Source organism: Vanellus vanellus (assembly GCF_965231255.1).
Source record: "Vanellus vanellus genome assembly, chromosome: 4".
Classification (NCBI taxonomy): Eukaryota; Metazoa; Chordata; class Aves; order Charadriiformes; family Charadriidae; genus Vanellus; species Vanellus vanellus.
In genome coordinates, this window is record NC_138909.1 from 45,307,304 (window position 1) to 45,371,159 (window position 63,856).

Genomic DNA, 63,856 nt, shown 5'->3' on the forward strand with positions numbered 1-63,856 from the left:
ACTCTTAAATTAGGAGATGTTGCATTCAGGCATAGATTTCTATTTTTTTTTCCCAACTCTTTAATGCTAGTTCTAAAATCAAATTTGATTTTGCACTGTATGTTAACTTTTGGCTTTCAAAGTGTCATGGTTTAACCCCAGCCACTTGCTTACTCACCCAGTTTCGGTGGGGGAGGGAATCGGAAGACTAAAAGTGAGAAAAAAAAATTGTGGGTTGAAATAAAGGTGGTTTAATAGATAGAGCAAAAGCCGCATGCTCAAGCAAAGCAAAACAAGAAATTCATTCACTGCTTGCCATCAGCGTGCAGGTGTTCAGCCACCACCAGGAAAGCAGGGCTTTCTGCTTGTCTGAATGTCCCCTCCTTCCTCCTTCTTCCCCCAGCTTTACATACTGAGCCTGACATCATATGGTATGGAATATCCCTTTGGTCAGTTGGGGTCAGCTGTCCCAGCTGTGTCCCCTCCCAGCTTCTTGGGTACCCTCTGCCTTCTTGTTGGCAGGCCAGCATGAGAAGCTGAAAAGTCCTTGACTCCTTAGCAGCAACTAAAATATTAGTGTGTTATCAACACTATCCTCATCTTAATTCCAAAACACAGCACTGAACCAGCTGCTAGTAAGAAAATAAACTCTATCCCAGCCACAATCAGGACACGAAGATAGCTCTGTCTTGATTCCAGTTGAATTATTAATTTTTCCTGTGCAAACCTTTGTATAGGTATACCGTAACTTACTGTTATGTCATTTGTTAACTTCTTACCTCCTGATAACACTTGTTTTTCTTTATTCTCTTGTGACACCCACCTAGATTCCTTTTATGCATATACTTGCATACAGTTCCTTGGAAACGCATAACTTAACAGTGCTGTTACTAAGCCCAAAGTATTTCTTTTTGTATTGATATCCCTTAGAGGATCACTCTGCAAAATCAAGTGCTACCCTGCCCATTAGATTGTTATATTTGTGACTCGCTTTTCCAGGATGTTACTGAAATTGCTGAATAAAGCTGCTTCTAAGGCTGGTTTTACTCCACTATTGGGCTAGGTTTTTTCACAGACAAAATTATTATAGGCAAATAACATGATTGCTTGTGATATTTTAAAATAAACCTGTATTGCTTCCAGTTAACTGCAAGTTCAACTTGCAATTTGCCATTCCTGTACCCACCTGTGTAATCTTACTTGTATGTAGGTTGGTTTTGGGGGTTTTGTTTGTTCTGAAGTTAAACAACTGCTTAAGGGGATGGAATTGAAATTGCCTTAGGAATAGCCCAGTAAACATTCATGGCAACTCCTGGGGGTTTTATGTGTTTGGCTGTTATTACAATGTGCATCTCTTGCTCATTTTCATCAGGTTTTGTGGTTACTTTGATAATGCTTTGACCTACCCTTTGTGAAGGAGCCTGTAAGGGAAGAGAGAACATCTGGCTGGTGGATCTGGACCCAGAGGTTCTGAACCCCTCTGAGGCTTAAGGATCAATGCCTGCCACTGTAGGTCTCGCACTGATGGCTGCAACTATCTCTTGTCTCCTGTTATGTTTTCTTCAAAGATTGAATTTGGTTTTGGTACCTTGGATTATCTGGTTCAAAAAAATGCTGTTTCTCTGCTTGAACCTCCTGTTTTACTTGTTCAGGGATTGTCTTATCTGTGATTCTCTCTTAACTTTATGGTGGTGAATATACATGGATTTCTATGAAGGAAAACAAGACAGAAGATGACTTCTATCTGTAAAGGCAGAATCTGGGACAAAGTTAGCTTTGGTAGAGGTAATACATCTGCTGAAGGAACTTTTAAAATCCTGTGTGTGATACAATACCATTAAAGGACAGACCAGCACTTTTTTTTTGTTTCTTAGAAACTTCAGGTAATTTACTGGAAATCCCAAATATTTGCCAATACAGAATTAGCATGTTGCTCTTAGTTTACACTGAACACTAAGCCCTGCCCCTTGCTGCCCTAAGTGTTTGTTGATTTTTTTGTTTGTTGTTTTCTTTTTTTTTTAAGACAACATGTTAGGAACACAAAGCGAGGTTCTATTCTAGCATAACACAGGCAGACAAGCTTGGTGTTGCTGAATCAGTTGCTGGTTGCTGTGGATTTGGAACTACTACTGAGATGTTTTTTTAAGAGGTTTTCACCTTTATGAAATAAATCACTCTTGGCTATCTCATGTTTGGGCCTACAGACAGCTTTGTAGTTAAAAGCCATGTGTGCATCACAGTGAGTTGCTATCTGGCTGGAGTTGGTTAATATTGAATATTTTGTTTTGCCATGTAAGAAATACAGGTTAAGGGTAGAAATTAAGAAGTGGAAGGACATGGTAGGTTAGGCATGCTTTGTTTTTGCCTACATCTTCTGTATAGGATTGTTGTATTTAGTATATTTTATAGCATTTTGTCCACATTGTGGTTGGCAGAACTGTAATCCATTTGGTCAAGAAAAATTTCCCGATATTTGTCAAGGTTTGTGTTTTAAATGCAATTGGAATTAAAGAGAAAGCATAAGGTTTTTTTAATATGATGCAAAGATGAAAGAATTCTGTACACTGCTGGTATTTTACTTGTTGCTCTCTAGCGAGTGTGCTATTAGCTACAGCCTTTTTGTGTATGCACTTAAATTTCCAGATACGGGAGGAAAAGTGAGAGGGAAAGGAGGAACATAAGCTATAATACTAATCTATTCCTCCTTCTTTTCAAAAAGTTTTTTGAATTTCATTTGGGGAGGGGGGGGGATCACAATGACAGTTGTATTGAAAATGCTCCTGCAACATTGTGGAACAGATTGATAAAGCCAAGAAGGTTTTGTTTTTGTTTTGCCTTCCTTTTTTTGTCTTCCACAAATGGCAATTTGACTCTGGCATTCAGAATTGTCAGCAGGCTGTAAGATAAAGTAGCATGCCCAGCTTTGCTTGTTCAGTGAATTCAACTGTGAGGAAGCTTTTGACCTTCAGAGTGACAGCGGGAAGAATTACTGTTTTGACACAAGATGCTCGAAGAGTGTTGTACTGACGTCACTTGCTGCTTTAAGCATTGAGCACCTGCTTCTCTGCCTGCAAAACCTATGTTATGTCTGAGCGTAATGAGCCCCTAAATCATCGTAAGTGTCCAAAATATGATAGTGATGATCTTTCCGCATCCGGAAGAAAATAAGTTACTGAAAACATTGGAGTTCATGTGCTGCAAGATCAGAAAACATTCAAAAAAAGCCAGATGAGGTGGAACATGTGACATGGCTGGAGTTATGTTTTGTATATATGAAAAAATTAGTTTTGTAGCCTAGTTAAATGTTATCTATTGAACTCTGTAAGAATGCTTTTACAGGTCATCTCTGCAGGCTGCTGCAGGGGGAAAGCTGGAAGAGAGGGTTTCTACCAAGGATGTGTCTGCTGTGAATCTCCACTATTCTCTTTCCTCCCTTTTTTTCTGTTACCTTTTTTCCCTCACTTTTCTTTCCTGGCCGTGTCAGTCATCTGCTGCTTCAAGTCAGTGATCACCACCACGGTTCCTCTGACTGGAAACCTCTGGGGAAGGTAGGGTACTGTCAGCCTAAGGCAGATTTCTGCTGCATGGCAAAACCAGAATGTTCTTTGGAGAAGTCAGGGGAACAAAACTGCCTGAAATGGAGGCTAGTCTGAGGATGTAGTTTTGCAATATATTTAGTCAGCTAAAGACGGCTACTGAAAAGGAAGAATTTGATTTTTACTTGTCCTGCGTCCTTGTTCCTGCTGAATCACTTCTGCTAAGCCCACAATGCGAATTGGTGCAATCGGATCAGCTTGCTGTTCAGACTGAAATGTAATGATAGGGTTGGAAATGGAGATGGTTACATTTCAGTTCTTTTGCTTGTGCAAAAAAAACGAGGGGGAAACGCATCTCTGGGCTGGAGTGGAGAGGTTAGGGCTGTCCCTTCTGCTGAGGTGTAGTCTTACTGCTTCAAGTGGAGACGGAGAACTTGGGGGCTCTTGTTCAGGAGTACGTGTAAGAGGCTGAGGAGGGAGGGAAGAGAGAATTGAAGTAAGACTTATTTGTGCTGTTCAAATAATTGCTTGAACAGTTAATGATCTATCGAAACTGCTTAGCACATTTTGTAGAGAGCCAGCTATGTTGTTGTATTGTGTCCATGCACTCAGAAGTGTCTTATTTGTCACCTAGGTTCGCATAACTTGTGTTTTACATTCTTGTTACATACTACCTGAACTGAAATTCTCTTTATGACTAAATTCCTCTTGCATATGTACGTCCAAATGTGATCAAGTCACCCTTAATCTTCTCTTTGATTATACTAAACAGCTTTAGTTCCAGGAGGCTCTTGTGATGAGGCATGTTTCTTCATCTTTTAGCTGTTTCTCTGATCCTCCTGTGATAGTTATAAATGAGGAGTCATGGTCGTCAGAACCTGCACATTCAATTTCAACAGTAGTTTCAGTACAAGATTAGAAAGAATAGTCCTTGTTACTCCTTATTCACTATTCTTGCTTTTATATATATGAAAAATTTGCTTGTCATTTTGAGTACAGTATTGCACTGGCCTCCTGCCAGTGTTTTGTTCATCTTGACCCCAAGTCCTCGTCCAAGTTGTTGCTTGCTGAGGTAGTCCTTGACTCTGTTAGATTTGCTGGGCTGCTTTGTTCCCACCAACGTATTGCTGGACTTCACTTATACTAAAACTTGTATCCTTTGCCATGCTGTGACGCCAGGTGACCCAGACTGCCCTGTATCAATAGTCTGTGCAGTGAGATATTTATTGCTTGGCAGATATCTGCCAAATATTGTCTGTGTTCCTTCTCTGTAAGAACTTAGAGATTTCTCAAGTTTCAAATAGGGCAGGGACAAGAACGGCTTTTGAAGGGGCTGTCATGGTTTAGGCCAAATCAGCTACCGGGGACCTGGGGGACCCCAGATGGGACCGACAGATGCTGCCCTCTACCTGTCTTCAAAGAGAGAGGCAGAGGAGGAAAAAGACTTATGAGTTTAGAAGGAACTAAACTACTTTAATGAAATATCAATAATAAAATAAAAAGAAATAATGAAATATATATACAAAACCGTATCAAGCTCCTGAGATGACAATCGAGACACCGGCTGGCACTGGGGCAGTCCCAGGCTGGACTCAGTGACGGACGGGAACTGGATTTCGGATCTGCATTCAGGATCAGGATCACAGGCAGACGAACAGAATCCTCCTCAGACATCGGCCATTGAAGGAAGAGTGCTGACCCTTTGATCCCTCAGTTTTTATACTGAGCATGAGGCAGATGGGATGGAATACCTTGTTGGTCAGTTTTGGGTCACCTGTCCTGTCCGCTCCTCCCCGCAGGTGGGACCCCTCTATGCTTTTCCACTTCCGACCGTCCAACGGGGCAAGTAACAAAGTTGGTTGCCCTTGGCTGTTATAGCAGTAAGTATAAGCAAGAGCCTCTCTGCATATCATTCCTGGGCATCAGCTATAAACAATTGGTCTTATCACTCTGAGAGAGTGAACACTGTCTGCACAATGTGCAGTTAATTTCAGTAGTTAGAAGAGGCCTAGCTAAAAAGTGAAGTTACTGAACAAAATTGGTTCTGTTTTACCTCAAACCAGGACAGGGGCTCACTAGACGCAGTGAGGATTTCCTATTTATTATTTGGCTTGGAGAATGCTAAATTGTTTTTCATCTGTTTGTGTGCTGGGTTGACTTTCTTGATACAAATATTGAGTGGTACTTAAATTTTTGTTGATATAATTTATCTTTAAAGCGTTGATTTATCAGCCAAATGTTGTGACTTATGTTGTGTGTGTGTATGTATGTGTATATGCATGTTTATTTTATCAATACATGTGTAGATGCATTAAAAACATGTTTGGCAAGATCTATTTTTGACAGCTTTTTTTCCCAATTATTTTTGGTTCTCTCCCTCAGTCTTTTTTTGTTTCTTCATTTACAAAGACAGTATGCCCAGTCTTTATTGTGCGGAAAAGCTTTTTTGCCCCCTCATTGCTCCTGATTTTCAATTTAGCTTGAAAGTGAGGAAGTTAAGCCAAAAATCAGGAAACCTTATTTTCCTCTTTATTGTATGAATAAAAATGAGATGCCAGTCCTGAAAACATGAAGTGTATCAGGATGTGAGATGACAAGTCTAATTCTATAACTGCAATTACTATTGCTTTTGTTCACTAATATAATTTTAAATGTAAAACAAGATTTGGAAGGAAAAAAAGTACATCTAACACAGCTAAGATGGTTTAGATGTTTCTTGAAAAACATGTTTTTTCATCGTTAATGCAATTCTGTATGCAAGCTAACTATGGTTAACCTACTCAGTATTTTAATTGTTTGAGTAAATGTATACTAAACAGAATAAATGGTTGAGTAAATGCATTGTACATACTGTCTACTCCCAGATAGTGGTTGTGAATGAAGAACCTAATGTGCAAGCTGTATTTGGTTCTAAGTCAGTATCATCCATTGAAAACAAACCTTTGTCTTCTGTAAAGTACATTTTAAATAAATGCTAAGGAGATTACAGTGAATTAGATCAGTCCCCTGTTCTGTGACTTTTTTTTTTTTTTTTTTAATCATGATTCAAAATGTGATTAAAATCACGTAAGTACCAATCACTCTGGTGTATTAGACCACAATCTTGGTTGTGCCCTGTACGGTAACAGAGCCCTGAGGCACTGGTATATTATAAATGAGACATCTCTGCCCCTGTTCTTTATTTTCTTGGCTCCTGCTCCCTCTGTGCTGATGCTGCCAGTCTTCAGTATTCTCCTCTACTTTTTTTTTTACACTTCCGTGTGTGTTATAATTATTTTTTTTTCATCCAGCTTTGCACAGGTACTTACCAGTCTACGTTGGAGCCTCTTTTGTATGTCCTCTTTTGTCAGGTTGCTTAGGAGTAGCTATTCATGCCTATTTTTTTAGGATACGTATCATTTCACTTCCTATACACTTCCAAAAAAGCAGGTGGCTTTTTTAACTTTTCATTCATGTTTGGTATTGGAAATAGTTAAGATGAAAGTGAAATGGAGTGGTGACTACTGCAATGCATTTATGTAATAAAGTAAGGGAGAGAGTTTAGCTTTAAAGAGGTACTGGATGCTAGAAAAACAAAGACTCTCTGCTTAAGTTCCTGTAGCATGTTTGTGCCATCTGTACTACAGATGCTAAAGTATAAATTGGGGTTCCTCTAGGAGACATTAGGCTGGCCATGTGGTGGAGACAGCTGCTGAGATAGAAGGGAATCTTTGAAACTGTATAGCAATCGTTATTTTTCTAGCTGCTGATGAGGTGGGACTAGGGGGCATCCAAATTTTGAACCAGCTTTGCTGCATGATGTAGAAATACTTCTACCCATTTAAGTATCCTCTCACTATGTAGTGTTCCAAAATAATTAAAAAATATATAATTGGAAGCATTAAATTGAAAATGAACCAGAAAGGTCATTTTGTGGTTTGATACCACTCATCGGGTGATGTAATACAGGCTGTAGAAAGCCTCAGGATAAAGCTGACGTAATGTAAACTTTATTCTTTGTATGTACTGGTCCTCTATCTGATGTGATTATGCTTCTGTTGGTGATACAGAGTATAGCTTGTCTGAGATGGTTGAAAACTAATGAACCTAAATTAAATGAATGTGAATTCTGGTTCTGGAAGTCATACTCTTGATGACAAATGGCTTTTTTGCTTTAAAAAAAAAAAAAGCTTTCTTGTCAAAGTATTGGAAGTATTTTTCTTGCATCAAAATGTGTATGTAGTCATTTATTCTTATCAGATACCAGCTTATAGTTGTTTTTATTCTTGTGTTTTATAAAACATTTCTGTTTGTTTTCGTAAGCAGTGAACTGAAAAAAAAAAGTGCCAACTCCCTCAGAGAACAAATAAATAGATGATAAAAACTAAAATCTATTGCTACGGTAGTAGACAGTAGTACTAGTATAATTGTGATGACTAAGTTTTGTTATTACTTGCATCTTGAAACCTTAAAGAAATAAAAACTATGCAGCCTTTGCTATAATCAAAATTTATGGAAAAATGGAGATTACTGGGAAAGATGTCAGTGGGGATTCTTGGTTTTTAAATAAGTAAATGTTGATCTGGATAGAAGCGCTGTGGTCCTTCTTTGATGTGTACAGACTGCATAGAAATCATGAGAGGAGGTGCAGACTAGTGAGTGGGAAAGGACAGTGATGTGCGCAAAAAAGTTTAAGGATAAGAGGGTAAGTTAGAAATGTCAGTGTCATGTAGTGTTTTGAGATTGACAAGAAGAAACCTGAATTTGATACATAAGAAAGTTGAATTTAATACGTGAAGGAACATCCTTCAGCAGAGGATTTAAATGATGGGATTACATCATTTTTACTGCAGTTGGCATGTTTTTGAGTATTGAAGGCTGTATTAGTTGGCAGGGCAGTTTAAAGAGGGATTGCCTGGCAAGCTTTTGTTACTGTGTTATTGTTATTTTTAACAGATACTCAGGACAGTCAATTCTCTCCCTGTATTCCACTGCTGATGTATTCAACACAAAGCCAAAGATTTTCAGATGAGATGCTTCTCCAGCAATCAGAAATGGATTTCATTCCCTTAAGGTAGGATAAAGTTGGTGTTATGACAGAACACAAACTTTTTTTCCTGAGTGGCCATGAATTGTCCTACATTTGGTAACTAAATAGTTACAGTTTTGTGGTCACAGAAGTAAGACAAAGGTGTGGTTTACTCTTTGTTTGTTTTGTGTAGAGAGAAGGCATTGTCAGAGTTCTACTCATCTTTTTATTTTGCCTTCAAAAGAGTTTGAACAAGGGAAAACCAGAGCAAGCCTCTTCTGAACTTGTCATGCTTAATGTACTTGAATAAAAAGGGAAAATGAGGAACTCCATCCTCTCAGACTTCTTTTTAGCTTTCTTAGACTTTGAAATAAACTTCATGAAATTTTGGGGACAAAATTCAGATAAAACTTGTATTTACAGCAGTAAATACATGCATACATATACATGTAATAATATTGTGGTTTGCATATACTGGAGTAATATGTTATGTGTAATTTAAAATACATATTTTTATATGAAGTTTGAATACGTAGAGAAATAACTATTTCAGTAAAAGTCTTTGTCCAAGCCTTCATTTCAAGGTGTGACAACTGATTCCTTTTGTGCAAAGAAGGCAAGAAATCCTCTGCCCTTTGTTAAAAAGAGGAAAAAGAAAAGTGTATGTATAAACACACATATGGTTTCATGTCGTTTAGGCTTCCTTGTGCTTTTTTGGTGTGTGACAGGAGACAGATTTGTTTCCTCCTGTGATACACTGTGACTTTGCTTTGTGGATGAGAACTTAGCTCCACCAGAGCCCGTGATCTGCTTGCATAGAGTAATATTAATTGGTGTTTGAGTATAATTTTCCTATAAAATAATTATTAATTCAAAATCCTCAATAAAAATATTAAGAATTTATAGGAATTTATTGCTTGTGTTCCTCTGAGACCCTGTTTTTTTTACATCCTTTAAAAAAATTATTGATATAACGAAACTGAAATAGGTGATTTATACTTTAAAAAGTATGCAAATTTATATGTGTGTAAGCAGCTCCTGTATTTTGTTTAACTAATAAACATCCTGTTAGTAAAAAATACTTCAGTCCTAAATTTATTGAAAAATATTGACATACTAAGTAGAAAATAATATTATTGTAAAACCTTTATTTTATAGGGCAGTAGGCTTTTTGATATTGTTTAAACTTTCTGTACATTTTGTCACATTTTGGCCTGTTTAGAGGATGTATTTATGTGTATGTTGTTAAATCCCAGTTATTCCTTTGAGTGAAGTTCTACTTTTGCCTCTTGTATTAAAACAGGGACTATGGATGTTGAAATAAAAAATATGATCAGAAATTCACTTACTTTTCTTGCCTCTTGTAGAGGAGTCCCTGATGTTTCTGGTGCGTCTGATGAGCATGCAAAACCTTCGCACATCCGTGAAGCTATGTCACTGACAGATGCAGAATCTCCCTCTGATGAACCCAGTGACTGCTTTACTTTGTCCCAGCATCCTCTTTCCTTCAGACATGTGGAACCTTGTGATACCAGTTGTAGTGGTTGTTTGTCTCGGCAAACCTCTTTTTCTGGACAACTACTTGTGAACAAGGAGGCAAATGAAGACTGTAAGAATGATACTAATGAGAAGGCACTGATTCCCCAAACAAGTGACAATTTAGCAAACTCCACTTCAAAGGTGATGCTAACCAAGGCAAATAGACTGAACCAAATGGAAGCTTCTCTGGCAAAGCAGACCTGTGGTAAGTCTGCAAAAGACGAACGTTTCTCCCACGACAGCAACATACCAGCTACTGTTTTTGAACTTTCAGAGAAAGACAGCGGGTTGCTGAGGAATGATGAGTTCTCATCTTCAGAAAACTCTTCTTGTAAAACAGCACTGACTAAGATTTCAGCAAAAAGGGAAAGAGATATGCAAAAGGAAAAGGTAAAAATGTCCGAGACTGAGTCAGAAGGGTGCATGAGGCAACTGCAGGAGCTGGAAAAAGAAAAGAAGGTTCATGAGCTTGATTTGTCTAATGATTTATCTGATAGTTTGAGGAAAGACAATTGTAAAAATTCAGATGCACAAGTTTTTTCTGCAAAGAATTCTGAAATAACCAAACTGTCAAAGGAACATGGAGTGGATTTAAATGGCTCTAAAAGCTTGAAGCTTGTGGCTGTTACTGAGGAACTCCAGGGAGCTTTCCTAGATCAGCAGAAACAACTGTCTCCTGCAGTGAGATTTGAGAAAGAGGAGTTTGTCCCTACTGTGACAAGCACCAGTGATTGTGCACCTAAACAGCTAGTTGTGACTGATACGGAAGCTCTTCCTTCATGCAGTGAGGATGCCCTAGTGGAAGTAGAACCTGGAGTAAGCAGGAGTGAATTAACTGTTTCGGATTTTTCCATAGAAAGGGGTCATAAAATAACAGGCGTTTCCCCTTCCTTTAATCTCATAGGTGATAGCTCATTCTCTGTACACTTTGCTCATCCAAACTATCAGTCTACTCCAGGGATACTACTAAAGAAAAACATTAAGGCAGAAGAACTTGGTGTCCTTGTGATCAAATCTGATATTCAGGCCTCTCCTTCATGCTTAAATGAAGAAATTTCAGGGAAGTCACCTACCAGTACAACTGCATCTGTTGACAAGCAACATTCACTCCAATATGCTCAGATGGAAAGCAATGAATGTTTTGAATCCTTAAAAATGAAATATCCCCACACTGGAAGAATTCAGTCTCTCCCGTCACTTAATTTCATGGAGAAGGTAGGGGCTTGGAACGTGAGCCAGCCAGAGGAGCTATCTGATGCAATGACTTCATGTGACCCAGGTGGAGTTTCTCCTAGAAGGAAAGCATACAGTGTAATTGTCAGTTCTTCAAACAATATCTTGTCAATACAAAAACGTGGTAGAGACTCCAAAGATTATGTTTCTGCTTCCTCTAGAGAGACAGGTTCCCTGGGAAGTTTAGGTTTTCATAATAAAAACCTACCGCTTATGCACCTTCTTACTAGATCTCAGTCTGACAACGTGGTAAATGTTTTGAGTAGGAACACGTCCTTGGTTGAAGTTATTCCACCAGCAAGCTCAAAAGAGGCAGTGCATCCTCTAGAAGAAAAAAGTAATGTTTTAGGAGTGTCTGAAAAGAGTTTAGGAGGTTCCATGATAGAAAAGTTTACAGCTGAGATGGTTTCTGGATCTAGCGGTGAAGACGCAGGACAAAGTTCAGACGCAGGACAAAGTTCAGATGCAAATGTTTTTATTTCTGGTGAAGGAGTGGCTCAGCTCCTTCGAGAGGACAGAAACTCTCCAACTGATGACCAGAAGAATTGTGATGCTCTTGAAAATCAGTCTCACAACCTAAATATTCCTACTGGCCATTTTAGCATGGGCAATTTTGATGATATTTCCCCAGATAGTTTGAATCTTCCTGTTAGTTCTGGGGAAAGTAGCCAGGGGGATTTGGGCTCTGCCGGGTGCTCTTCAGTGGTTTCCAGGCACTTCTTCACCAGCGCAAAAGATAACTTCATCCCGGTTGGAGCAACTTCTTTGGAAACTCCAGAGAAGGAAGAGCTTAATATTGAAGAAAGGATCCCAGTAAGTTAGTTTCTAACAAAAATTTGTAACTCTTCTTTACCTTTTGATTGTGAAGAGATCAGAGTATGCTCAGCTATCATAGAGTGAGTAGGACAGTAGTGCAGAAGATATCACATGAATGAAACATTGGTGTGCTTATAGTTAGTTTCCAATATCCAGTCATGTTGGGAACCTGTTATGCCATAGTTCATCTTCTAGAAATACTAGCAAATAGTAAGCCTAAAAAAAATATAATCCTAAAGGACCCTTTATAATTGACTCTAATTTAAAGTCTGGTTTCAGATTTATCTTGTTTTTTTTTTTCCCACTGTTCTTCTAGGAGACTCTGATAGGGTCTAAATCACTACAGACTAAATGAAATGGTTTTATGCTGGTCTGTGCTACTGGTGAATTTCATACATGATATTACTTCAGCTTATTTTAAATACAGAGCTGGAAGAAATAACTTTTAGGTAATATTTAACATGGGCAAAGAAAAGGTTGGATATGGGAAAGTTTTTTTGTTTGTTTTTTTGCCAGGCATAGATGATAGTATCACGGTAACAGAATGCAAGAGAAATGTAAAGATTGGTGGCTAATGGTGGTGGAATGTAAAGGACATAAGAACAGGACATAGTGAATGATAAAAAGTGAAATCTGTTTGATAAGAGACTTGTAAATAAATGGATTATAGCTCTTTTAGCAGAGCTTTGATAAGCCATTTCTGATCTTCCAAATTCTTTTGAAAGCTCAGGTTATAATTATCCAAACATGAAGTTGAGACTCAACTGCTGACTAAGGAAATGCTAGGCTGCAGAATAGAGAGATGAACTTCACACACCCACGGATCTGCAATAATAGCAAAACCAACACAGAACTCCTTGGCAAATCAAATTGCTTTTTTTTTTTTTTCTATAAATACTCTTTTTGCTTGTTCATTTTGTTCCAGTAGCTAAGGCATAAATTTTTGATTCTTTGTGTATTGCTCATAAAGGATGTTCGAAGCCTCTGCATACCTTTTCTCCTTTATATCTTATTTGGCTAATGCAGATTTCTTTCCTCCCTTCCCCATTTCAGGATGGTTGGTGAGAATGGAGGGCAAATTGTGGCAGCCATGTTAACTATACTAATAGCTGTTGAGTGTTAGAGAAAATTAAATGCAGATTTATGTTAATGCTAAACATGTAATTATCTTCTGAGTAAGTGGCTGTTCCTCTTACAAGATGACTTCTATAATCATTAGGTCTTTGGAACTGTATTTTAGAAGCACTCTTGTGCTTGTCTCTGCAAATACATGTTGAAACAAATATAAATATTGTAGGGAGGATATTTTAAATTAAATTCATGAGGGGTAAAAGTTGTCGGTTACCTTTTTTTTTTTTTTTTTTTTTTTGTGACTATAGTTAGGTGTGTTCTCCAGCCCTAGTTCTGAGGAATTCTGTTCTCATAAATCATTGACAAAGTAAAGGAGATTAGGCCACATATATAGTTACTAATATGTAGGTTTATAATAAAATCATAGGAAATATAGTTGGCTAAGATCTATAAGGTAATTTATTTCATTTTGTTGGCTACTTTAGGACATAGTATAGATGAGTTGAAATTAACTTGCCTCTATAGGAGATTAAGTCAAGGCAAATTTTGGTTGTTTTTTTTTTTTCTGCATATGTCTGTTTGTAAACTTATATGCTCTGTTAAAGGGGAAGAAATTACTTTCCCAGGAGATCCTAGATGGCCTTTGGTAGGCTCTTTACCTCCATGAGACTCCTCCAGCTTTCAAAATATATTAATACAGGCAATGATTCTTTATGTGTCTGAATTGACAACCTCTTGGATGTTGCACAGAGAGAGTTGGTCTCATCCTCATAACATTTTTCTCTAGTATATTGCAGAGTTTTAGGTTTGAGTATGATTTTTCATTTGGCTTCTCTAAACTAACTGCTTTGTTGAATGTTTATTAAGTTATACTTGTATAGCAATTTATATATATATATATATATGTGGTATGCAAAGAGTGCTTCTGTGTATTTGTTCTGTACTTATGGAAAAGGGAAAAAGGCATGCATTTTATGCTATCTTTACTAAGAAGGGGCTATTGCTTTTTCTGTGCAAGTTAAACTAAGTCTGGGTTGCACATAGAGTTTGTATGGTTTAGTATCCTACATTTTATAGGCTTAAACCAGTGCAGTAGGTTGTATCCAGAGATGGTTTCATGGTCAGGGAGTTTTTGAGGTACTGCTGAAATTTGTTCATTGCATGTAGGCCACTGAGTATATGGGCAATTATATATTAGACTACCTGTATTTCTTCATAAAACTATCAACAGCAGAAAGTGATTCTATCCCTTGGCCAGTGCAAGTTTATTCCCTACAGCAATGGCACTGAAACTGTTTCATGATGTTTTTTAACCAGCTCTGACAAAAGAGTTCCCAACTATTTGCCTTGAAGACTTAGCCTGTAATGAACTTGTCCTTAAGAGTGAGGAACTTTTCCTGCTGCCTAGCTTGAATTTCAGAGTCTGATAATATCTTCTGTGCTGCAATCATCTGGGGAGGACAGAGGTTTTTAAACTAAACCTTTGTGTTCTCCTTCCAGCTGGCAAATGTCGTATTAAGCAGGTGAGGCTGAAGCTTACTAATCTCTGAAATATCAGACTTCTTGCTCATGCAGTGTACAGAGCATGCTTTTGAGTAAAAAGACTATAAGTAGTTGGCTGCCATCATTTCTGGATCCTGTGGAAGGGGCTGGGCACTGGTTTGGTGGTAGCAGGCTACTGCCAGTTGCCATCTTTGGCATGTGATGAAGGAAGGGTCAGGAAAGCACCAGGAAGAAACTGCTGGTGAGTGCAAGCACAAGCTATCACCACCAGAACAGTTCTTGCAACTTATTTCTGAATTGCTGCCAAACATAAATTAATAGATTGCAGGATATGTCAAGTCATTCTGGACTGCATGTGGTTTGTGTGGTGCCCATTATGTAGGCCTGGTCATACTAGCTAGAACAAAGGGTTGTCACTCACGGTCCAAAGAACAGAATAAGCTGGAGATGTTGTCTCATGTCACTGCTTTAGTGTTTTGGGTGAACTGTTAGTGTGATTTGAACATGAATGAGGCTTAAGATGTTTTAAAACAAGTTGTTTGCATTTAAGGTGACATGGAAACCACGTGCAGCTTCAGAATCCATTGACATTCTGTAAGACTGACGTATGTGTTACTTATTTTTAACTTTGCCAGATATATCTTCGCAATCTTGGCATTGATCAGTCACCTGGAACTATACTGACACCGTTTATACCCCGAGGACCGATCAGGGAAGTTGAATTTTCCCCTTCAGAGCTTAGAACGCTGAAGGACTCCACTGACACACTAACAAGGACGGCTCCACAGCCACAAGGTATGGGGAAGGAGGACCTCGTGTTGTGCAAGCCTGAGAGAACACAGAACTTCAGGCTCACCTGTGAGGTTTCTCTTGGCCTGGAATGTCAAGTGTGTTTCTTCTTGTGTAATCTCTGTTTCATTCATATCAGTTGATCTTCTCCCTTCTCAAATGTGAGATATTTGGCATTGGAAAAGTAAGCATTAAAACATTTGAAAACATGGCTTCTCTCTAAGGAGTCATGGCTACGTGGCACCTTCTAGCTAGTGCAGTGGCATTTTATCTTTTTTTCTTTATTTCTCTTTTTACAAGAGTTCTTTAGAAGGAAATATTTTATATCTGAAGATTAAAGAAATATTACCAGACTTTTTCCTTCCTGTGAGAAAAATAAGTCTTGGTTTCTCTTTCTTTCTGAGACTTCTTGGTGTGTTCAGTGTCATAAGCATTTTATGACCAACCAGATCAGTTCATAAATCCATCCATCTCAATATATAAAAAAAAAAAAAAATCGATAAGACCTGAACAAGTTTGAGTCACTTCTATTTGAAGAACAGAGTGTGCTTGATTAGGTTTAAGATGTTTTTCAGTGTCATGCCCATGTAGTATTTCATTAAAATGTGAAAACGTGCATTGCAACTACTTTTCCTTAGCGTATTCTCTTTTGGCATTTGCATCTGTACACAGGGGGGAAGAGCAGATCTGAAGGCTCTGCACAAGTACCCGTCTAACCCTTTGAATATCTGTGACTTCAAGAATCCTGCACTAACCTGTCTTTCTAACCAGAAGTGATTAAATGTATTGCTTCTTATGCCTATTGGGCTTGCTTATTTTCCTTTATTTTTTTTTCTTCCTTAAAGCATTGTGGAAGACTTGGCAACTGAAACAGCTTGGCAATCGGTACAGGGGTAGAGTTCTCTGTAGAGATATTATTCAACTGGGCTTCGCACTACTTAATGTACTTGAAACTATCAGTGGTTGGGCCATGAAACAAAATGGCATTTGAAACAAACAAAATAGCTGTTGGCAGGCATACTTGGGAGCTGGCTCTTCACTGTTGTGTGTACCTGCCAAGATGGATTTAAGAACAGGGTTTGCACTTAAGTTTTTGGCTTTTTTTTTTTTTTTTTTTTTTTTTTTTAAGCAATGAGGTATTATATATCCAAATGCTAAAAGTGCATCTTGTCTGCTTTTGGACCTTTCTAATCAGTAGTGGGAAATAAGCTTATCCATAGTGTCCTTCCTGTTTTTCCAAAAGGATGTTTTGGAAATACTGCCCCACAGCTCTCCTATTTATTGCAGGGATACTTTTATAATCCAAATGTTCATTTGGACATTCAAGCACCACTATGCCATTTATCTAAGAACATTGATTTAAAATCTAGTTTAGGCATTTATTTAAAAGCAAGTTATTTAAGACAAGTTCTGTAGTTTCTTTGATATTTACCCAAAATGGTCCAAGGGATTTCTTTCAGTAGACAATTCTCATGGAAGTCTTTGTTCAAGTTTCATTCTAAAAACAGTTTCCTAAATGTTTTCCAATATTTGAATTCTTCCCTCCCTTTACACGCCCTCTAGTACAAGAAAAAGTAGTTTTTACTGATGCAGCTGTTTTCTGGACCCTCAAACTTAATGGATCTTCTGTTTCTTTGTAGGTGAATTGACATCAGCAGTTGAAATTACGCAAACAAGTTTTAGCTCTGGCACTTCCACTCTCAGTGTGTCTATACCAACGAATTCAGAAGTTGGCTCTGATATTTTGTCACCCCGTGAACTCTCTTCCCCCTTCTTAAGATCTTTTGGAGACAAACCAGTGAGTCAGTGCAGTATGTCATGCCACCAACTGGAAAGAACTGCTCCGCTTTCCACACAATGGGAGGCAGAGTGTTCAGCTGAACCAAACCAGCAGCAGCAGACTGCTTCACCTGACTTCCGTTCTGACAGAGTCAGTCCCGTGCTTGTTGCAAAAAGTGTTCAGGATCTGCTAGCTAAAAATGAGTCAAAAGATGTGAATAGCAGCCTGCAGAGATGGACTGCTGCTTCTTTGGCTGAAGTTAAAAATGAAATGGAAGTTGACAGAGGATCACAAACTTCAAGTGTAGGTAGTATGAGAAATAAAGGTAAAGAAAGTGATTCTTCGATTGGATCTGGTACATTGCAAGAAATACGTAAGCTTTTGGCAGAGGCTTTAGCTGTCAGGTGGCGTGATCCTATCTTTTCCACTGCTTCTTCTAGAGAAACTGGTAAGTCTTCCCCAGTGCTGATGAGAAAGGAGGATGGCCCCGAAGATTGCACGTTAGTGAAAGACAGTGTCCCTCAGTTTCAGAAGATACATTCATGGGATGAGACTATGACCCGAAGAAGTATGCAAGAAGAGGGGTCGGTATTAAAGCCGCTGAATTTTAGCACATACAATTTAAGATGGGAAAATTCTTTTGATGTTAATTTGCGCAATAGTGAAGAGATGATGAAAGAAATGACCAAAGAGTTTAGGACAGGGAAATCTGTAGGAAGGTCTGAGCCAGAAGGCTGTAGTAGTGTAACTACAGACAGAAATCAACCTGGTTTTGTGGCTCTTGCACAAAGCAATGGAAGTAGTGAAGTCAACACTGGAAAAACTTCAGAGTTGGGGAATCCTTCTTCGTCAGAGCATCTAAGCAGCGTCACCAGTGTCCCAGCAGACTTCCAGAGCACGTTGTCCAAAGCTAGTATAGCTGGAAGCAAGGCAGGAGGCATGCAAGAGAGCGATGACGGTAGCAGTGGATATTCACTAGCTGCTCGTGTCAAAAACCTTATAGGGAATCCTTCTTCCTCAGAGCCTCTAGGCAGTGTCCCAGCAGACTTCCAGAGCACATTGTCCAAAACTAGTGTAGCTGGAAGCAAGGCAGGAGGCATGCAAGAGAGCGATGATGGTAGCAGTGGATGTTCACTAGCTGCTCGTGTCAAAAACCTTATAGGGAATCCTTCTTCCTCAGAGCCTCTAGGCAGTGTCACCGATGTCGCAGGAGGCTTCCAGAGCATATTGTCTAAAGCTAGCGCAGCCAGAAGCAAGGCAGGAGGCATGCAAGAGAGAGATGACAGTAGCAGTAGATATTCAGTAGCTGCTCGTGTCAAAAACCTGAGAAATGGATCACCTGTGATACATGGAACACAAATTCTGAAGAGTGCGGATGAAGAGGAGAGGAAAGCACGAGGTAATAAAATGTCTCAGTTGTGTTTTATCAAGTGTTATGTTAGAATGGCAAATATTTATGTTTAAGGGATTGCTTTGAAATTACTTTGAAATGATGAGGTATGGACATAAGAGGACCTGAATCTGTTCCCCTGATTTTCAAGGTGTTTATGTTATATTATTAATGACAAGCTTTAGTGGGACAGGGCTTAAATGGTCAATGTTTTTTAGTCATCTTATGTAGAATGATAGAATGGGGTAGAATGGGACTTTTTCAGTTTGAATACCTTCTTTTGCCTAACATTGACACGAGAAAGTGTTTTGTCCTCATAGCTTTTAGGCACGTGCTAGATTAAGAATTTGAGAAGGTATTGTGTGAAAGAGTGTCGGCTTGAGTCTGAAACTGTAAAGATGACAGAACCAGGCAATGAGTCCTGGATCCATCCAAAATTCCAAAGAAATGTTCAAAAGACCCATTTTAAATTGTATTCCTCGTCAGTCTGTCAGCTCTGGTATTTGATAGTGGTCTTTGTCATGGTAGCTAGGAATGCATAGCAAAGTTTTGATTTTAAGTTATAGAACTGTTGTTATACATGATATGAGAAAATGGAAAGGGAACTGCTTTCTGTTTTATGTTCTTTGTGTAGCATGGGTGAAGCTAAAACTGGCCAGCCAATCCCAGGAATCTTTGTCAGACTGGAATGAAGAGGACCAACAAAGACGAGAGAAAATACAGGCAGAGCTGTTTCTGAGTGCCAAGAAATCTGCACTAGCCAAGGTACAAAACAGACAAACCAGCTGCTCTGGAGAAAATTTTTGAAGTGGGGGGATAAATGCTACTGTCATGCTTGTGATCTTAAAATCTTGAATTATATCCCTTCAATATTTTTGAAGATTGGTGGCTAGACTGGGAGAGGAGGATGCAAACTAATGAGAGCTGTGGAGACGCTTATTTTGGCTTAGGCAGTTCCTGTGTATGTTTTAGGACCTGCCAGGCACGTGCTGTTGTGTTTGGTTTTGGTTTTTTTTTTTTTTTCCCCAGACAGTAGTTAGATATCTTGGGTGGGGGGGGGTGGTTTGGGGTGTAGAGGGGTGGCACACAACTGAAGATAATCTGAAGGAAGGTGTGAAGGACAGAGATGTGGTCAGTGATGATGCAATAGGAGAATTGGTGTTACTGTGGTGAGAAAGTGCACACAGCTCATGATTCTTAATTGGCTTAATGAGTTCTCCTTTTCACAAAATGTTTATGCATGTGCTGATTGTGCCTTGTAAACTCCTTCTGTGGAAAGGGTTTATACTACAATGCAATATTGTCTAGGTGATGGCAGTATTTGTTGTGTTATTTCCCACGTGTTCTGAAATGTTTACAAAGGAGTGTGATACTTATTTTTGAAAGGATGCGTCAGGGAAGAAGGGAGTAAATTGTTCCTTCTTTATTTTGACTGTATCAAAGGTAATGGGCTCAAGTGCGAGGAAGTGTCTTATTAAGAAAAGAAACTCCTTGACGGTAAGGATGATGAGAGGAAGATTATGGAGTGTTAATCATAGTATGTTTTTTAAGAAGAGCTTGGGCATGTATCGGTAAAGAATGATCTAAGTGTAGTTAATGCTGAATTAGGGCAGGGATATAGATTAGATGAGCTTTCAGTCTCTTACAGCTCTATTTTTCTGTGAAAACTTGTCATTGAGTTGTTGTGATGTTTTGTGTATCTCCTTTGGAACATTTCTAGTTCATATATTAACTTATCTGAATTGGAATTTGTCTAAGCAGCAGTATATTACCTTCAGTTTGACTTTAAATATCCATCTTCAGTATTCATCTGATGTCAAGTCTAATTATGTCATGATTTCTAGGGGGGGGTCTGTGTGTCCCAAGATAGGGTGCTATTCATAGAGAGCATTTTGAACAAAAAAAAAACCATATCAACATCTCCACATTTTTCCAGTCTAATATGAGTAGCAGATAGACGATGTATTCATGTGTGCAGGATAGAGAACCCAAAGTTGGTGCGAGAGAGGCTGGATAATTAGGCAGAGCTAAAGGTTGGGACTGTTTCTGAGGAGAATGTAGAAAATTTGCATTTGAAAATACAGTCATAATTTGTCCTAAATTTGGTGTTTCAGATAAATGCCTTTAGGTTTAGTCTTCCTTGCCCCCCCCTCCCTTTTTTTTTTTTCTTTTCTTTTCTCTTTCTAGACTGCCTGCCTCCCAGGAAAAGCAGTAGGGTGTTGGTTGGTTGTTTTAAAAGCCTTGCATCAGCAAGAATGAAGAATAGTGTTTTAAGAGTAGTCTGTGTTTGTGTTTATAGTTTTTTGAGCATGAACAGTGTTGGTAATATAGACAGCAGCTTCCAAAAATCATCAGACTAAGCTTCTTGGCTGTTCATGTATTGATGTAGTCTTTGACTGGGAAGCCTGGAAAAAAACCCAACATGTTAACAACTTTATTTTTAGAAATTCAGACAATTCTTAGAAAAAAAAAAAACCCAAACAAATAATTTTTTGCTTCAATCTACTAATTAAAAAGTAGAGGCCCTGAAGCTATTTTCCCAACTTTTAGATTTTGTTGGATCCCAGCTTTGTCCCTAACATTAACTTGTTACAGACTGGAACCAAGTATTTTACCTTTATGTGATTCAGTGTCAGCTATGAACTGTTTTATCCCAATTTAGAGTAAGAAAACATTAATCAGTGCTGCAACAAGAAATTGCTTTAAGTCAACCACAATGCTTTCTGGTTTGATCTTGAAAATATTTTTGCTCTACAATGGCTTTAACTGGAGATTAAAAATAGTTTTAAATTTGCAGAATGAGGGTGGCTGTTTTTTTTTTTTGTTATACTTAAGATAAATATGTGTTTTCCCTCCAAGAAAAAGAGTATGTCACTGAAAAATACCAATTGTTGAAAATTATTTAACTGAAAAAAATGCAGCCAGTTTTATTGCTGGCAAAAGAATCTACTATAAATACAATAGAAACCATTCTGTAAAATACCCGTTGAATTTATAGAGGAAAGCTGGCAATGCACTGACTCAAAAAGAACAGAGCAAAGATTATGAAAAGATATTTTCCTTTTCCTAAACTTTAAAGACTGAGAAAGACAAACTGTTCCTAACACTCATGCAAACAATTCTTTCGTCAGACCGTCATCTTTATTTTAGTGCTTCTGATGCAGGCTTATGATGAGTGTTCTTTTGAGAAACTTTAGGCTCTGCCTCTTGTTTTTATAGGTGACATCTCAAGAAATATAATGTACCACTGTGATATTTTATTGTTTCCCACAGCAAGCACGTGAACTTTGTCTATAAAAAGAGACAGTGCAACAAAAGATCAGGGCAGCTTGGGAGAGTTTTTCTCAGTTATCTTTTACTTCTAAAGATTGTTCCATCTTTTGAGATAGTCAAGTATCTGTTTGGTAGCTGTTTGTCACTGGTGATGTGTTAACAGACGCTCTAAAAAGGAAGCATCATAATGATTTCTCAAGTTCTAGCTAAGCAGAGCGTTAAAGGAGGTGATTGGGACATATGCGCATAAATGGGCTCCAAACATGTACTCAAGTGCTAAGCTGAATAGTGGCCCAAAAAAGGGAGCATTCAATATGAAAATTTAATTTTGAAGAGCTATCTCTAATAGCAAGCAATGCTCATGAGTGTAGCTCAGAATTTTACTTTCTTTGTTTTATCTTCTGTGAAATTGACAAACCTTGCATAGTGAATCTGTTTTCTGTACCCTCAATTTGTGGAGTCGTCTTGGTGATTTTATAGCTCTTCCATTACACAGGGAGAGAAATACTCTACTCGCACTGCTATTTTTATAATAAACACTAAAACTTGGCAGAAATGCCTATGAATAGATGGCAAATGTGGAACTTCTGATATAGAGGGTTTGTATTCTAAATTTCATACTGACTCTATTTGATACTGACTCTTCCTAAAGGTCTTACTTGGCCATTCATGGGGAGAGAAAGTGCAGTGCATTGGGCTTCTTTAGGAGGAAAAGGAAACATAAGCTGCAGATTTATTAACTGCAAATGTTTTGTGAACGTGTGTAAAAAAAAAAAAAAAACAAAAACAAAAAACAAAAAAAAAAAAAAACAAAAAACAAAAACAAAAAAACCCACAACAACTCATTATAAGCTGATGGCACTCTCTTATAAACCTATTTGTGATGAAGGGAGGCAGAGAGTTGCCAAGATGTTCCTGAAGATGGCTTACTGTTTGAATAATCCTACATCTGTGGCCATACTGGTGTGGCTGTAGAGATCTGTGTTTTGCCTGAGCAAGTAAGTTGGTGTTAGAGTACTTTTTCTTTTGATAGGCTTGAGGAGTTTAACCTTAGGATGGGTGATGCTTCTCAGTTATAGAGTGTTATAGAATGATGTGAAGGTGTTTTTGATTTTTAAGACAAGTGTATGAAAAGTCAATTCTCCAGAAATCAGCCCTGATACTGTTCTTCCACTGAAATCATTAGGGTCTTTCAAGAATAATAGGGCATTCCAAGAATAATGTGGAAAAGCCAAAGACTTGTAGGTGGTCTTCTGTTCTGGGAGCGTTGTCTTTCAAATGTAACCTTCTTGTGCCGTTTGTGCATGTACATTTGTTTTGGTCCCCCAGTTGAGATTGAGGGCTTTTGAGTTGCTGTTAGATAAAAGTTGAATTTCAGCATGTTAAACCTAAGAATTATCCTTCTAAATTGAGGACCTTATTACCCCATCTGTATTTTTGTGGGTGCGAAATAGCTATCACTTGACGTATCTAAGAGTGTTCTGCCTTTGTATACTGTATTCTTCCATTATATGCTGTATTTTTCCACTCCTTGTACTTTCTCAGTTTTTCAGGAAGTTCACCAAGTTGTAGCTATAAATTTGTGCTGCAGTCTCTTGTGGATCATATGCCATACAGATCTTTTTTGGAAGGATGACACATAACAAGCCCAATAAGACATGTGAAAGGCTTGGGAAGATGAGTTTATAGCAACTTCTGTGCTTGCTTTCAGTAGTAGGAGTTGCTATGTATTACTTTGGGTCATTGAACTGGTACATGGTTTAGGGAAGAGATCGTTTTGGGAGCATCCCTACCATGGCACACAACTTTTCTGTGTCTTTGCGTTCTTCTACAGTCCCTTGTTGTCCCTCATGGCTATAGGAAATACAGGAAGCCAAATAAAGTAGTTTACTTACTTAGGATAGATAAGACCACAGGAAAGCAATAATCCAGACCTTGCTGAAATAGTTTCCTGCTAATGATATCTGGGATGCAGAAAGGATGGAAAACCTGTTGTGGAATACTTGTATATACTTTAACTTACACCAAAAATGTTTTTGACTGATTTTTATTTCCAAATTCCAACTAGCTGCTAAGAATCTAATCATCCAGGGACCTTTGTTGCACTTCATTAATGAAATATACTCTGCTGTTCCCACAGTCACTCCAATGAGTAGGAAAAAATAAATATAGCCTAGATTTTTTTTTTTTATTTTTTAAATTAGCTTGTCTGGCCCATCTCCATGACAGTATGTTTATCTCAGATTTGCTGTCTGCACCTAAGTGGAAGTATTGTAATTTTTAATCACACTTAAATGAAGGAAGTGCAGACACTGAGAAATTAATAAAATGATGTCCACAATTAAGAAATTCTTTGTAAAGAAGGCTGGTAGCCTATAGTTTCACATACACTAACGTGAGCTCTAATGGTCTGGATATAAGGTTTGGATGCTGATGAAATTGTCTTTTGTTTTGTCCATTTCCAGTGTTCACTAACCGTGATACTGCCTCTGATGCTAAACTGACCTGTCAAAAAGAATCGGGGTGAAATAATGTAAGAGGGAGATGCTTTCCAGCATGTTGTGTGAAGTGTGGTGTGGTATTTTGTGTCAGGAGTGGGACTAACTGTATGATACCTGTTTCAGTTAGTGCGTATCTAAGTGAGGGGAATCTCAGTGTGTAGATAAATGTTTGTTTCTCTAGAATCAATGCTGCTACTCCCAAAGGTTAGTGTTTCAGGTTTTTTGTTACTGCCCCTCGTTGGAGGTGCAGTGTTAACAGATCAGGTGAGTAGTTGCCTTAATGTGCTTTAGAGCAAAATCTGTTGCATTTTTCTGATCAACGGTGGCAGTAATAAATTACTGTGAGTGGTAACTTAAGGTTTTCCCAGTTGTACTTGCAAGGCTTTCTCTTTGTGCTATAAGAACAACAGGCTTTCTGCATGGATCTGGGAGTGTGATGTTTTATTCACTTGTTTGTAGTGTGATCTTTAAGTCTAGAGGTATTTGCGTATCTCTTCTTCCAAACTACCTTCTCCTTGCAGAAGTCAGGTAAGTTGCACTGGTGAGGCCACAACTGGAATACTGTGTCCAGTTCTGGGCACCCCAGTTCAAGACAGACAGGGAACTGCTGGAGAGAGACCAGCGTAGGGCAACTGAGATGATTGAGGGATTGGAGCATCTCCCTTATGAGGAAAGGCTGAGAGAGCTGGGACTCTTTAGCCTGGAGAAGAGAAGGCTGAGGGGAGACCTTATTATTGCTTACAAGTATCTAAAGGGTGGGTTGAAGGAGGATGGAGCCAGACTCTTTTCAGTGGTTCCCAGTGACAGGCTGAGGGGTAACGGGCGGAAGTTGGAACATAGGAAGTTCCATTCAAATACAAGAAAAAACTTCTTTACGGTGAGGGTGACAGAGCACTGGAACAGTCTGCTCAGGGAGTTTGTGGAGTCCCCTTCTCTGGAGATTTTCAAGACCCGCCTGGATGCAGTCCTGAGTAATGTGCTCTGGGCAATCCTGCTTTAGCAGGGGAGTTGGACTAGATGATCTCTAGAGGTCCCTTCCAACTCTGAAAATTCCGTGAATTTGCTACAAAGATCAACTGTCAGCATTTGGGAGCTTCCCAATGCGAAAAGTCTTGGAAGCAAAGGTCCTATCCATCCCTGCCTCCAGTCCAGCCCAAACCACAACACGCGTGCACGGGGAGTTGCAGAAAGTAGGAAATGAGGGTGGTGAGTCAGTCAGAGAAGATCCCATTTTGTTTGTCTGGCTTGTTGATCTTAGTAAATCTCTGCAGACCATGAACATGCCTTTTTAGTATCTGCTGTTTGTAATGAGTTGAAAGAAGAGTTTGGAATGGCCAGACTTCATCGAGTATTTAGACATACTTATTTCTACTTCGGTTGGAAAGTAACTAGAGCCATTTTCTGAACCCTTCATGCCTTTTATCTCTGTATAGTATATTTAGTACTTTGTCTACAAAAGGTGTGTAGAGAAATCAGGTTACATTTTGAAATGCCAGAAGGTGTAGGTTCCTTAGTGAGTAGGGACTGTAGCCCTGGGAATTTTCCAGTAAACTGCAGTGTCAGTAAACTGCCTTATTTATAGGCAGCTGAAAGGCAACACCATCTGATGAGTATGCTCAGAGAGTAGGGTGTGGATTTTTTTTGTCTGATTCTGCTGATGCACTATAGCATATGTTGCATTAATTTTATTTACCTGATACGATAAATTGGGAGGTTTTCTTGATGGAATGGGGCTTGATGTACAGGAGAAGATGAAGCAATGAGGTCTGGAAAGCATGCTGAAAATGGGAATGGTTAGTAAAATCAGGCGAAGAAATGAGCAGAGAAGTTAGTATTAAAATAAATTATTAGTTTCAGTTTCCTAAATGACTACAGGCAGGTAATTTAAGACACAGCATTTTATACTATTTTGTAAAATACATGCCAGAGATGCCTGAATATGTATAGTCAAATAGCAGAGTCCTAAATATAGTGGCTCTGATACTGGGAGGTGATACAGATGTGGGACAATTTGCATGGTCAGACAAAGGTGTAAATGTAACTTATTTGTAAAACCATTTTATGACCAAAGACAACTGACAGTGAACTTCCTTGGTTTTGGTGGGATTAGTTTCTTACTGTTGCTAGGAATACCTTCCCTTTTTTTTCAGAAGGAATGCCTTCTCTTTTTTGTCACCAAACAAAAAAAGAATAGTATTGGTGGCAAACAAATCCATTTTGACGGGAGAATGAAAATTATCTATGCCTGAGAATTGGAAAGTTTTTACAAGTTATCATTTACCTTAAAGAGCAAATCAAAGCTCTGATTATTTTCAGTCATTTTTTAATTATTGTCAGCAGTGGGTGGTGACCATAAAAATAAAAAGATTTATTACAGCTCTTGTCTGAGAGGGAAATTAGCGTACTTGTTTTAGGGGAAAAGAGAAATATCAATTACAGAAAATTAAAGCTTTTCTAATTAAATATTTTCTCATGCTTTGTAAAAAAACAACTTACTGTTCTTTCCACTTGTTCCCATGTAACTGAGTTCCTTTCATTTTACTTCTGCTTCATAAACGCTAGAGCGAACTCAAGTGCAAGGGAAAACGTTTTACATCAAGTTCTGCTTCATATAGTGATATTTATGGCATAGCAAAATGTCAGATACAGAAGTATCCCTGTAACCCTAAAAACGTCATGTAATGTAGTGCTTTTGTAGCATGGAGTTTGTTTGGACTCTGGTCCAAACCAGAAGAGTTTTAGTGTGTGTCTGCTAACTGATTTCTTGGAGGTCACCAGAACTTAACATTATATAGTTGGTTAAGGTTTGAGTACTTATAACTGAAAGTAAATGTGGGTTTCTGCGTTGTTTTGTTTTTCTGTGGAGCTATGAAGGGATGCCTTTCAGCAGTAATTTACAGATCACAAGAAGTTAAGTTGTATACAAGATCTCCATCCCTGGAGATTTTCGAAACTTGGTGGGACAAGGCCCTGAACATCCTGGTCCAGTGCTGAAGTTAGCCCTACTTTGAGCGAGAGGTCAGATTAGAGACTTCCAGAGGTCTCTTCCAACCTAGTCTTTCTGTGATTTTTGTGTGGCTAATTGGCTATCTTTTTAATTAAAAAAATATTATCACTGAAATCATAAAGCTTTAGCAGGGTATGTTTGTCTCTCCCTAAATCCTTTTGAATTTAGGTAGTGAATAAATATTCAAAAGATAGTCATTATTCCTACTACATTATGAACTGGGTTTATGATAAATGATCAACTGTTTGTGAAGCCAACCGATAAAAAGGAGCAAAGTTTTATTCTTGTTTTCCAGTGAGTGTAGTGATGTTGAAAGGTATTTGCAACTTTATAGTTCATAAAACTAAAGGTTTCTATTATAGATGTCACTGCTGCTGTTTGCTATAGCATCAAACCTACATTAGCTAATTTGCTGGTACTTAAAATATGACAAATTTTTAATTAGTTCCATTAACAGATGAGTTTCAGAGAAAGCGTGTACTTGTTCATGATGATGGACTTGATTATTGACAGCACTAGTGTTTCTTTGAATTCTGCAGTCCAGATTTTGGCAAGGGCAGGAAGTTATCCACAATAATCTATGTGAATTCTTCTGTATTTTTCAGGATTCATGGGGATGCAATTTGGAAGCTGCTTCTCAGTATAGCCATAATCAGGAACAGGACGTAGAGCATTTCAAATCTTCAAGTGATAAAAGATTTCAAACTGGCAGCGACAGACAAACACAAGCAGTCAAGACTAAGGAGCTTTTAGAGTCAAGCTTAAAACAAATCATGCCATTATGTAGAGCTGATTCTTCTGATTGTTGCCTGCTGAAGGATACAGAGTTTAAATCTTTGAGTACCGTTCAAACACCTATCTGCAACGAGCATCAGGCAGTTGCAGCTGGTCATTCTGATGCTGTTCTTGAGCTTCATTCACCGTTGCAGATGGAGAGAGACACATATGCAGTGAGGTCTGCAGCAGAAGTAGTCCGTTTACCAGCTCAGAAGCAGCTGTTTATGGAAGAGTGTTCTGAAGAAATGGCTAAGCAAATTACTTCTATCACCTTTTCATCCCGAAAACGTTTGCAGTCACCATTGACTTCCATGGTACTCAGCAGCAGTCTTATTAGAGATGATCTTGATGGGATAATACCTTTGGAGGTTGACTCTGCTAGCACTGAGGAACACAGCCGTAACAAACAACAGTGGGAAAGATCTAAGACCTGTCCTCCTTCAAGTCCAATGCTTGCTGGCTCAGTGTCTAATGAGATTGCTTTTACTGCTGAGAAAGACAGGTTTCATCATGTCTCTGCTGACAGTAGCAGAGTTGGAGCTTATCAAGAAACAGACTGTTTGTCAGATGAAGGTTCTGTAAGCATCCATGCTGATAATAGACAGACCCTTAGTGCAAAAAATTCTGATGTTCTGCCTCAAGATGTGACTGAATTGGGCAGGCATAGTGCCAGACTCATGGGATTTGACTGCAATGTAAGATTCAGTCCAGAAATGAATAGATTTAATGAACCCTATTCTATAAGCTCTTATCAGCAGGAGAAAAGTAACCCACCTGGCCACATACAATTGTACAAGAGCTTAGAAGGTTCAGATCCAGCCATACAAACTGATTTGCTGAAGGGCCATGTTAAGTTATTTGAAAAAGAGAAGAAAACTCCTTCTGATGAAGTGCCTCTCATTCAGAAAGTGGGTACAGGAGAGCAAATCGGTACATCTCACCATTCATCTGCGGATGAGATTTTATCCACCACGTCTGTATTTCCTTCATCGCCAACTAAGAAAGTACTGTCTTGTGTCCGCATAACTCTTTCTTCAAAGTGTAATAACTCAGACCTGCATGGTGACTTGAATACTGAAAGAGAGATGAGATCATGGGATAAGCCTGAAGTTAATTCTCAACCAATATCTTTAAAAACTCCAGAAACTTTAATAGAATCTGTTTCTAAATTATCAGCTGCTAACCTTATTCCAGAAGATCAAAGACCTTCATCTTTCCCAATACTGGTGTCTTCAGCAGATCCCTGCCTAGTGCTTTCCTCTGTTACAAGCACAGCAGGGCAAGAGCTGCCTCCGCAAAGCAGTGAGAGACCACAAGTCACTGTTCTGGGTTCAGGGAGCTGTAGTGTGAAGAATATCTTCAACTCCGTGGTTCCTGCAAAGACTGAGAAAAGTACTTCTGATGCTACCACTCAGATAACAACAGAAAGTCCTGAAAAAACCACCTTTTCAGCAGAAATTTATGTTAATTCACAAGGCAGTGAAAATGCTGTCCACCAATTGTCTCTCCAGAAAGCACATGAACTTCCCAACAATACAACTTCATCTCTTAACAAGGTTTCCTCTTTCCCAAGGCAGTGTGGTGAGCAAATTAGTATGTTATATATTCAAGTTATTTATAGGTATTGAAAAACAAAAACAAACCCAGGTTTTTTGTGGAAGTAACATTCTTGAGATAATTTTGATATTTGAAGTTGCTCATATGGGGAAGAAAAAACCAACCCTTAAACTTGGTCTCTGTGGTGTTATGGGTAGGGAGTTGTATAAATACAGTTGTAGTTCAGTTCATGTTTATCTGGAACTGAATTTGTTGGGTGCCAGTCTGGTTCAAGAAAATTTTCTGACACTTGTTTCTAGATAATTTGATTTAGTTCGCTGTTTAGAGTTTATGAAGAGATATATCTGGTTACTGATTTACTCCCTAGTCAAGGTAGTACAAAAGCTAAGAGGAGAATATGCAAATAGCTATTTTCTGTAGAATAAAATAGGAAATGTGGAGGGCTTTTAAATCTGTTGACAGAGGAATGTGGATGTTGCACAGTAGTTTCCCATAGTGGTATTTTATACTACTGATATATGTACCCTTATGTAGCTTTCATAATTTTTCCTGGGCTCCAAGCTTTGTATCTCTGTTCTCAAGGTGTTTAAAATAGTGTGAGTTGAGAGAGCAGATTCTTTCATTATATCAAGAGTGCAAAAAATATTTCAGCTATCTGATCACCTTTTCTCTTTGCTGTTAAAAGTCAGCTAATGTTCTGGTCCAAACATTTGCTGGAATTCTGTTATGACAGCACACTGTTTTTATTGACTTGATAGACAGATATCCATGCTCATTTAAAATTATTTCATTAAACATGGATCAACTGGGAGCTATGTGGGTTTGTGAGGAGTTTTTTTTTTTAAGTCAGTGTTTGTCACCCAAGTCACAAATTTAATATTGAATAGGTAAGTAAGCTATTTTTTCTAGCGAAGCGACAGTCAACCTTCTAACCATTGGGTGGGTATTAATTAAATAACTAATAATTGCAATTTATTTTCCTAAAGAATATGCTATTTCTCCAGATTTACCACAGTGAACATCTTCAGCAGTCTCCTTGGGTCCTGATTTGTTGCTTTTATCTTTACTTGCATTAAAGGATTAAACCCTGACTTCTGTTAATTGCTTTGCCTTCCATTGCCACAGATCAGCCCTTATTGCTGCCGTATAAACCTTCTGGAAGTACTGGGATGTATTATGTTCCTTACCAAAAAGCAGGATCCAAAATTTCTCCAGTTGGGTCAGAAACCAGTGTTGAGAGTTCTCACTCAGGTATTCATTTATCTTATTTTATGTAAAATGATGGTTGTAGTTCATGGATCAAAATATATCTATTTCATATGCAGAATTGTCTCAGTTGAGCTCAGAACTCTTCTGTCCTCCCAGTTTAGAAAAAGTGGATTGATTTTAGTAGAGAAATGTCTTTGTTCGTGTGCACGCCACTTCATAACACAAATATATGTGAGTCCTGACTGAAGGCTATGGTTTCAATTTCTTTGATGAAAGGGTTCTTAGTACCCCATTCTGGCAGTTGAAAAGAAACAAGGCTCAATATTTTACAGCTTGGTAATTCTTTACTTTCCTCTGGGAATTACTGTTCAGTTTGGAGTCTTTCATATCTCTGACAGTTTTTCTTCCTTTTAGTTCCCTTATTTATGTATATTCTCCCCCTTTTTTATTAATTTGGTATGTGTGCATTCTGAAATATCTGCATAATACAACACATTTCAGATAATAGCTTTCTCAATACTGACTTTCTTTCCTCCGTGTTAAGGAATTCCAGTGTAGAAAGCCTTTGTATAAACAATGTAATACAACATAATTTGTAACTGTGCTTTAAAATGTATATTCACCTCTTCCCCACATCCTCCCATCTCCCAGTAAAAACCACTTCTCGTTACTGGAGGAAAGGATGCTCCGTGATTCATCAACTTCTTTTGCTTTGCCTGCTTTTATTTTTCAGTTCTCTCCTATACATGAAGAACGCATCACATAAGTATTATAGGTCTTATTTGCAGGTTGTTTTCAGTCAGAGCTTTTTGACATCTGTAGTTATTTGTAGACAAAACTAATATTAGGGAGATGTCCAGTTCTTGACAGATGTGCCCAAGGAAGTAGATTGATACAGTAGTGACAGTAAGTGCACAGGTTAGTTGTTATTGCCACAAATTGTGCTTGTAATTGTTTATGTGTGTCTGATCATTACATTTTTCCAGTCTGCCTGTTGTAATACGGTCAAAATGAGAGAAACAAATGTGATGCGAGTCTGTTGTTTTGCAGAAACTATGATACTAGATATAAAAATTCAATATGCATATGAGGCAATGCAAGGTTCTAGAAAATGTACAGCAGAATTAAAAAATAAATTTTTAAATGTGTTTTAAACTCCCTGCTGCAGCTAGGATTCTTAGCTCAAAGTAGTAGCACAATTTACTTGAGTTGAGGAAGTCCACTGAATGTAACCAGGTAGTGTTGACAAGGATGATAAATCAATTAGGGGCCATTTTAGGTTTCTAACATTAGGAGACAGTGGTATTGATAGTAAGAAAGCTCTGCTGCTGTTGTCTTGAATTCTTGTTTAGAGGTTATACAGGCCTACTCTAGTCTTCCAGTTTTTCTCCATTGCTATTCTGAGCTCGGAAAATAGATATTTACATCAGTCAGTGAAAATGTCTGGAATTTTAATGTGAGCAGGAGGGAGTCTGGGCACTCCAAGTCCTATGTCTGGCTTCCTAGCAGAGTTGTCTAATGCTTGTATTCTTCTCTGCTCATTGGTAGAATAGGTAAAATTTATCTGCCTGTCAGGGAAGAACCTTGTCACCAAAGATCATGGAAAACAATGTGACGCAATACCTACTGCTGCTGTGTTAGTCACTAGAACTGCTCACTAGGGATCATGATTGTTGGTTGGTGAATATACTTGTACTAATAATTGGATAATAGGCTTTCTTTCAGACATTGTCTTTGTTGTGAAATTGCTGTTTCTATTTTTCCTGCTTCCACTTTTTACTCATAATTATTGCTCTTCAGGGTCAAACGATGCTCTTCCTCCAAGCTTTCCAGCAAACGTGGTTGGTTTAAGGGATGATAATGCTCCAGACAATACAGCTATCGAGCATAAAGAAGGAATCTACAGTAAGAGGGCCAACCCCAAGCTAGCCTGGGCTGAGGAGCAAATGATACCAGTGGAAACTTCCCCAGGTAGTTAAAGCGTGTGTTTCATTTTACATCTGTTTTCATACACATGGAAGAAAGTAGGGCAAAAGAATTACATTTCAGGATCCACAATTTCTGAACTTATGGTATTGCTGATTGTCTGCATGAAGATGATGAATTGGACTAATTTTTCTCTTCCCCTTCTTTCTGCTTCTCCCTGACTGCCCAAATACTTAGTATTTGCTAGCACTCCAGCGACCTCAGTGCTTATCAGAGCCCTTGTAAGATTTTTTGGGGGGGTTGAGTTTTTTGTTGTTTGTTTGTTTGTTTAAGGCACTGTCAAGTTTGTGAAGTGCCAAGTCTCCTTTATGTGTAGAAAGGATGCCCATGTAGAAAATAACAGTTCCCTGGTAAACAAAAGCTGGTGGGATGGATCTGTATATTGAGTTGGGGTTGTGTTCCTGCCCACAAATACACTTGTGTCTTGTGGTGTCAGGTGAAGTATCTGTGTAATGTTGGTATTTAACTGAATTTTAATTTGTTTTGACTGATTCCTCTTTCTTCCTCCCCTCTATTAACCTCTTTGGATGATACTCCTGAGGGATGAAGGTCAGGATTTAATACTGTAGTAGCCTACTTTAAGGCTTTATTTGCTGAGAATGATGACAAAATGAAATTACGCTGTGCTTACTGATGATTTTGACGCTGTTTCTCATGACAGTAGCTAAAATTGGTCCTGATGGATACTGCTTTTGTACAGAATCTCATTTTGTGATTTTGAGTAGCTGATAAACTTGCTTGAGTCTGAATAGGGATGAGGTTTTTTGTTGAGTTTGAGAATTGCATCTTCTTCCTGGACAGAAGTAACTGTAAACAGAAAATTGCTGAGTGGTTGCCATCTCTCCTAAATGCAGCTATTAATTCCTCAGTGAAGCTGTTTATTGCACGGTACGGTATTTTGCAATATGTGCTATATTACACAAAGTGAGCAAATTGCAAGGAGGTAATATAATTGTGGCTGTTAATGAGGGATGGGACCTGAAACATATGTACAACAACGGTGTAATGGATTTTGAATTAGAGAGTTCCTGCTCCCTTCTAGGCAGTCACATATATAGGGGTTTTGGGAAGCCATTTCTTTTTCTTAGTATCATGTAAACTTGTTATATGGAGACTAATGAAACAGATTTTCATGGAGTACCTCAGTGTGATTATTGTTGTCCTTTTTAAGCAGACAGCTCAATACGCCCAGGGTAAGGTCACCCCACAGAGCTGTGCTGATGTATTGGTAGGGATTCCTTCTGATGATTTTAGTTCTTCAGTTTAGAAGGGGTTTTCTGTGAAGCTTTTCTCTTCAGAATAGAGAGATTTTGGTATTTACATTAGATAACTTTTATTTCCAGGAGATAATTTAAAATGATTGCATAAGATACACCAAACTTCATTATTTTATATTCGTTTTACTTTTTCAATAAGCATACATAGGACCAATAGTTGAATTAGTGCAACAATAAAGACAATGTTGTCTTAACCTAGTTTTTCTAATGGAAGAAATAGTTCTCTGTGAGCATTTACAAAATGCAATGATATGGAAACAAGTGGAGTAAGATAGAAAAATGTTTTTCTTCATTCACTGTGGGTAATTCAAAAGAAGAATGCTGGGTCATGGTGGTAGAGCTGAAGAAAGTGTGTGTGTATAGAAGTGAGGTCTCCAAACAAGAATCTGCAGTAACAAAATATGTTGGAGGAGAGATCAGTGGATACCTTTTCCTCTGAATAGCCTGGATAAAAATGAAAGGGGAACAGAAGTGTTAGTATAAAATTATCTAACAGTATTTTTCTGTAGCTGTGATGGTCTAAAGACACAGGCAAGAAAAGAACTGTCAGTAGTAATAATCTTTTGTTAAACCAGCCAGTACAGTTGGAAATTTAACAAGCTTTCTGAAGAAGGGCTTGCATGTCTAAAATCTTCTCTGACTTCTTCAACTATACTTTTAGATGCCCTAATAAAAGATTACCTCTACCCACAAAGCTTGTCTAGAGCTTAAAATTATGCAAGTTATGTATCTTTTTTAAAAAGTTTCTGTATATAAACATATTTTTATTTTTTGCCTGTTCGCATTCCTTCCATTTTGTTGGTAACTTTTTAAAAATACAGAAATAGCAAAAATTATGCATAGCATTCCCAAGCCTGATCTCATTTGTCAGGAGAATGTGGAGGAATTCTCTTACATGAGTATATAAACACTGACCTTGTATGGAAAGACAAATTCCTCCAATTTCAGAGTTAGTAAGACTGGGTCTGGGTGTGCTATTCATGACCTTTACATTACACTGAAAGTGTCTCTGTGTTGGGAAGGGAAGAGATGTATAAAATATAAGGAAAACAAGTGACTAAATAAAAGTAAGGTTTATGAGGCAGTATTAACAGTATGAATTCACGCAATTGTAACCCTTCCTGAGCTTAGCTTGCATCACTTTTTCCCATGTGGAATTGAGGTTTTGTAAAAACATAGCTTGTGATTCTTGATGAGGTGGGAAAGTATTTTCCTCCTGGGGTAGGGAGAGGCTTGGCTGGGTCACTTGCCACCCTTTTGCTGAATCAGTGGCAAAGCTTGCTCAAATGAGAAAAGGAAGTTCTATTTGCATCAGTAGATCACAATCACAGGAACAAGACTGTTTGAAACAAAACAAAAATACAAACAAAAAACCCCCAAACTCGGGAGGAATGTTGGAGAGCTAGAAGAAAACTAGTATGAGTGTGACTCCTGCCATTAACAGAGCTTGATAGGCATTTGCTGACAGCTTCCCATTACCTAGTAACTGGTGTTAGAATAGTAAATGGACTATTCTTTTTTTGTATTAACTTCTTTATTTATATTAAAGCTATTACTAATCTATAATTCATCTTTAAATAACATAGATGGCTAAAATGGCATGGAATATCTTGCAATAAGAATAGGGACTTGGGAAATCCTTCTGGCACTAGTATCTATAATTGCTACTTTCTGCCTTCATGGTTCATTATATAATTCAGTCCATTATATAAAGAACATAACATGAAACACATTTTTACATCTTAAAATTTGATAATTTTTTTTTACAGTATATTACAAATGACTTTAAAATTATTTTGGAGTGTATTTCTGTTAGCACACGCTGCAAGCATTCTTAATGTATATCTATTACAAATGAGTTTATAATTGGATTTCTGCATATAGTCCTTTGTAATTTCAGATAGTAGCATGTTCTGGGGGGATTTCACTGCTGCTTTGAACTAAAATGTGTCACCTGAGCTTGAAAGCAAAACAGGGTTAGATCTTGGTATGCTGTCAGAGGTAGTTCTAGGAGCTGTGCAGGAAGTGCTATTGGTTGTCTTACATATAGGGCTGTTCTGAGTTAAGAGATAATGTTCAGACATAGCGTTAAGGGACATTTGTACTCCCTGGGTATTTGTCTGAAAAGAGGCAAAACAAGTTGTGGCTGCTTGTGATGAGTTTCCATAAATATAAATAAAGACTCAGTCCAAATTTTGGTCTGGACCCTAATTACCTGTGGCATATTTAGAGTCCTCCTTCAGGTTCGGTTGTATATAATATCTTGGATTCCGTGTTTCAAATGATAGAAAATACTATTTATGTACTTTTAATAATGCTGAAACTTTTTCTAAGTTGTTTACATTTTGGGAATGGGTACAATGATTCCTACAATGAGTTGTTTGAAGTGATTGGAAAGTTTGGGATGAAAATCATTCTGTTTAATATTTGCTATTTGCTACTTGCTTCCCTGTAAAGAAACAAAAATGTAAAATGTTTTCTCTTCTAGAACGCACAGATAACTTGAATTCTGTAAAAACCACTCATTCGCTCTTCAAATCTGCACAGTTCTACCTTCATCATCCAATGCCTGTGTGTGAGAGCTACTTCCTGTCTAACAGCGAGCTGTCAGAAGACAGTTCTGGTGTTGGACATGCTAGACCTTCCTCCAGGGCTGTCTTGCAGAATCGGAAAAAAGTACATTGTCATCAGCAGGTTTTCTCTGTTTGTCCTAAAAAAGATGGTGAAAATGAATTCTTTCCACTCACTGCAGAAGCAGATAACAGCAAAAACGAGGATCTAAATGTTAGCACATCTTTGGGGAATGAAACCTCAGGGAAGGACCTACTTGAACATGGCAGAAGAGAAGCAGAACAAAAGGCAGCTAGAAATTATCCTTTGCCATGTAGCCAAACAACTCACCTCAATGAAACTGTGGAGAAAGACCTACCACCGAGACACAGAACCCATTCCAGTGGTAGCTTAGATGAACTCTGGATTAAGTTTCTGGAGTGCCAGAAGAGACATCAGCACCATCATTTTAGGAGTAATGGTGAGCTGTCCCTTGTTGAACGCCTCGATCGATTGGCCAGGGTCCTTCAGAATCCCATTAAGCATACACTAATACCACCAAAATCTGAAAAGAATGTTTCTAAAAGGGAAATTAAGAGAAGAGAGCAGAAGAAAATAAGACTGCCAGAAAAGACCATGTCTGAAAGTATCTTGGAGCCTAATGCAACACATGTTGAAGCAAGACCACATATCACCCATGATAAAAACAGCTTTGTTGAGCTCAGGAAAAGTAGGTCAGGAGAGAAAATTATCTGCCACATGAATAAAATTTTGGAGGACCAGCAGTACTTGGAAACCCCTAGTTACACTTCCTCAGAGACAAGGCTTAGTGGAGATCATGCCACCACAATCAGTTCCACCACCTCGGAATCAGATGCAGTGACCCAAACAGAGATGGAAACTGCTACTCAGACTGAGGTGAGCAGTTCCATTTCCACCATTGACACTGTCAGGTTGATCAGGGCTTTTGGTCATGAAAGAGTGCGAGTGTCACCAAGACTGTCCCAGCTTTATTGTACCATCAACTACCAGAAAAGTCGCTCCGAAAAGTGGAACAAGGGAAGTGGCAAAGCAGTGGGTGTAGAATATCCAAAGGTTACTTCTGAGAGACACAAGAAAAGGAAAGAGATCCAGGTATGTGGTTAGTTAGACCAAAAGACAATTTTAACTCATCTTTATAAGAACTCCTAAACTGCTGCACAGTAGTAGAGTTTGTTATTTGGAGAATAATTTAAAAATTCTCAGAGAGCATTGTTTATATGGGTAGACTTCTGTCTTTGATCCGATTAGCTCAAACAAGTCCTCTGCCTTTCCAGGAATAAGAATGGTTTAAAAAAGATTTTAATTAATATTTTTATTTATAATGTTTATTTAAAGGTAAAATAAAATTGTCATAAACTTTGCAACATTAGGACCATTGATATTCATTCTCACTGTCTAACAATGAAATTAGGATCCAACATTTCTTGCATGGTTGTAGTATTTAGAAGATTATTTTATTCCTTGTTCCATTCATAAGACTAGCCTTTCAATGTCTATTTGGACCTTAAAACCAACATCTAATCTTTTGCCTGTTAAAATCGCCCATTAGATAACTGATTGCAGTAATACTTATATGAGAATAAAGGTGTGCTGTTCCTGGTGCTTGATGTTGCGTTGAACCCATATGGCTTTAGAAAGTAGCATTTTTTTATCTGCTGATGTAGTGTTTTTTTTTTTAAATACATAAAGACTTATGACCCACCTCAAATAAGGAGTGAGAGAAAACTGATGGCAAAATGGCAAACAATTTTAAAATCCAAATTTTGGTAATTTCTCTGATGCTTGGCAGAACAGAAATCAAGAGGTTGTTTGGTTTGTTTTAGTTGCAAATATCTGTGGTTCAGAGACAGATACTCATTTATAGCAGGATCCTTACTCCTAGAGAGACTACTGTACAAATCTTTCGGGCAAGTGCGGCATTTTGTAGCTCTTTTTTTTTTTTTTTAATGACAGCCTATTGTCAGCTCTGCTTCCAGAAAACTTGGTTACAGCTTTTTTTATTTATAGATGCTGAACCCATCCCAGAAGGCTTTTATCTATTCCAGTTTCTGTTATTTCTAAAGCACTCTTCAAGCTGCCATCTGGTAGCAGGTACAAAGCTAAAGGTTGCGCTATTCAGCTGCTGAAGGGTTTTGAAAGCACTGCACTGAATATTCTAGTCCAAATAGGAATATGCATGTCAATATTCAGTATTGAATGGCTGCTTATATTTATTTCTGTGGGCTGATATGCATGTGCATGTAAATGGTTATCTTTTTTTTTTCCTTATTTTATACTGTCTTCCCTTTTGCTGAGCACATATTCAAATTTGCTTCTGTTCTCTGAAAGAAGATACGTATCTACTACATCTGTCTAGTGCGCTCTACTAGAGTTGAAATACCTTCATGAAACTGAAAAACAGTTCTTGCCAGTATGCATGAGAGTAAAAATTGCCTCCTTTTAATGTTGACATGATATTATGTTTTGCATTGAAGGGGTGATAGCAGAGGTTCGATAAAAAGGTAATAAAAAAGCCTCTGTTCACTTCCATTGTGGCTGGCGTTATGAGTTACTAATAGGATACTAATTGCTGTAATCAAGGAAAAAAACTAATCTGTTTCATAATTAAAAATCAAATTCAGCAGAGTTGCAGAGACTGGTCTGTGCTGCACTGTTGGATTTAAAGCCTGGGGAAGCACTGTCAGTTAATTGCTGTTAATAAAGCACTAACCTTTGTATTTTACATAACCAAAAAGTTTGTGGACTAGATGCGTTACACTTACAGACTATATTCCTTTTTAAATGGCTGTGAAGTAATGACACATAAAATTTAGATTAATTTATTATAACAAAGTTGTGCTGCTTACATCTCTGCAGCTGGAACTTCTGTTTGTGTAAATGGTGAAGATGGGAAACTAATGTTTTCCCTAAGCCATGATCTTACAATGCATTTCTTTTTTTTGTTTTCATTGAGTTTAGCTCTCTCCACCTAGAGAACTTGTGTAATGAGGATTACAGGGTGAGAGAACTTCCCATGTTTTGCAAGGACTTTGCACTTCCATGCCAGTGGTACAGAACTGGAGTTCAATGTGAATTTACAAAGCAATGTGTTAATCTTTCAAGATGCTTTGTCCTTCCAGCAGACCCAGCAACCTTTAAAGGCTTTTGGGTTGAGAGCATAGGAATACAGGTTTCAGTTTAGATATTTATTCTCCCTCTTTCCAAAGCAGAAATATTTCACACTTTGCAGTCTTTCATGAAAGTAGAGCTAACAAATGATCTTGCCACAGCAAAGGGTTTTTATAAGTCTGTCTCAACAGGCCACATTGTCTCATGAACTTTGGACAAATTGGAGGATGCTCAGCACTGTGCAGAATCTGATCACAGGCACAGTCTTGCATACAGAAACCGTGCGCTCTTCTTACTAGAATGGGATGCAGAAAGCGCATTGGCACATGAGGGTGAAGTCAAGGCTGACTGTTGTGTGGCATAGCAAGAAGAGACAGTGATCAGCCTATGATAAACATCTAAATAACAATAGAATTAAGGTACAACAAGTAAAGAGTGATGGCTGTAACTTTTTTGCTGTTTAGAACCTGCTTTCTGTTCATTTTGGTTAGTGTTTCAGGAATTTCTGTTCTCTTGCTCATTTTTTTTTTTCCTAGAAGGCAATCTCCCTTTCATTGGATTCAGCTTCTGCAAGCAGCAGTTCTTGGGGGCCAAGCTCTGCTCTTAGTAACAAGCGACGGACACGGATGCTAAACAAAGGCATCCAAGCAGGTGAGTTGTTGAATTCCAGAATTGTCTTTTCTCTATTTGTTTCTGCCTTTCATCTCTTTGGAAACCAGTCTCCAAAGTCTGTTGCATGTTTCTGGTGATGGGTGTGTACACGCAGCATTCTTCAAATTCACTTCAAATGCTTTTAGAGAAAGATGTTATGTTCTACTTAAAATGAGCCATTTCATTTCCTTTCTTGGTCTGCTTGAGTAGTAGCCAGTTTTATCACTTATAAGTTTATTCACCCAAGCTTCTGATCCATTTCAATAGTAAAGGTGAACTAACTGTATTTTTTTATATATTGTTTTGTCTGCAAGGCATCTGTTACTCACAGAATACATTTTGTAGGCTTATGCTATTTCAGAAGGCAACTGCAGTGTTTCATGTTCTTGGTAATATTTTGGATGTTATATTCTATTTAAAATATACGTTGATCCTTGGAGCGGTGCAGTTCTGCATTTGGGTTTCTGTGGTGGCAATTATCAGTTTATTCATTGCTTTCATTTACACAGCAGGTTCCCATCATAAGATTGAGTCGTGGCTTTGTTTTATTCATCAGACATATAATTTATTTATTACTGCTTTTTTTTATGTGCAAGTGGATTGAATCAGAAAAGTATTTTATTGTCTTGCTTTCAAGATTGTGTTATGACTTTTTGAATGTTAGTTGACACCTTCCACTTAATATGTTTCTGTTAAATATTTGTGGTGGTGTGGGCAAACCGGTCTTCTGTAACTAAAACATAGTTTTGGATGGGATGCACTGCGTAAACAGGTCCAGAACAAACTTGCAGTTCCATTGTCCAAAAGGTAAAGCTGTATGTTGACCTGCCATTGTGTCTTTCAGCAGCAGATTTGAAGTTGATGCTTCAGAGAGTCAGCTCAAGTCCCCAGCAAGAGGCATAACTGGTTAAAGTTTAATTCCCACCCCCCTATATATATATATGCTTGTTTTGCTTAGGGTGCTTGGTTTACACCACTTCAATTTTACTCAGTTTATCTCATAGTAACAATCCTGAGTCACTGTAAACTCTCCTTGAATTGGAAGTGGGAATATAAAAGACTTTCCCTTTGGAAGGTGGGATAAAGAAAGTGATCCTTCAGCTTCAAAGTAAAAATTGAGGGTCACCCCCTGAACTATGCATGTCACACATGCTGCTGTTGAAGTACTTCCAGCTTCTCTGGAATAAGGTGTTACTGCTTTGTTTTCAACTACAGGAGACTTGGAGATTGTGAACAGTGCAACTAAGAAAAACACTCGAGATGTTGGTGTAACTTTTCCTACCCCAAGATCTAGCCAGCCAAATCAACAGCCACAGGAACCCTGGCATTGTGTTGAAGGTATTTTTGGAGAGTCAGATGGTATGGTCACAGATCATCAGGCAGCGGGAAGCAAGGGTAAGCAGAAGGGACAGCCAGGCAATTTTTTCGTGAAGATGACGAAAAGGAGCAGGCTGCATTTACCACAAGGTCAGTCCAAAATACACTTTCTCTGCAGACCAGAAAAGCTGTACATCTCAACAGCAACTAGCAAAATATGTGAGGAGGATTAGCTAGGACACAGAGTAGGCTGTCACTAGTACAGTCAGTTCTTACTCTGTTTTTAATCAATGAATTTTAAACAAAAACACTATGTCAAGTGAGCTCTCTAGTGCTCTATTATGATGGCGTTTTCATTTAAGCTGTTAGATGAAACCTGGCCAATAAAGGTAGTAAATAGGAAGCAATGAATAATGCAAGGAAAGGTAAATGAGATGGGAATCATGTAGATACTTTAATTTTGATTTTCAAGGTATAAAAGGTTCTGTTAAGTTCTGAGTCACTGGTCACTGTAAGTTGTATTTACTGTTTCATGTGCTGAGGCTTCAAAGAACAATAATTTTTCTGGGAGTACTTGAGGGAAGATTGTGGTACCAGAAGAACTAGACGCATCTCCCTCTTTTAGCTAGAGTTGCATTTTTGGGCTGATGGTGTAGCCTCCCAGCTGGTGGTTTGGTTTTTGTTATTTTGGGGCTTTTTTTCCAAATTTACTGTCAGTCTTCACAATGTCATGATCAAATGTTTAAAAATGTTTTCCTTAGTCATCGCTGCTGTTGTAGGTACAAATCATTCTAAATTTTCTAAATTAAACTGGTATGAGAGAGAATATCTCTTGAGAGTACTAGCTGATGTATTCATACCCCATTATGTATGTAAACTGTGAGTAATCTAATTCTTGTATACATGTTTAAAATTTAGAAGATGTAAAGCATTTGATCTTCAAAAACATCTATAAAAAACCATGGGGCTTAGGACAGCACAGAGGCTTCTTAAAAATGCATAATTGCTGATAAGTAACTATTCTTTCTATAAAGAGAGAAACTTGCAAACTAAGCCATTTTGTGCCTTTTCAAAAGTGGTTTTTGATTACAAACTTACTGGTTTTCTGACACTTGGCAAAGGAATTCTTTTGAAGCTGCTAAAGGTGTCTGCTATGAAGTCCCACTGTTATTAAACTGAAATGAGTATTTATTGCAGTATTAGGCCACTGACTGTATTTAACGAAGACCTTGGGCATGAAGGGCCATAGATAAGAATGGAAAATATGCGCATGTATTGTCTACAAATCCTGATTCTCTTCTGTGGTCTTTTTTAACAGGAGTTTCATGGTTTGTCCAAGCAGAAGACTTGAAACCTGAATCTAGGAAAGAAAACCGTTCCAATGCCTTTTCTGGTTCTGGTCCCTCTTGGTTTGAACCATTGACCAGCACAAAGCCTTGGAGAGAACCTCTCAGAGAGAAAAACTGGCCAGAGCAGCAGCACATCAACATGATTCAGCCAGCAGGTCCAGAAAGAGATGCTGAGAACAGGTCCTCACGACCACTTGTGAAGCTTACACTACAGGTAAAAGCACTCTGTTGCTATGAGGCTACTGGGATCTCAGTAGGATTTCAGGAGTAATGCTGAATCTTGTGGAAACACGTTTTGTTCCTTTTTTTTTTTTTTTCTTTTTGTTATTTCACCTTTATAATCAGTGGAAGTCAACATGTTACAGATCACTCCTGCTTAATAAAAAAAATAGCAAAAAAAATTAGCGAAACCAAGAAACCCAATGAATTTGTCAGTCCTTTTTGGTTATGTTAATCTAGCTTTCCACAATATGCTAATCTGTTTCAATTGATCTAATATTTTAGGGCTTTAATAATTTTTCTTCAGGAACTAGAGGGAATGTAACTGACATCATGTCAATTCAAACTTGCTTCCATGCAGAAATAATACTGTGTGGTGTACAAAGTATGTGATTAAAATAGGCTTTAATTTATACAGTGCAAAGAGTGTGTGTGTATGTGCATACATACACATGCCTATATGGTGTACGCTTCAGATGAGGTGCAATCACTCAATATCTGGAAAAATACAGGTGTAGCGTACAGAAATATTTTTCAAAAAGTTTGTCAACAGCAAGTGAAATCTAAATTAGCAAGTGCTAATTTAGGTGCACTTCAGAAGTTTCTTTAACTTCAGTTATATCTGCTCATGTTCTCAGAGACTGCTCTGTGATGGAATTGCAGTGTGGCAAACAGAGGTATTAGGAGATTGCTTTTAAAATTCCACTTCTGATGCAATATGAATTGTTAATGTTGATGTGCCCGCTGATTTTTAGCAAGGGACACTGCAATAAGTTACAGAATGTTCTATGGGCTCAACTTTCTGAACTTTGCTATGCTTTTTTGAGAAGAGATTTGTATCCCTTTTGCTAATTATTTTAGGTTTTTTCTTTTTCTTTCTGGCCAATTAGTTTTCTGTTTATTGACATAGAGCTTGTTAAACAAGATCTCTGAGGATCTACCCAGCATTAAGGATACAACATTTTGTATGTTATACTAAATACTACTTTGAGATTTTTTTTTTTTCTCATGCTTTGGTAATGGTGTTAGATATTTTGATTATTCTCTTTCAGGTGTAGGGAGACAGTCTGGCCACTTCAAACTTTGTTTTGTGTCATCCCATCTTAGGAGGCTCTTGCAGTGCATCGCCCTGATTTCATTTCCCGCTCTAGAGAGCGTGTGAAGCATCTGAAGCTTGTAATGGAGGAAAGGAGGATACAAAGTGTACTGCAGTCTGAACGAGAAGAGCTATTTAATCCTCCAGAGAAGAGGAAGGGCCACAAGAATGCAAGTCACATGCTGTCCGACAGAGGTACCTTCATGGTTCTGCTCTTTATGTTCTATAGGAGTTAATGAATATCCACATTATACATAAGGGTGTGTGTATTTTTGATAAAAGTATTGCAATTATTTAACATTATTGTCTATAAGAATCCATAACTTATAAAGGAGTCATATTGTTGCACTAGTGTTCTTTGTGAGAAGTAGACTTGTTCACCATTGTCTTATCAAAATTTTCCATTTAGGTTTTCTGATTAGAGAAAAGAGAAGAACAATTCCAAAGAGTGAAATGATTCAAAGATCTAAACGGTAAGGTTAAGAAATTTTGTTTCAGGTAGATAAGTAACCTGAGTAAAGGGGTAGAAAAGATGGATGAATTGTATCTGCAGTCAAAGAACTGGGTGTTGGGGATAACTCAGCTTTTTCAGTGCAAGATGTAGGCACCTTATCAGGGGGAGAAACCACCTATTTAGAAATTCTGAGAAACAAGATAATTTTCGAAAAATGACTTCTGTAACTATACCAGAGTATTCTGCTGCAGTATCTGCCATCCAAGCGCTACAGCAAACTGTGCAAGTACTGGATCCCCAAAGGAGCAGAAATGTAGGGTGTGGGCCACTGGAGCATCTGTATAGTTTTAAACATTAACAAACTAGCTAATTGGTGCAGGAAGCGAGGCATCATTTCAGCAAATGAAATTAGCTTTTTGTAAGAAATAACTACCCTCAAAGGAATACATAGGCTTTTACCCTTAAAGAAGAACACCTTATGATAGATTTTGCCTTATTTTTTTATTTTTGACTCAAGTAATTCATATATGAAGTGCACACTAGCAGTGTAGTAAACATTTGGAATACCTGTACTACAGAGAGAGCATGTGAAGATGTAATAAAAAATGGAGTCTGTTGCAGCTGCATTCTGAAATGGTAGTGGGGTCAAGAGGAGGTGGTTTGGAAGAGTACCAGTTGAGAAACAGCATAAATACTTAAAAGTAAATTAGACACTCGTTAAGTAGTCTCTGATAACTTACAAAGTTACATAAAAAAATACAATGATACTGTAAGTTATTTCAGAATCAAAACAAAACAAAGGTCAAGAGTATACTCTGAGGCAAGGGATATTTAAGTAGTTGGGATTTCAGCATATATTTAAGTGCTATGTTTCATTGAAGTTTTGAAATGTACATACTGTGTGGAGGGAAGGGTTTGTGCTGTGTGAAAGGAACAATGCTGTGGGCCAGGACTGTTTCCCAGCATCTTAATCAGTAGTAGCAATGGGATGAAGCGCACCTCAACAGGTTTGCATGTGACACAACTGGGAGGACCAGTCAGTATGCTGGAGAGATCTCTGCAGGCTGGAGAAAAGCCCAAGAGGAGTCTCATGAAATTCAACAATGACAAACACAAAGTCTCTCCTTGGGATAGAACTTCCCCTCCCTCCCCCCCAAGGACACCCACCTTGGCAGTGTCTGAGGACAGATTGCTTGTGGAGTGCCCTTCTGGAAAGGGCCCTGGGGGCCTGACAGCTGGTGAACAGCAGACTGAACGTGAGCTGGCAGTGTGCTCTTGCAGGGATGACGGCCAGCCTACACGCTGCACTTCATGCAGGTGGAGGGAAGTGGATATTCCCTCTGCTTGGCACTCATGGGGCCACAGTTGGAACCTGTCTCCTGTTCCAGGCTGCCAGTACGAAAGAGAGGTCAGCAAAGTGGCCTGCATTTGGTGGAGGCCACCAAGACAGTCAGGGCACTGGAGCACAACGGTGCATGAGGAGAAGGGGCAGAGGCTGGGTTTGTTTGGCCTGGGGAGAAGGAGGGTGAAGGTGAGGATCTGGCAACAGTGCTTCCCTGCCAGAAAGAGGGTTGAGAGAAGGCAGAGGAAGACTCTTCTTGGAGGTGCATGGTGACCTATCTATCTGACCTATCTATCTATCTTCTATTCTATCTGGAGACGCAGAAATTTTTTTTTTTTTTTTTTTTTAATGAAGAGGATGGTGCAAGGTTGGACCAGGACCCACAAAGGTGGTCAAATCTCCTTCCTTGGAAACAGTCACAAGTTGACAGGATGAGACCTCAGCAACCTTATCTAGCCTTGAAGTTAGCCCTGCTTTGAGTAGAAAGTTGGACGAGGTGACCTCCAGAGGTCCTTGCCAGCCCAAGTCACACTGCGATTCCACAAAATATCTAATGGAGTATGCAATGTATAAAATAAAGCCCCTGATATATATGCTGGGAGAGTCCAAAAAGAATGTTTTATTTCAAAAACCTTTGGCATTTAAAAGTATCTTTAGGATGTTAATAGAGATGTGGCAGAAGTGGTAAATATGGTGAATATGCCAGTTCCCCAGAATGCATCTCTGCATGTTTTAGCTGAAGTAGAAGGATTCGGGTTCGGGTCTCTTGGACTGTAAGATCAATGTATCTGAACGCGTGTATTTTCAGAAACTCTGATTTCATAATAACCAAAGTCAGCAGGACTTCTATGGAGACTGATTCAGGCAGTCACACTTGGTGACTTTTTTTTTTATTCTTGCTGCTGTCATACTCCAGCTCTCAGTTGGAGCTGAGAAGTAATTTATTCTGTACCATTCTTTCAAAATCCACACCTATAATGCATGCAGAAGCTTTTTCTTTTTCTCTGTGAGGATGTAAATGGAATTTCTCATGGCAAATTAGCTAGAGGTAATGAAAACAATTTTCAATGAATTTACCTGCAATTCTGCATTGCCCACTTCATGTTCTAAACATCTTTATGGTGAGGTGATTTGTGAGGGGTAAACCTTGATCTTTCATTGAGGGGAGCCCAGGAATGGTGAAAGCCTTTAGAGAGAGCTGTGAGATGGTAGCAACGCAAAACCCCAAATCTTGAAGGTATCCCTTTCCCCATCCAGTAACACATGCGTGGACCTACCACCCTCTGCTGCCTTCCAGCAAAGCACGAGAGGAATAAAATAAACATCAAAATGTGGTTTATTTCTTTTCTGTAGCAGTAATGTGGGTAGTGACATTTTTAGAAAAGATGATCACCTAAGAGCAGCTGCAGACAGAGCAAGAAAATAGGGATACACAGGAAGGTAGGTCACTGGAAGTGCAGTTGCTTTTTTTTTTTTTTCTTCTTCTTCTTCTTTTTTTTGGTGTTAGATGTGTATTTGCTCATCAATTCCACTGTGTAGTCTAATAAACAGTCCTGTGAAGGACTGGTAAACACATTTGCGTGGAGGACTGTAGAAGCTACAAATGGGTATGGCTCTCCCTAGCTGATGCTGGTGAATTAGACAGGAGATAAAAATCAGTACCAAGATTTGGTTTTGAACCTTGTTTTCTTGATTCTGCCTACTTACTTATGCTTTATCATACAGCTTCCTATTACTTTGTTTTCCAGCGAACTTCCTGTCCTTCTGTCCTTTGAAACATGCAAGTGATACCTAACTTGTACTGACTAAATAGCAAAAGGGTGCAAAATGATAGGCATTTGCCTCACTTACTTCTCTTGCCAGTGTGAAGTATTACTGATTTTCCTGCTGGAATTAGTACCAAGACAACTGCCAAAGATGCCCCTCCTGGCTAGTGGGCTGCATTGATTTGCAATGTTCAAAATGGAGCGTGCTAAAGTACTTTCAGATAATAGAAGTTGAAGGCATAGATGTGTTTAAAAATATTTGAAGTGCCAACAGTAGTTATGCAGATGTGATACTGATGTAAGAATGAAACAGTCTCTAAAAGAGTATAATGCACTATTGTGTCGGTAACAAGTTTTTTTTTTCTTGTTTGCTGATTATCAAATCAACATGTTAAGAAAGGAGTTAGTAAGATCTCTCTTGCTTTAAATATTGCAGGACTGAAATTTTTGAACATCATTCATTTCCAGCTCCCATAAACCACAGTGGTTTTGAATGTGCATATTATCATGAAATTAGTAAAGTTTTATGATCTTAAAGGAAGATTTGGGGAGGGCAGTGTGAGCAATACACTGCCATCCTAGGTGTCGGGTCCCTCCTTTAGATGGTAGCATGTAAAACAGACCAGAATAGTGCACTGACTATACTGAGCACCAGTCACCTTCTGTTCAGTTCAAAGCATCCCTTGCTGTTTGGTTCTGGTATAGAAGTCCAGCACTGGAGAAGACAAAACATTCACCTAAACAGGGCAACATTGTTGAATGCTGAAAATACTGAAATTTTGAAGAGATACCTAAATAGCTTAAGTCAGGTTATTCTTGTGATAAAGATATTGCTATAGATGCATAAACGTGTTACCAGAATCAGCATAACCAGTACAGAAAAGCAACGGGACTATTCTGTACTGAAGATGTTGAAGCTCTACCTTTTGCAGCTGGGTAATCATAGCAGCTATGTGGTCATTTTAATGTTATAAATATTGCTTTTAGGAGGTGCTGCTTGTAAGAGAGAGGCATTATGGGATGTGGGGATTTCCAGTATCACAGCTGCTATGTATTCCATGTTTTCCCTGTGTGACACTAGTAAACCCACAAATAAATTTTTCTATGATGTAGTTGGCCAGTAGCCTTTAACAGAATGTGAACATAAAACAGAGGATGTTTTTTTAATATCAGTAAGTTCCTTCCTTCCAAGTCACTATTTTTGACTCTTTATATTTACACTTAAGGATCTATGAGCAGCTGCCAGAGGTGCAGAAGAAGCGAGAGGAAGAGAAGAGAAAAATTGAATACAACTCATACCGCCTGAAAGCACAGCTTTACAAAACGGTAGGTGTTCTGGTCAAGTATTTATACTGGAATGTTTTAGAAATTTTTTTTCTTGAGGTCACAAGCATTATAGCGGTGTTTACTAAATGTTAATTCTGTGGTATTATTTTGCAACTTCTAGGTGGTTAGGATATAATAGCATTTAATCAGGGTCAAGTTTAACAAAACTTGGAACAAAAAATCCCCCTACCTAACTTAAAATCCTTCCAGTACCTACACATGGTGTACAGAAAAAAGATAAGGAATGGTCCTCCTTAAAGTATATAAAAAAGATCTTGTGCAGAGTCTTGAGGGCAGAACAGAGGGATCATGGAAAGTCTCATATACCTTTAAAGAAGGTATTCCACGGACAGGCTCTTTGAACTGAAGGCTGCTGGTTTTGCTCTCATGTACCCTTGCTGTAGATGTATTTAGTTTACATAATTCACAGCTAACTTTGCAACCATAGCTAACAAAGTCTGGAGTCGTCATTCTTAATTTTGTTCTAGTGGAGAACTGGCAAACCTGGTGGTAATTTGTTAAAACTGGGGGCTGTATATTTCATCATTAAGTGTTTGTTCAGATGATAGTGTGGTCTTACCGCACTAGCACTGATCAGCCTAGGATCTCCTCTGTCTGGCAACCTGTAGGATAAACCAGTATCCCTTATCACGGGTGTGACTAACTGAACCACAAACATTTGTCCATGAGTTAAAGATCAGTTTCTGTGCTGGGGCCTCACCACACAACCAGCCAGGAGAGCAAAGGTGGGGTGAGGACTCCAGGATTTTGGTGAGCAGGAGAAGGAAACGGTGGGGCCCACTTTTCTGGGTTACTCTGGGACTCTGCTGAATCCTGCCCCATTCTGCCAAGAAGCAGTGACACCTGCAGGGAGCTCCTTCTGTCCCAGCTAACAACTGCTGCTTATGCTTTTCCTCCCTGGCTGTCCAACGTGTGTAACATGTTTAACACACAGACACAAAACACAGGTTTAATTAATGATAGAAAGATTGAAGAACCTTGTGCTAGAGATTCACCTGGGTTAAGCACGATACATAACAAAGAGGAGAGTCTTCTGTCCTTATGCTCCCCAGCGTGCACACATCTAATTATCTAGTGTTTCCTTAGAACAAGCAGTATCAATTTATACAAAATGATGTGATAAATGTCCTGATAAAACAGAGGAGGCCCATTCGTCCCCTCTGAGAAGTGTGTCTCCAAAACGGACCAGTGTATCACTGTTTGAGCTGTTCTAGGCATCCATGTGCTTAACCTTTCTCCTAAGACTTATAAGAACTAAAATACGAGAAACAGCGGTTTGCAATACAGACACTGAGGTTCTCACCTGACTCACCTTCTCGCTCTTTAACTATCCCGTATACTGTAAAACGTAGCCTTCTGGAGAACTCTTTGTCAGCAGGCAATAAACAGCATTATAAGCCTCAGCGGCTTAAGGGCATGCATTAAAAATTGAAATTGATTTTTTTTTTTTTTTTTTTCCTCCGGATCTTAAGGTTGCACTTCAGTTTTAGCACTGCAACTCTTTCCTGGCTGAGTTGTCCTACCAGAGCTGCAATAATGAGCTTAGTTATTTGTTGGGAACAGCAGTAATTGGATTTTAAAAGTCAGGGCTCATAATGCAATGTATTATCCAGAATACCCTCCTAATCTGATTGTGGGTACTTACCATGAGAATTACTTGAATTTGATGCTATGCTTTTACAGGGTGTATTCAGGACTTTTTTTTTTTTCCAGTAGTCTGAGAATCTCAGATGCCGATACAGTAAGGTCTTAAGAGTTAATGAATGCTGGCAGTCATTGACTTGAAGTAGCATAGTCAGCTGGAAGCAGAGAGGGAATGGATCACAAGTTTTGTATATAAATGTGGTTTTGATTGGAAGAGGGATGATTCATTGCAGTAAATATTGTAATCTTTTTGTCTTCCTTGATGATGCAGAATAGCTGTAGTGAGTAGCTGTAAACAGTGAATGGTTTGTTTAGAATTTGGTTAATGTGTTGCTGATAGCATCAGTTTCTAATCGGATCTGATTTTGCATGAAAAAAGAACCACAGATTTTGTGGAATGGCTCCACAGATGACACAGAGTATTAGAAAACGGCTGGTACAAAAGCTAGACTAAAAACATATGTAATCTAGAGTTGTATCATTTAAATGATCTGCAGCACTGTATCTCTCATAGTGAAAAGTTTATGAACTGCTGATGTAGAACAGCAGATCAGTATTCTGGTATAGATCTGACTCTCATTTTAATTGCAGTCACCTAGAGGAGTCTTGTCGTGCCTTATACAAACCTAGTAGGGGACAGTTCCTTCCAAGGTTGTTTGATGTGTATCCAGACAAAGCTTGGGAAAGGAGGGGGAGGCAGACAGTCAAGCGCTCTGCTCAAGTTTGTGTGTGGGTCAATGGTGGAGCTGGGCATAGTACTCATGTTTTCTGACTCCCAGGTCAGTGCTTAGTGTCATGACCTGTCCCTAATGAAACTTCTTTGTCCTTCATTTTTTGGATTTTGACAGGCTAGCACTGGACATCTTAGTGAGGATAGGATGTACTCATGCCCCAGACACTCCAAGAGTGCAGCTTTGTAGGTTTAACTGTTGGGGAAAGTGTGCGCTGAGGCGTCCTGTTCTGGAATGTCTGAGGCTTACGCTTGTATTTTCTTGGCTGACTTTGTGCTGTGCAAATGTTAATACCTGGCAGAGGAGCACTAGTGAAACAGCTGGGCTAGTGGGGATGTCTTAAACTGCCAGGCCAGTTTGCATAGTGAAGTCTGAGCGCTTATTTTCTCCCAGCACTTGTGGCTGAACACTTTGTTGTAATAGTGAAGTGTGCTTATATCCTAAGTTTATTACATTTCAGCCATGATGTAATATGGTGCTGGGACATTGGTTGCTTCTTAATTCTATCACTGATACCAAAGGAGTAGACATGTAAAAGTAAAATTAGGCATACACCTCACTAATAGCAGTACAGCTGGCTCTGAGAATGTGATTATGTATCAGTACAGTGTGCATGCCATTTCTAAAGGACTTTGAGGGCTCATAGGTTGGGGTGATTAAAATTTGGGAAAGGAAGCAATGAATTAAAGATGTATACACACTCATATCTGTATGTACATGAACACGGACAAGTGTTGTTTGCTAAAGCATCCTTACATCAGAATTTAAAGGTATGTTAGGTATAACTGCATATTGATGTAATTTATGGGCTGATGCTTCAGAAGAAAAATGAACACCAGCTTCTTAGAAATGTATTGTGCAGAGAAAACAAACAAACAAAATTGTATGTTTCCAGTGTGAGCAATGACAGCTGCTACGTGGGACATACTGCTCTCTGAAGGTAGTGTGTCTCTCCTTGTTAGTTTTAGGGAACCAAGAATAACGATCTTAGTGTCCAGGTTGAGGGATGAGATGAAATGGAGTTTATTTGGCTCAAAATAAGGTTCCAAATTAGTGAATATATATGGACAAGATTTGCTTAACCTTTTGTAAAGTACAAGTGAAAATACTCATACAGGATACCTGAGAAGTAAGGGCTGTCAGTGCTTGTTTTAAGGCATTTATGTACTACAGCACAGAGAACGAAACAACAGTTTTGTTAGCACTGAGTGAGGATGGGATCCACGTGAGGAAACAGGACCTGTACTGTTCAACATCTTTGTCGGTGACAAGGGCAGTAGGGTCGAGTGCACCCTCAGCAAGTTTGCCAATGATACTGAGCTGTGTGGTGAGGTAGACACGCTGGAGGGGAGGGATGCCATCCAGAGGGACCTGGACAGGCTGGAGAGGTGGGCCCAAGCCAACCTCATGAAGTTCAACAAGGCCAAGTACAAGGTCCTATATCTGGGTCGGGGCAATCCCAAACACAAATACAGGCTCGGCAGGGAATGGCTGGAGAGTAGCCCTGAGGAGAAGGACCTGGGTGTGCTGATTGATGAGAAGCTCAACATGAGCCAGCAATGTGTGATTGCAGCCCAGGAGGCCAACCGTATTCTGAGCTGCATCAAAAGAAGTGTGGCCAGCAGGTCAAAGGAGGTGATTCTGCCCCTCTACTCCACTCTAGTGAGACCTCACCTGGAGTACTGTGTCCAGCTCTGGGACTCCCAACATAAGAAGGACATGGACCTGCAGGAGTGTGTCCAGAGGAGAGCCTCGAGGATGATCTGACGGCTGGAGCAAGTCGGGGCTGTTCAGGCTGGAGAAGAGAAGGCTCCGAGGAGGTCTTATTGCGGTCTTCCAGTACCTAAAGGGGGCCTATAGGAGGGCTGAGGAAGGACCTTTTACACAGGCATGTAGTGAGAGGATGAGGGGGAATGACTTTAAACTGGAAGAAGGCATGACTGGATTAAACATGAGGAAGGATTTTTTCACTTTGAGGGTGGTAAGGCACTGGAACGGGTTGCCCAGAGATGTTGTTGTGGCCCCATCCCTGGAGATGTTTAAGGCCAGGCTGGACATGGCCTTGGGCAACCTGGTCTAGTGGGAGGTGTCCCTGCCTATGGCAGGGGGGTTGGAACTCGATGATCTTCGAGGTCCTTTCCAACCTAAACCATTCTATCATTCTATATATAACTGGAAACTGATCAAAATTACTGTGCTCGAAAGTGAATGAGGGTTGCGCAGGCATTCTTAATTTTTTGAATTGTTAAATACTTATCTTTATTAAGATAGCAAAGTTACTTTTATCACAGGATGCACATGGGTCTGGGCTGATGTTCTGTCCCAGTATCCCTTTGCTTTTGTACTTTTAATTTCAAATAGAGCATAAAATTATGCCAGCCAGATAAGGGAATGTTGCATCCCCTTTAATTTTGAAACTGTATAGTTGAGACAGATTTATGGTCTGATGGCAGCATATGTCAGAACTCTTTCAACCCCAGTGAAGTGAAGTGAAAATGACTTATGAGTTTATCAGATATAATTTTGTTCCATTACTGACGCTTATCTATTAGATGTAGTGACTTAGTAATTTTTGTAAGTAGGGAGCATGGGAGAAACCTTCATAAAGGGGATAGCAAAGTTATTAATTTATGTACTTCCCTCTACCCCTTAAAAATAAAAAAGATACTAGCATTCAGGAACACTAAACGCTATTTTATGTATGGATGGGACATGTCCTTTAGAGCCTATGCAAGATAGGGGCCACAAGGTGTCACTACCCCACAGGAAAAAGCACATGCTTCTAGAGGTGTGAAACTGAATTGCAATTTGCTTGCTGCTTTACAGTATTATTTTTTTTAATGTTTGTTTTTCGTCCCCTTGGCTACGTTTTCTCTCCTGTCAGCAACACGTTAGGGTGATTTGTTTTGTGGTCATTTCCTGGAAGTGGAGCAAAGAGGGGAGATAACATCTAATTGCTAGCTGGGTTTGCTTATTAGATTGCAAAAGGGCCTGTGATCTGTAAGGGCTGTTTCAGAGGGTTTGTGATGTGAGGCATTTTGAGCCCTTCTGAGGCTTTGTGAGATACTGGGAACAGATTCCACACCGAAATTCGCATTGGCGGCTTTGCTGCTTTTTATATTTATGTATGTAAGCAGAGTATGTTCTGTATTGGTGTATACATTATATATAGTATGTGTATATACTATATACACACATACTGCACACTGTGTGTGTGTATAAGGAGCTGAGCTGTGTGTTGCATTCATCTGTGTGATGCAAAAGGTCTCATCAGGTAATGGCTGTATCATTCCCACCGCTATTAGTAATACGTGAGTTACCCAAAGCTCTTACTTTATCGTACACTTCTATAAAGCCACATAATATGTATCATAGTATCATAGAATAGTTTGCGTTGGAAGAGACCTTTAAAGGTCATCTAGACCAGCCCTCCTGCAATAAGCAGGGACATCTTCCGCTAGATCAGGTGGCTCAGAGCCCCATCCAACTTGACCTTAAACATTCCCAGGGATGGAACATCTACCACCTCTCTGGGCAACCCATTCCAGTGTTTCACCACACTGATAGTAAAAAATTTCTTCCTTACATCTAGTCTAAATTTACCCTCTTTTAGTTTAAAACCATTACCCCTTGTCCTGTCACAACAGGGCCTGCTAAAAATCTGTCCCCAACTTTCTTATAAGCTTTCTTATAAGCCCCCTTTAAGTACTGAAAGTCTGCAATGAGGTCTTTCTGGAGCCTTCTCCTCTCCAGGCTGAATAACCCCAGCTCTCTCAGCCTGTCTTCATAGGAGACATGTTCCATCCCTCTGATCATTTTTGTGGCCCTCCTGGACCTGCTTCAACAGTTCCATGTCTGTCTTGTGCTGAGGGCTCCAAATCTGGATGCAGTACTCCTGGGTGGGGTCTCACCAGAGCGGAGTGGAGGGGCAGAGTCCCCTCCCTTGACCTGCTGGCCAGGCTTCTTTTGATGCAGCCCAGGATACGGTTGGCTGTCTGGACTGCAACTGCACATTGTCGACTCATGTCCAGTTTTTCATCTACTGGTACCTCCAAGTCCTTCTTGGCAGGGCTGCTCTCAATCCCTTTATCCCCCAACCTGTGTTGATATCAGGGGTTGCCCTAATGCATGTGCAGGACCTTGTACTTTGCCTTGTTGAACTTCATGAGTTTCACATGGGCCCACTACCTGAGCTTGTCCAGGTCCCTCTGGATGGCATCCCATCCATCAGCCATGTTGACTGCACCACTCAGCTTGGTGTCATCTGCAAACTTACTGAGGCTGCACTCGACCCCACTTTTTATGTCATTCATGAAGATATTAAGCAATACTGGTCCCAATACAGACCCCTCAGGGACACCACTTGTCACCGATCTCCATCTGAACATTCAGCTATTGATCACTACCCTCTGGATGTGACCATCCAACCAAATGCCCATCAAATCCATATCTCTCCAATTTAGAGAGAAAGATGTTGTGGGGGACTATGACAAAGGCCTTACAGAAGTCCAGATGTGTGACATCTGTAGCTCTTCCTTTGTCCACTGAAGTAGTCACTCCATCATAGAAGGCCACTAGGTTGGTCAGGTAGGACTTGCCCTTGGTGAAGCTTGGTGAAGCATGTGTTCCATGCTTCAAAACACCAGTGATCTGCTGGTTGAGCTAGCAGAATGATGTGGTGGTTCATTATCTGGATTGCCCGTTGCCATAAGAATGGGTCACACTAACAGATGCCCAGGGAAGAATATCATAACAGAGCCAGTGTTAGCAGTACTTCTCAAAGATGGTCTAACAGCCTGGTGTGATTTATGTCCAGGGGACTCTGAATCCATCTTCAGATTGGTGGCATTTTTTTCTTTCATGAATTTCTTCACTTGGTTTGTGAAGTGTAAACATCTGGTGTTCACAGCACCGCAGGGCAGAGTTCCACAGTTTAACTGCACAAGAGTGTGACTTGTCACACAAAGTATTCTCTGTTTTTTTTTGTTTTGTTTCTTTAAGATCTATTACCAGCTATTTTATATGATGCCTCCCCAGACAATTGTTGGAGGAGTCTGCAAATAACATTCCCTTTCACCTGCTTCAGGTTGCTTTCATCTCTTCCGCTTCAGTCATGGCTTGTCCCTCCCACTTGTAGTGAAGAGTCTCAATTTATTCAGTTGTTTATTGTAGGAAAAAAAACTTCCTGTATCTTCCACTATGCTTGTTACTCTTCTCTGTAACTAATAGTTTTTCTGTGTCTCTTCATAGATATATACATTTAAGAGAAGGCTGAGGGGAGACCTTATTGTGGCATACAAGTATCTAAAGGGTGGGTTGAAGGAGGATGGAGCCAGACTCTTTTCAATGGTTCCCAGTGACAGGACAAGGGGTAATGGGCCCAAGTTAGAACACAGGAAGTTCCATTCAAATATAAGAAAAAAACTTCTTTACGGTTGGGTTGACAGAGCATTGGAACAGGCTGCCCAGGGAGGTTGTGGAGTCCCCTTCTCTGGAGATTTTCAAGACCCACCTGGATGCAGTCCTGAGTAATGTGCTCTAGGCAATCCTGCTTTAGCAGGGGAGTTGGACTAGATGATCTCTAGAGGTCCCTTCCAACTCTGAAAACTCCGTGATTCCGTGATATTGCAAACTGGGAAACGTGACACCCAGAAGTTTGTAATCAGAAGGTGAAGAATGAGACACGTGTCATGATTACTTGATGGAAGCAGTCTGTCAGCTAATGTTAAGATGTATTCTGACTCCTTAGACTTATTTCTGACCATTTCCACAGCAGCCAGCGCAGGGATATCCTGGGGTATGATATGTCATACCAATGAGGGAGAAACAAGTAGGCTGCTTTAGCTGTCCTAAAATGTGTAAATAGCCATTTCTTTAGTGTTGTATTACCCCCTGATATTCTGTTCAGAAAACTTATTAATGATCTTCATACATAGTGTTTTTAATTTTTAGAGGAATAATACTCATATCTCTCACTTTGTTTTTATCTTTCAGAAAATCACCAATCGTGTCTTAGGGAGGAAGGTGCCTTGGAACTGATAAAGATCTGTTCAAACGAAGGTGTATTGTCCTCATTAAACGTGCAGCATGAAGAAGATTGTGATGTGAAAAAGATAATGCAGTAAATACTTGTGCAGTGTATGTTTTGTGGTATTCACTTTTGTCATATTTAAGAATCAATAATTTGATATGAATGACAGTTTTTTAAATAAATGGCTGGTTTTTGTAGTGGTATTATGCACTTCCAAAGTAAACATGGCTTGGAAGTACTTGGTTCATAACATATTTATAACTACATGATTTGAACAACAGTTTTTTATTTATTTTAAATTGTTTTTAATATTTTTTATTTTTTTATTTTCTATCTCAATGTAGAAAACTTACTTGTAATATTTTGTAATGCAAAACCCCCTTAAATAAATAACATCAGATCAGTTTGTAGTAACTATTGCAGCAATCGTGAAATTTATCTTCACTGTCCGTACGGGCAACATCTAACGAAACTGGGCCACAATCACTGCTTACTCTACTCAATACAGAACTTAAGAACTTATAAGGTAACTGTTTAAACTGGATGTTATTAGTGCCTGAAAGAGTGGAGGAGTCATGACTTCACTGACCTTTCACTTGGTTTGCAATCTTTCTGTGTGAACAAGGACAGTCTAATCAGAGAAATTTTTTGTGATGTTGGGAATTTTTAAGCCTTGCCTGGGAGAGTCCACTTCATTATATGCTTGCATGCTGACAGGATACTTGGTTATACGCTTAACTAGCATCACAGCGGCAAAAGATGAACTACAAAGATTGTGATTCTTGGTGATAGAAGCCTGAAGTCTCAGTTTCATTTGCTTATTACAATAGAGTTCTTACGATGTACAAACAGGAAAAGAGATCTGAGGAAAACTTGAGTGGGTGCGAACAGTGGTTTCCTATTTTCTATACTTAAGATGTTCATAGCAATTTAGTTCAACGAACACCTGTAATGATACACCCAGTTCTGCGGAGGGTGAGGCACAACTTGGAGATTTTGACCTCTTGTGTTCACTAAGAATTTCATAGAATTTGTTTCACCCCTTGGCTGAGCCATCCAGTGGTGGCTATGGTCCAGCTCTGCCAGTTACCCCTGGAGTTTGCATTGGGGTGTAATGATTCAAATCTTCAAATGATGGGAAATAACATGATTCACTTGAAGTTCAGTAGAACTACACTAAATTACACTGGACAAAGATTTAGCCTAGTATTTTTCAAATGGTGCCCTTTGCTGGTGGTACCATGTGCTGTTAAAGCAGCTGTTATATCCTACCCCAGAGTCAAGTGTGAGAATATATGCAGGTGTAGGATTTATATTTTATCAGGATGTACTCTTCTTATCAGAATAGCATGCAAAAAACCAGCCACCACAAAACCATGATCTAATATGTTGGAAGGCCATATCTGGTCTGGTTCAGAAATCTGAAGTTAAAAGTGCAGGTTATAAATAATACAGTATCACATGGCTGCAATAAATCAGCTCAGAGAATGGCTTATCTCTTTAGACCTTTCCACTTTTCAAAATCTGTTTTTATCTATTTGCTGCTTCCACTGTCTTGTCCTTGGGATCAGTTTGGATGCACGTTACTGCTTCGATTTTGCTCTTCTGGGGCTAGAAAGCAGCTCTGTATGTTGCTGAAACAGAAGGTGCTAAAACTTGCTGGTACTGAGATTTCTATGCGATTCCCCGATATACGTATGAATAGACTTTTTCTTGTGACAAGAAATTCAGTTGTGTTGGAGTCCTGACAAGACCTTGCCTCACTGAGTGCTCATTTAAAGCCAGTTAGCTTCTTAAATATGCTTTTAAGCTTTCAACTGATTAAAAAACAAGAGCGGTTAAAGGCCCTGCTGATGCCTCAGGGGATGCTTGGAAGTCTTCTTACAGTGAGATAACACAGCTGATGGTTGTTTTAGTGTTCCTGTGTTTTGCTCCCTAACAAAAGCATAGAGGCCAATAATCAAGCACATTGCAAATAGTCCGTTTCAACTGGTCGGAGCACCCATCTTCATCTAAGTAGAGAACTACACATTGTGAAACCTTTCAAAACAAAGGAAGAGCTGCTGCTGCAAATTTTTGTTTGTTTGTTTGTTTGTTTTTTATTTTATGTTTTACCTCGCTTAAAAATATTCACTAACTACCAAAGTAATCTAACAGTCGCTGTCATTCTGTCAGTTGTTAAGTTGCAGCTTGAGAGCTTTAGTGACAAGTGACTGTAATTCCTCATTTGGTGGTAATATTGTAGCGTTTGGACTTTGCTAAGGAAGAAGTATTTGCTTCTGTTCAAAATTTTCTGGTTGGGCACGCTTTAATATATCAGAATGTGTGATCTGAAGATTGTGCTCGGATGTTTTATTCTGGTCTCCAGCCACACAAAGAGTTTACGCTCTGCTTTCTGAAATATTGTAAAGCAAACATTCTCTTTGCTTTGCACACAGGGGGAGAAGGAAAGTTTTGTCAAGGAACAGTATGAGATTGTTTGACTTTTCTCCCCAGAGGAGTGAGCACCTGCAATTCCAGATGAAATCGGGAGGAGTTGCAACTTCTCAGAACTTCTGAAAATTAGGTCCCACGTGGTCAGATTTAGAGGAGGCAGGTCTCCTCCTCAGCCCTGTACTCTATCGGTGTTATCACCCATCCTGCTCTTGATTTCTTCGTGAAGGATGCGAGCGAGGCTGACTCACCCGTTCCACTACCATTCCTTATTGTCATCAGGTCAGATAAAACTTGTGCTGGGTGCAAAGCATCCAGTGTTTATAGTTCTATGCAAAGAGGCTGTTGACATTTGGAGTCATTGGTTCCAACACGCAAAACTTCTTTCCAAAAACTCAAGAAATTATGCTTGTCTTGTGTTGATTCCAGAGTGGAGTCATCTCTTCTTAATCTACTGCTATACAAAGACTTTTAGGGTAAGTTCTGCAAATCTTTGGAAGTTTAAAAAGCGCAGAACTATTTATCTTTTTTAACCCTGCAGAAGCACGCTTTTGTTTACTAGTTAATCAGAAATGTTCTTTGATCAGCATTTGCCGTGCCCACCTTGCACAATGATTATTGTGTAGATGCCAAATGCATGATTGAGTCTCGCCAAAAGGCCGGCTATGGTGGCTGCTATCTCAAAAATTGGGAAAGGGCAGCATGGTTGTTGAGTTGTCTCCAGAAACTGAACGCAGCTTTGATCTAGTATTGTCATTGTTCATTCATACCTTGTTCATCGCCAAGTGAATAGAATGGCTGGTCTTTGGCTTTGGACTGCCTGCAGATGTGCTATCTACAAACTAAACTTGAGGTGGGAAGAGTGACGGATGTGCAGGTAAGGTGGACAAAGCAAGGAAACCTCAGAGAAAAGGGGTGTAAAAAAACCACCATATGCTTTGAAAGGTTCCTTATTTTAAAATAAGAGGCTTGTTTACCCTTCAGAAACACCTTCCATTTCCTCTTTCATGATAATTTCCACTACTTCTACCTTTTGTATTCCATCCTGGTGGACCTTTTATAATAACATGGTAAGTCATTTGTTTCTTGGTGTTTTTGGAGTCCTTTCTGTGGAGAGCCAGTCTCAAGTTAGAGGTCTGTTGCATCAGGCAGTGATGGGGGAATGAATGAGGAGCTTGTGCGGATGCTGTTTGGGACATGTTCTCTCATCACTGGTATCTGGAAAGATCACCATGGAAACCAATTGCAAGGATGACATAAAAAAAAAAATAGTTGAAGTGTGGAACTTCCTTGGAAAATTAAGTTCTGCACAGAATATGGTGGTGTTACTGTACATCTGTGTAGATATGGCCTAGTCTAGAGTGGTACACTGCTGGAGGACTGCTTCCCTGAAGGACTTGTGCTGTCTGCCTTTGGTGGTGGTAAATTTGTTAGTGGTTGTGCCTGTTGGAGAATGCAACTGAATGACTTGGAAGAGGAGGAGACTGAAAAGGAGATTTGCCCTATGCAAAAGCAGGTAAGCTAATGGCTTCCACTTATCCGTGAGAGCATCCTGGTTTATAATTCACTTTTCCTGAAACAATACTCTAATGAAGAAAATAACTTCCCGACTGGCTGTTCATTAGTCCAGATCAAACTTTAATCCAGTGAAGATGATCTTAATATATTGCTTCCTTTATGCTGCATTTATTAGTCGGCCAGCTGGGTGGCTGTACTTCTGTAAAGCTTAAAAGTGTAACATGAAGTCATTGGACATGCTCGTCGTAGGCTTGGGGAAGGAATTCGGCTGAACTGCTGTAAATGGAAAAGGCACGATTCTTTCACACAAGCAAGGTTTGAAAGTCAAACTTTTATTAATATTTTTCTCCCTACATCAGCAGATAAACTGAATTCTCCAGGCCAAATTAGACCCTGCGGGAGGGTGAATGACCTCTGCATGACAAATGAAAGCCATGTTGATTAATATACTTCTGGAAGGCACTCAAATTCCACGGTGATGAGGACAGTTGTAAGAGGTCTTGATAGGGGAGAGGGTTTTTTTTTATATACAATCTAATTTTATTCATGTACCCGTGTGCTGCAGCCCTGTCTCTTTCTAGCTTTATCAGAAGCTACTTCAAACTTGCCTTCATGATGCAAAAATAAAGGAGAGGCTCCAGCTCATTTTCCCAAAGTTGTGTTGGCTCCTCTACCCGAGTTTGATTCGGTATGTCCCATGAATCACTCTGCCGTAGGGGGCTTGCTGCTGGCCTCTGCCAAGTCTCATTGAGTCATCTGCTGAGTAGCCAGCCCTGGCCTTCCCCTGGAGAAGAGTGAGTCTTTTGGAGTCTGAGACTCGCTGGTTGGATCTGGAGGATGTAGCGTGCCAGCTACACTCCGTGGTCTCCTGTGCATGAAAAGCTGAGTTCCTGTGGCATTGTGTGTGGATTGAATAGTCATTTTCATGGGAGATTATGTGAAATTGCATCTAAGGAGACTTTTTTTTTTGGTCTATCAAGGCACAGGTTTTTATGAATGGCAGAGAGTTGTTTTACGACATTACAACTGTCCTTGTCCTTTGCAGAAGGACCCATAACGGGCTAAGACTGTGCTGACAACACAGTGGTGGAAGACCCAAAGTGTGGGTGCCTGGGACGTTCCTGAGCACACCTTCTGTGCTTGTGTGACTCGATGTGCTGATTGCCTCCTTCGTGACTATGAAGAACGAGTGCCTGGGAGGACAGGAACACGCTGAAAATAGATACCAAGGGGCTCTCCCTGTCTTTAATTCCATGGTTGTGAGTGATCTCCTGCCCCTGCTTCACACGTGCTGCTCTTGGCTTATACCAGGATGCAGAAATCCGGGATCTCAGCCTCAGCTGCCAGGCTGCGTGACCCAGCTGCAGACCATGGTCGGGTGCCACAGCTTCTGTAGGCTTTTGTCAGCAGAAGTATCAAGTGATTGAGGCTGTGGAGAGGGGAAAGAACGCCTGTTCCTTTGCACAAAAAGGCCTTTTATAAACTGCCCTGGATAACCACCAGCCGTTGCGATCCCCAGTCCCATGTAGGGCCATGTACTTCTCCATGGCCAACGGCTAAGCTCAGGTTCCCTGTGCTGGTGGGAAACAGAGAGACTTCTGCCTTCACCTAACCCAAGACTGTGCTACTTCCAATAGTTTGCACTGGTTGAGAAAGTGGAGGAATGAGGAAAAATGTCACATAATGTAGTAGCAGTGAAGCTATGCCGTGGTGACAGGCTGCTGGGGGAAGACTGGAGCCTGTCAGCTGCCCGGGGTTTCCTCTGGCTTACAGTCCCTACTCTATCTCAGCCCCTGGCTCACCCCTCTGCAGCAGTCCTGGCCACCAACTGCCCTTTCTTGGAAAGACATTCACAGTGCTCTGCAGCTCTGCACAGCCTTATTCCTCCGGACCTTGCTGCTGATGGCTTCCTGATGGCTGAAAGCCATCGTTTGAGTCTCTCCTAGTTATGTGCCAGGCTGCGGATTTACAGCTGCTCTGCTGAACTTCCACTGAGCTGCCTGGATCCAAGAAGGGACAGCAATGCC

At 39.3% G+C, this 63,856-nt stretch overlaps 1 protein-coding gene across 1 annotated transcript; it reads left to right on the forward strand.

Moving 5' to 3' along the window:
• Positions 1-17,923: 17,923 nt before the first annotated feature.
• On the forward strand, positions 17,924-58,253 carry ALMS1 (ALMS1 centrosome and basal body associated protein; the record flags this gene model as incomplete). The annotated part of the gene is made up of 13 exons (XM_082483081.1): positions 17,924-18,653; positions 19,279-19,409; positions 29,243-29,783; positions 30,885-31,010; positions 32,769-32,939; positions 36,720-37,915; positions 40,468-40,582; positions 41,798-42,049; positions 43,218-43,462; positions 44,575-44,758; positions 44,973-45,036; positions 49,352-49,451; positions 57,842-58,253. The coding sequence occupies 13 exons, from the start codon at positions 17,924-17,926 to the stop codon at positions 57,884-57,886; spliced, it is 3,900 nt and encodes a 1,299-aa protein (XP_082339207.1). The 3' UTR covers positions 57,887-58,253.
• Positions 58,254-63,856: the final 5,603 nt, after the last annotated feature.